General features: G+C 46.5%; 2 protein-coding genes across 2 annotated transcripts; one reads left to right on the top strand and one right to left on the bottom strand.

Annotated features, from left to right (window-relative positions):
* The first annotated feature begins 28,145 nt into the window (after positions 1-28,145).
* LOC119356213 (probable leucine-rich repeat receptor-like protein kinase At1g35710) lies at positions 28,146-33,444 on the top strand. The gene is made up of 3 exons (XM_037623141.1): positions 28,146-28,676; positions 29,321-29,799; positions 31,080-33,444. The coding sequence occupies exons 1-3, from the start codon at positions 28,333-28,335 to the stop codon at positions 33,257-33,259; spliced, it is 3,003 nt and encodes a 1,000-aa protein (XP_037479038.1). The 5' UTR covers positions 28,146-28,332; the 3' UTR covers positions 33,260-33,444.
* Positions 33,445-38,184: 4,740 nt separating this feature from the next.
* On the bottom strand, positions 38,185-41,200 carry LOC119356214 (polygalacturonase QRT3-like). Its single transcript, XM_037623142.1, has 3 exons — positions 40,687-41,200; positions 39,602-39,838; positions 38,185-39,502 (listed from the first exon to the last, which is right to left on the bottom strand). Exons 1-3 carry the CDS (start codon positions 40,903-40,905, stop codon positions 38,513-38,515), a joined length of 1,446 nt encoding a protein of 481 aa, XP_037479039.1. The 5' UTR covers positions 40,906-41,200; the 3' UTR covers positions 38,185-38,512.
* Between the last annotated feature and the right edge of the window lie 13,474 nt (positions 41,201-54,674).

Below are 54,674 nucleotides of genomic sequence, written 5' to 3' on the forward strand. Positions count from 1 at the left end.
AATTCTGTCGCACGTATCCGGCACAAAAACCTTGTTCGTCCCTCTCCCTTTCTCTCCATCTCTCTCTCTCTCTCTTTGTGTGTGTGTGGGTGATAACCCACAAGTATAGGGGATCACAACAGTTTTCGATAAGTAAGAGTGTCGAACCCAACGAGGAGCTAAAGGTAGAACACATATTCCCTAAAGTTCTATCGACCACTGATACAACTCTACGCACGCTTGACGTTCGCTTTACCTAGAACAAGTATGAAACTAGAAGTACTTTGTAGGTGTTTTTGGGTAAGCTTGCAAGTAAGTAAAGAGCACGAAAATAAAGACTAGGGGCTGTTAAAGTAAAGACACAACTAAAGTAAATATGGCGAGTGTGTAAAAGTGGTGGTAGGAGTTGCGAAATTGTCCCTAAGCAATTGACTACTTTACTAGACCGATAGCAAGTATTATGTGGGAGAGGCCACTGCTAGCATGTCATCCCTTACTTGGAATTCTATGCACTTATGATTGGAACTATTAGCAAGCATCCGCAACTACTAGCATTCATTAAGGTAAAACCCAACCATAGAATTAAGGTATATGGTCCCCCTTCAATCCCGTATGCATCAATTTCTATGCTAGGTTGAAGCTTCTATCACTCTTGCCCTCCAATACATAGTCCTATCAACAATCAACTAACCCTATGGTGTGATCCACGCGCGCGCTCATATGATGGGCACCAAAGGACAGCAACATAACCACAAGCAAATTAAATCAATCATAGCAATTCATCAACCACCGATAGGACAACGAAAATCTACTCAGACATCATAGGATGGCAACACATCATTGGATAATAATATGAAGCATAAAGCACCATGTTCAAGTAGAGGGTACAGCGGGTTGCGGGAGAGTGGATCACTGTAGATAGAGGGGGGAAGGTGATGGAGATGTTGGTGAAGATGGTGGACGTGTTGGTGAAGATCGCGGTGATGATGATGGCCCCCGGCGGCGTTCCGGCGCCACCGGAAGCGAGAGGGAGAGAGCCCCCCTCCTTCTTCTTCTTCCTTGACCTTCTCCCTAGATGGGAGAAGGGTTTCCCCTCTGGTCCATGGTCTCCATGGCGTGGGAGGGGCGAGAGCCCCTCCGAGATTGGATCTGTCTCTCTGTCTCTCTCTTTTTCTGTGTTCTCAGATTCTTCCCTTTCACCGTTTCTTATATTCCCGGAGATCCGTAACTCCGATTGAGCTGAAATTTTGACACGATCTCTATCCGTAAATTAGCTTTCTTGCGGCGAAAGAAGGGCATCAACCGCCTTACGGGGTGGCCATGAGGGTCAGGGGCACACCTGCCTCCCCAGGGCGCGCCCCCCTACCTCGTGGGCCCCTCGAGCATCGTCTCGTGTGGATTCTTCTTCCCCAAAATCATATATATTCCAAAAAAATCTCTGTCAGTTTTTATTCCGTTTGGACTCCGTTTGATATGGATATTCTGCGAAATAAAAAACATGCAACAAACAGGAACTGGCACTGGGCACTGGATCAATATGTTAGTCCCAAAAATAGTATAAAATGTTGCCAAAAGTATATGAAAGTTGTAGAATATTGGCATGGAGCGATAAAAAATTATAGATACGACGTAGACGTATCAGCATCCCCAAGCTTAATTCCTACTCGTTCTCAAGTAGGTAAATGATAAAAAAATGATGTGGAATGCTACCTAGCATAATCTTGATCATGTAATCTAATCATGGCATGAATATTAAGATACGAGAGCAATAGTCTATTATTTGACATAAAAACAATAATACTTCAAGCCTACTAATAAAGCAATCATGTCTTTTCAAAATAACATGGCCAAAGAAAGTTATCCCTACAAAATCAGATAGTCTGGCTATGCTCCATCTTCACCACACAAAATATTCACATCATGCACAACCCCGATGACAAGCCAAGCAATTGTTTCATACTTTTGACGTTCTCAAACCTTTTCAACTTTCACGCAATACATGAGCATGAGCCATGGACATAGCACTATAGGTGGAATAGAATTGTGGTTGTGGAGAAGACAAAAAGGAGAAGATAGTCTCACATCAACTAAGCGTATCAACGGGCTATGGAGATGCCCATCAATAGATATCAATGTGAGTGAGTAGGGATTGCCATGCAACGGATGCACTAGAGCTATAAGTATATGAAAGCTCAAACTGAAACTAAGTGGGTGTGCATCCAACTTGCTTGCTCATGAAGACCTAGGGCATTTGAGGAAGCCCATCGTTGGAATATACAAGCTAAGTTCTATAATGAAAATTTCCACTAGTATATGAAAGTGATAACTCAAGAGACTCTCTATATGAAGAACATGGTGCTACTTTGAAGCACAAGTGTGGTAAAAGTATAGTAACATTGCCCCTTCTCTCTTTTTCTCTCTCTTTTTTCTTTTTTTATTTTTTTTGTAGGCTTCTCTGGCCTCTCTTTTTTTATTTAGGCTTCTTTGGCCACTTTTATTTTGATAACCTCACATGGGACAATGTTCTAATAATGATGATCATCACACTTTTATTTACTTACAACTCAATATTACAACTCGATATCTAGAACAAAGATATGACTCTATATGAATGCCTCCGGTGGTGTACCGGGATGTGCAATGATCTAGCGTAGCAATGACATCAAAAAACGGACAAGCCATGAAAACATCATGCTAGCTATCTTACGATCATGCAAAGCAATATGACAATGAATGCTCAAGTCATGTATACGATGATGATGGAAGTTGCATGGCAATATATCTCGGAATGGCTATGGAAATGCCATAATAGGTAGGTATGGTGGCTGTTTTGAGGAAGGTATATGGTGGGCTTATGGTACCGGCAAAAGTTGCGCGGTACTAGAGAGGCTAGCAATGATGGAAGGGTGAGAGTGCGTATAATCCATGAACTCAACATTAGTCATAAAGAACTCACATACTTATTGCAAAAATCTATTAGTCATCGAAACAAAGTACTACGCGCATGCTCCTAGGGGGATAGATTGGTAGGAAAAGACCATCGCTCGTCCCCGACCGCCACTCATAAGGAAGACAATCAATAAATACCTCATGCTCCAACTTCGTTACATAACGGTTCACCATACGTGCATGCTACGGGAATCACAAACCTCAACACAAGTATTTCTACAATCCACAACTACCCACTAGCATGACTCTAATATCACCATCTTTATATCGCAAAACTATTGCAAGGAATCAAACACATCATATTCAGTGATCTACAAGTTTTATGTAAGATTTTATGACTTACCATGTGAATGACTAGTTCCTGTCATCTCTCTAAATAGATATAAGTAAAGCAAGAGAGTTTAATTCTTTCTACAAAAGATATGCCCACGCTCTAAAAAATATAAGTGAAGCAAAAGAGCATTCTACAAATGGCGGTTGTCTATGTAAAGAGAAACAGGCAATCCAAACTTCAAATGATATAAGTGAAGCACATGAAGCATTCTATAAAGCCATACTCAAAAGATATAAGTGAAGTGCATAGAGCATTCTATAAATGAACCAAGGACTATCTCATACCAGCATGGTGCATAAAAGAAAAATTAAAACTAAATGCAAAATACGCTCCAAGATTGCACATATCGCATGAACGAAACGAATCCGAAAACATACTGATACTTGTTGAAGAAAGAGGGGATGCCTTCCCAGCATCCCCAAGCTTAGATGCTTGAGTCTCCTTGAATATTTACTTGGGGTGCCTCGGGCATCCCCAAGCTTGAGCTCTAGCCTCTCTTCCTTCTTCTCACATTGAAACCTTCTCAATCATCGAACACTTCATCCACACAAAACTTCCACAGAAAACTCGGTAAGATCCGTTGGTATAATAAAGCAAATCACTACTCTAAGTACTGTTGCAAACCAATCCATATTTTGTTTTTTGCATTGTGTCTACTGTAATATAACTTTTTCGTGGCTTAATCCATTAATATAAATTGATAGTTTCATCAAAACAAGCAAACTATGCATCAAAAACAGAATCTGTCTAAAACAGAACAGTCTGTAATAATCTGAACATTCACAATACTTCTGATACTTGAAAAATTCTATCAAAATTAGTAAAAATAAACAATTTGTATAGGAAGACAGTGCAAAAAGAATCAGAACCATTTGATGTTCCAGCTAACAATGTAAAATAGCGCACTACAGACAAAGTTTCTGTCCTGCACCGTACAAACCATCAAGCAAATGTAAACATCCTAAAGGCAAACCTTGGCACATTATTTTTATTTCTAAACTTTATAAAAGCACACAACATAAATAAATGACTCTCTAAAACTTCTGGGTTGTCTCCCTGGCAGCGCTTTCTTTAAAGCCATTAAGCTAGGCATATAGTGCTCAAGTAATGGATCCACCTGGATCCCAAGGTATATCAAAGCCAATTTTAATTAACAATGATTTGTAATTTAGTGGTGAGCACAAGGTAACATATATCATATAACAACAAAGTCTAACTCTCTTCCTATGCATCGGCATGTCATAAAAGAACAATTCAGGCACACAAAGTAAAGGCCAATGCATAGTATAAACAGTTTCTTGCAATTTTATCGTATTGGAAACATAGAGAGGTGGAGATATAGTTCCTCTCTCATAATAATTGCAAGTATGAGCAGCAAGCACATGCATATTATATTCATCAAAATCATCATGTGCAACGGTAAAAAGCAACCCATCAATATAATCCTTAATAAAGGCAAACTTCTCCGATATAGTGTAGTCGGGAGAATTCAAAAAGATAATAGGACTATCATGTGTGGGTGCATAGAAACAATTTCATGTTTAACATAAGGAACTATAGCAAGTTCATCTCCATAAGCATAATTCATATTGGCATCTTGGCCACAAGCATAGCAAGCATCATCAAAAAGGGATATTTCAAGAGAATCAACGGGATCATAACAATCATCATAGCAATCATCCTTCGGTAAGCACGAAGGGGAATTAAACAATGTATGAGTTGAAGAGTTACTCTCATTAGAAGGTGGGCATGGGTAGCTAATCCGCTCTTCCTTCTTTTGTTCTTCACTCTCTTCCTCATCTTTTTCATCCAATGAGCGCACAGTTTCATCAATTTCTTCTTCCATAGACTCCTGCAAAATATTAGTCTCTTCTTGGACAGCGGAGTATTCCTCAATATATGGTTTAACATAAGCATTAGAAGCATAATTATCAACGCAATATTTAAGTATGGAAAAAATTTCAGATTGGTAAAGAGTAGCATCATACTTTTCAATCAAAGAAGCAATTTCATAAGCACCCTTAAAAGCAACAAATTCTTCAATTTGTTGAACATCATAGTAACTATAAACACCCTTAGCATACGAAGATACAATTCCATTATCAATAAACTCACATTGGTAGGGAAGGTGTTTCTTAGGGTTTTCAGAACAACATAAATTCCAAGCATAGCATTGCAAATGATAAATTTGATCCAGTAAAGTTTTCCCCTTTTCAGATATTCGGTGTCGCACATAACAAGCATGCTCATCTAAAGATTTGCCCTCAACTAAGCTAGTTGGGGTTTCAGCATGAGCACATAGGGATCGAAGATGATCCAAGCAATAAGCTTCAGCAGTGTGATAGATTTTGAGTGGTTCTTAAACCATTGGTTCAGTAGGTACAACTAATTTTTTTGGTATTTTGCATTTCCTACCCATAACTAAAGATAGAAAACAACTAAGAACAGTAAATAAAAATTACTTAGTGATAAAGCAAACAAGCACACACGAGAATATTCACCCCACGCTATTGCTCCCCGGCAACGGCGCCAGAAAAAGGTCTTGATAACCCACAAGTATAGGGGATCGCAACAGTTTTCGATAAGTAAGAGTGTCGAACCCAACGAGGAGCTAAAGGTAGAACAAATATTCCCTAAAGTTCTATCAACCACCGATACAACTCTACGCACGCTTGACGTTCGCTTTACCTAGAACAAGTATGAAACTAGAAGTACTTTGTAGGTGTTTTTGGGTAAGCTTGCAAGTAAGTAAAGAGCATGAAAATAAAGACTAGGGGCTGTTAAAGTAAAGACACAACTAAAGTAAATATGGCGAGTGTGGAAAAGTGGTGGTACAAGTTGCGAAATTGTCCCTAAGCAATTGACTACTTTACTAGACCGATAGCAAGTATTATGTGGGAGAGGCCACTGCTAGCATGTCATCCCTTACTTGGAATTCTATGCACTTATGATTGGAACTATTAGCAAGCATCCGCAACTACTAACGTTCATTAAGGTAAAACCCAACCATAGAATTAAGGTATATTGGTCCCCCTTCAATCCCGTATGCATCAATTTCTATGCTAGGTTGAAGCTTCTGTCACTCTTGCCCTCCAATACATAGTCCTATCAACATACAACTAACCCTATGGTGTGATCCATGCGCGCGCTCATATGATGGGCACCAAAGGACAGCAACATAACCACAAGCAAATTAAATCAATCATAGCAATTCATCAACCACCGATAGAACAACGAAAATCTACTCAGACATCATAGGATGGCAACACATAATTGGATAATAATATGAAGCATAAAGCACCATGTTCAAGTAGAGGGTACAGCGGGTTGCGGGAGAGTGGACCGCTGTAGATAGAGGGGGGAAGGTGATGGAGATGTTGGTGAAGATGGCGGAGGTGTTGGTGAAGATCGCGGTGATGATGATGGCCCCCGGCGGTGTTCCGGTGCCACCAGAAGCGAGGGGGAGAGAGCCCCCCTCCTTCTTCTTCTTCCTTGACCTTCTCCCTAGATGGGAGAAGGGTTTCCCCTCTGGTCCATGTGGCAGGGGCGAGAGCCCCTCCGATATTGGATCTGTCTCTCTGTCTCTCTCTTTTTCTGCGTTCTCAGATTCTTCCCTTTCTCCGTTTCTTATATTCCCGGAGATCCGTAACTCCGATTGGGCTGAAATTTTGACACGATCTCTATCCGGAAATTAGCTTTCTTGTCGCGAAAGAAGGGCATCAACCGCCTTACGGGGTGGCCACGAGGGTCAGGGGCGTGCCTGCCGCCCCAGGGCGCGCCCCCTACCTCGTGGGCCCCTCGAGCATCATCTCGCGTGGATTCTTCTTCCCAAAAATCATATATATTCCAAAAACAATCTCCGTCAGTTTTTATTCCATTTGGACTCCGTTTGATATGGATATTCTGCGAAACAAAAAACATGCAACAAACAGGAACGGGCACTGGGCACTGGATCAACATGTTAGTCCCAAAAATAGTATAAAATGTTGCCAAAAGTATATGAAAGTTGTAGAATATTGGCATGGAGCAATCAAAAATTATAGATACGACGGAGATGTATCAGTGGGGGGGTCTTTCTAGTTCGCATGCATATATACACCATCTATAGGTCTCTCTCGCACACTATGTATGATACTCTAGCTAGTCCAAGCTAGATATCTTGGGTGCACTCATCGTACGCACACAGATTCCTTGGCTCTTTGCCTGTAACTCTCTCACGCACCACTGTGTCGTCTCGGAGCTCTTCCCCCCCTCTCTCAAACTCTCCATCCACCTGGGTCACACATACACATGCATATCTCACTCGCACTCGATAGGCCCATCTAAAACTCTATCTCTCCCCCTCGTTCTCTCTCCATCTCACACGCGCACACACACAATCTCATGCCCAGCTAGCCAAGTATGATGGTCTCTCACTCAATTGTAGGCACACGCAGTCCCCCCTATATGTATATGACTTGCTAATCTTAGTCTCCATCACAAACATGTGCATGGTCTATCTCGATTTCTCTCGGGGCATCTTTCTATCGCGCACGCACTCCCTCGATCTCCCACCCATATAGTCCCCTCACGATCTCGACGGGATCTCTCTATCACAAACACACCCTCTCTCCCTCCTCATGCGTCCATGCCATCCATGTGTCCCTCTCGACCTTGGTTCCTTGTTGGCCACACCTCTATTGGACATGTGCTACAGGGGTGTCTCTCTCCGTTGCAAACAATCACACACTAGCTATCTTCGTGTATCTCCTTGCCTCGCTTTTCCATATCGGAGATGCATGCATGATATGTTCGCATAAGAAACGAAAAAACACACACTCTCTCTAATTTATCGTTTGTTGTCACTTTCTCTTTCACACACATACTCTTTTTGCACATTACTCATTCTCCTTCACACGCACTTGATCTGTCTCGACTGAGGCACTCTCCTCGGTCCATAGCATATAGATTTATTGAAAAGTCAAACATCACAAAGTTTGACCATGTACGTGGAGAAAAAGAATTACATCTAGTATGGCAAACATATGCCATTAGATTCACCATGAGATGTAGTTTTGTATGATGTATCTTTGGTATTGTAGATATAAATAACATTTGCGTAAACCTGATCAAAGTTTCCAAAGTTTGACTTCTAAAAAATTTACATGCACTGCATTATTGAGAGGATGGAATATCTCTTTCCCCCTCTCAGCTATCTGACGCACCACTTAGCCTTATCGGGGCTCCTCAATCCCTCTCAAACATTATTGGTAAGTTTGGTTCGTGACCTGACCCTCATGCCTTGATGGCCGGTACTGCCTGGTGTGGACATGAGATGTAAAATATTTCTGCCTGGCCAGGCTTGTGTGGTGCTAAAGCGTTTGGTTCATGCTTGGGCCAGGCAAAGCATCAACGTCCCATCAATCAATCCATGCATCAATTATTTAATGCTAATATCCATCCATGTTGCTGTTAGCCTCGTGGCCACACGACCAGGCACGACCAGGCGTTCGAAATCGGTCGCCTGGGCCAGGCTACTTGCAGTGTCTGGAGTTCAGCCAGGCTAATTAAAGTGCAAGGGAACCCAGGCCAGGCGGGCTTTCTTTTTCACAGGGTAGCAACCAAACAAGCATGCATGAAATCCAGCCACAACCCCAGGCCAGGCAAAAGATGCTCAGGACGCAAGCCAAACTGGCCTTATATCTCCCTGGTTCACACATACACATGTCTCGCTCGTGCTATACAGATAGACCCATCCAACACTCTCCTCCCTTGTTCTCTCTCCATGTGATAGGCACCCCCCTAAGTACCATAATCCCTCAATCCATCATAGGCGCAATCACTCCCCCCTCCTCCTAAGTATGATTATCTCTTACTAGCCAACAGGAACACACGTATTGTCTCCTTCCATCCATACGTCTATCTCGATATCTCTCGGGGCATCTTCTATCGCGCACACACCTCGTCACTCGATCTCCCACCCATGTAGTCCCATCACGATCTCTAGGGGATCTCTCTATGACAAACATACACTCTCTCCTCCCCATGTCTGCATTTTCTCCGTACGTCTCTCTCGACCTCTCTCCCTTGTTTGTCAGACCCCTCTTGGCCATGTGCTAGGGTCTTGCTTTCTCAGTTCCAAACAACCACACACTATCTCCTCACCTTGCCTCCGTTGTCGAAGATGCATGTGTGATATGTTTGCATAAGACACGCACGCTTTTTCTCTACTTTTATCGTGTGTTGTCCATGTCTCTTTCACACGCGCACACACACTTTTTTCACTCTCTCTCTCTCTCTCTCTCTCTCTCTCTCTCTCTCTCTCTCTCTTGTTAGGGACTCTGTCACGTCCATAAGCATATGGATGTTTTGAAAAGTCCAACCTCAGAAACGTTTGACCAGGTATATGTGGAGAAAAACATTTACATCTGGAACGATCATTAGATTCATCACAACATGTACTTACTTCATACTATCATTTATCTTTGGTATTGTAGATATAAGTAATTTCTTTATAAACTTGGTCAAAGTTTCAAAAGTTTGACTTAAAAAATGTTGGAACTACATTATCGAACGGAGGGAGTAGCTCTTTCTCTCTCTCTCTCTCTGCTATCTCTCACGGGCCTCCCCTCTCACTCGAACTCTCTATACCGATGGATTATACGCTCACTGTGTCAGCGTATAGCTCTGTATATTGTTTAGTTGACCGGTCAACCAATCCACATGCTGCCTTGTCAGCTCGTGTTCTGTATCTTCGTGTGCTGGCCCATGTGGTAGTGGGTGAAAATAAGTAAACTAGAGGCCCATCTGACACGCGGTGAAGTAAACAAAGTTGAAACCACTCGGGGTAGCACCCCGCACGCTAGTAAATTGAGGGCGCATTGAGGACAAACTTCTTGCGCGCGAAGGACGCACTCACGCACAATTCACCATTGTGCGTCGGCATGCACAGAAGGACGCACTCGCGCACACCCAACACACAACACACACTAGCACATGTGTACACATCTAGGAGTAGAAGGCCGTGGAAAAATCTGGTGCGATGGCCCCTGCCGGAGCCGTCCACCCCCAATCTTGGTGTTCCGTGCAATGCACGGGCATCTACGCACGGGAAATTATGTCAAACAGGGCTAGTTGTAAGCAGGCTAGCTCTACAGCCATGATGATAGTGACTGCAGACGGTGAGGCTGACTATGGTATGCCGAACATGGTGCCTATACTCAGGTGTCATCTCCGGCGCAGGGTCTTGTCACTTCACTGTGAGGAGAAGCACGTAATAATTTGACCAACGGATAGTATAGTGCTAGTACTCCTACTACTACTCCTACATTGGTAGTACTACTACTAGTACTAGTAGCACCACCGTCTGGATTTAGGAGTACTACCACGTCCATCTGGATTTTAGTATTTGACTAGCAATATCTAGTAATGCATATCACTAATCCGTATGTATCGTATGTATTTTTATCTTTCCGTCAAATCCATGTAGTAGTATATGATACTACAGTAATTATCTTACCTTTCGCATCAACTTCATAATTTTCGTAAGTACTCCATGCATGAACGGCGCCAGAACCAAACTTCTCATTACTCTAGGCAAAATCGTTATTTTCTATCTATCGGTCGCGCCACGGAGCAGAACCAAATTTTACAAGTTACGAGTTCAAAAGAAAAAGTCTGTCATGTTCACGTCGCACCCCCACACGGTTGGTCCGGCACGCTGCTCAAGCGGGAATGCGTGCGGTGTTGCAGTTTCACTTACAAGTGGGACCGCAGTTGAGCAAACCGACTATCGGCAAACCCCCACCCCGCCCACCGCGCGATGGCTAAGAAAACAGGACGGAGAAGAGATGGCTGTAGCATGGACTCCAAGAAAATTGGTGTCGGATGGGACTCGTGTGGGTGGCGTGTGTCGTACTGCTAGACGTGAATGCTACTAAGTTATGGCCCATGCCACCCCACTATATCGAGCCTATATCGAGGTACGTAGAACAAATTTCCTGTAGTCCGTGCTCAGCCCTCCTCTATCTCTCTTCTTAGCCAGCCAGCGGACGCGCGGAGCCCATCGTCTGTTTGCTCACATGCGGCCCCACATGTTAGTGAAAACGCAAGAGGACCCACTGAACCTGCACATCTTTCACCTCGACGTGCTAGTGATGAAAAACAAATCCAATAAAGATCTTCGGTGGCCGCTTTTGGAGTTACTCAAGAGTAGTAAGATTCTATTTACAGTTTAACCCAAGATGCACATCTCGTGGCTTCAACTACCACTCTATTTTCTTTCATGACACGACCTGGATGCTGGATGTCCCACGTGTCGGCAAAAGGAGGAAGAACCCGACCAAATCTTCGGTTCTGCTCTCGGATTAGACTAGTTGTGCTAACTTAAAAAATTTATTGTGTACTCCCTCCGTTCCAAAATACTTGACTTCCATTTGTCCAAAAATGGATGTACCTATATACTAAGACATGTCTAGATACATATATATTTTGACAAATAGAAGGCATGTATTGTGCAACGGAGGGAGTAGAATGGATGCAAGTTTTTGTATTGGGGAGAAGAGTACATCCATATATTGATAGAGCGCAATTTAGTAGATGTTCTATCACTTTTAGCTAGCACAGACGCACGATCAAGCCTTCGCAGATCAACAATGAATGCATCGAGAAGGCACTAATCCAACTTACAGGAGTAGTAAAATGTATTCTTGTGGTTCTTGTTTTCTTTGGTCTTGCTTTTCTAGTCAAAATTATCGTTGGAGTCCGTGCAAAACAGAGGTGCGTTTGGGGTCGTGCGTTGGAGTTAGCCTTACAAGTGGGATAGCAGTTAAGGAAACCAACTATCGGCAAACCCCCACCTCGCCCGCCGCGCGATGGCTGAAGTTAGAGAAACGACGAGGTTGAAGAGATTGCTCTAGCACGGACTCCAAGAAATAATATGGTGTCAGATGGATGTCGTGGTGGTGGCGTGTGTCGTACTCCTAGACGTGAATGCTTGTTCTGGCCCATGCCACCCTACTAGTCCTACTACTTACTCCTACAATATAGTACTAGTATCGAGGATTCGAGGTGCTAGTTACGTACAGCGAACACATTAACATATGGCTACAGTAAAAACACCCGCCCGACGCGCGAAGCATGTGAAGCTAGTACAAATAGTGTACTACTATTGTTGATTGGCCTCATCCGATAACCTGTTGCAATGCACGTACAATTATGTATTCGGAAAATATTTTTTTGCCTCGTCGCACCACTCACTCAGAGAAGCGACTCAAAAGTCATTCATAAATTTAGTAAGTTTATCACACGCATATCATTTATTACATACAACAGGTCATCAACCCACATCAGAACGAGGATACATTATAAATACTAAAGTTTTCACCACACAACAAATAACAAGCAATGAAATGAACTTCAACTCAACCATTCCTCGGCGTTGGAAACGCTTGCTTTGAACCACAAGTGATTCTCTGGGACGGGCCATCGATTGTCGTTCTGGAAACGATCATCCAGGCTGAAGCGGCCTACTATATCCCTACCAGGGTAGGGAACCACACAAATGTCCGAGGTATAGATACAGTTGCTTCTCATAAATGTGTCAACAGCAGTTGGATCGCCTTTCACCATCATCGGATAGTTTTTTCCAAGGAAGAGCGAGTTTTCTCCAAGACTATCAATTTTGTACCAGGGAGAAGGATTTGGCGCTAGCACACTAGTATCCATCCCGAATACCATGCAACAGGTGTTGGAATAGGTCCGGAGAGTGCGACCATGGGAGACACCTGCTTCCTTAGCAGTAACATCATCAGTGGGCTGTATACACACAAGAAGAGGTGATCCATCGGAATTAGTTGCCAGGCGCCACAGAGTATATGGGTGCTGCTTGTCCTCATGCTCGTGATCATCACCATCGTCATCTCCCCCTTGGTTATAAAATTTTTCAAGTATAGGTGGTGGGATGTTCACAGGACCTTGGAAACACAAGAAGAAGGTTAATTAGTAAAGGGAAACTTGCTAACCCGCATGCATGTGGATGAAACAATTATAGTTACGATGGAAGACAAATGTACCGAAACTATGAGGATGCCATGCAAAAACAGTGCCACGAGTGGTGGCAGCAAACACAAGGCGCTCGTATTGAATTGCATCACAGTACTCATCCGTGTACAGAAACTGATTTTTGAGCAATATCCATCGAGTGAAACCATCAAGGACGGCAACAAGCTTGTCGAAGATAGCAACAACATCGTAGTTGCTATAATTCCAAGAGCGGTTGGGAACTTGACAAATTGCTATCTTCCGTAGAATACAGTCACCATGATCGTATTTGAACGTGTGTACATTACCGGTGTGCTCAACCTCTGGGCAGTGTGCTGAGATTTTTGGAAGTGGAACCCGGTGACGAGTGTACACATTCACAAGTTCCCACTCGCAGTTGGACCCAATGTAAACAACCCAATCTCCATTTGCGCCTGCCCAAGCCGTTCCCTCAAGCAATGGCATCTTAACATCATACGTATCATTATCAAGCGGCATCAACTTGCACAGGGCGAGGCCTCCGTCGTGCCGGCGCCAGTCATCATCAGGGTCAAGGCGAAGAAGATAGGGGAGATCAAACCGCTCCTTGACTCTTGGGTTCTTTGTAATGATGTTATTAGTTGAGTCGAGAATGGGCTTGAACGAACCTGCCATGCTAGCTGAGGTGATGACGTCGCACCGATCAATGAGTTCCTCCACCACGTCATCTTTCAGATCGGGGCAAGAATAACGGGGTCGTTTCCGGCCTGTTCCCTCCATGGAGAAGACGATTGAACAATGGCAGAAGAAAGGGTGAAGGGCTGAAGGAAAATGGAGGAGGGAGAGGAAGAGCGTGCGACAGCAGTTCCAAATCGAGAGGGAAAGGCGAAGAGTCGGTGGACAGTTACGAGTTTGCCACGGTTCACGAAGAGGCGCCCCGGCATACACGTCCATTCGGAAATACTCCTACTACTCGTCGTCGTCTCACTGATATGTTGGAACGGGGCCACATGTCAACGAAACATGGTGTGTAATTTCTCGTGCAAAATGCGATCTGGCCGCGTTGGCCCGAGGTGCCGCATTAATTATCGACCTTTATTTTTTTAATGGCGTGCCGATCAATTTTGAAGCATGACTAACTGGTACTGTACGCAGAGAAAATATAAACTACTCTACCACTACTCCACCTCCAGTACTAGTAGTATAAAAAAGATATATAGGCTGGAGCTTGAGCGCTTTCTTGCTAAGGGCTGCCCACTTGCTTCTCACACTACCACCCTCTCTCCAGATCTAAAAAAGACGGCCCCTCTCTCCCTCCTCACCGGTGGTCACAGATCCACTGGGGAAGAAAAGGACGTGCAGCGTTGACGCACTCGTCGTCGGCGAGCGAGGTCACGCACTGACAACAAGGCCGTCCTCTCAGACCTAGCGCCCACGCGGGATGGCCTCCATCCCCAAGCTCGCTGCCGTAGTGTGTGCGGAGGACGACGACCACGAGCGAAGCCACTTCCCGCCGACCCTCAGGTATGCTACCTCTTTTCGAACCATAACCTTGTTCTATTGCCCCATCTGCCACGTCGTTGCATGTGGATCTTTTTCCACTCCACCATCTTCCCAATTTTCTATCCTCTGCTCTGCTGGCCACGCAGACGAAAACCATAATTTGCACTATTAAAGGAAACCCTACTTCATGCAGACTAATCCATGTCTGGGTTGAATAAGGAAAGGAAGGGAGACTGTACTGTCCAAGAGAGTAGGCATCGAACCCGCATCTAGGTTGAAAAGGGGAAAATCAGTAGCTAAGGAACGAGTCTCGTGTCTCTTGGTTGAAGAAGGGTAGAAAGGCATGACAATGCAATAGAGAATGACCAGGTCGATCAGTTTGTTGTCCTCGCATAGGAAAAAGGTGGCTAAAGAGAGCAAAAATGGGACGTAATCCACATATGCTGCTTGGATATTTGTTGCTCTGGGCAACCATACCTCCCTCACCACTCCGCGTCCGTGGAGGTACATCTACTGGTGCGCCCACTGTCCGAATGGGCCTCCCATGCTCTTATTGCCACTTTTTTGCTGTTAGTATAACACCAATAGTCAAGTTAAGCAATGCTACTGCTAAAGTGCAGCCACATTTAACTAATGCCGCTCTCAGTCTAATGCCACCGATAAATTTAAGCAATGCCATTTAATGTCACTGGATTATTTCAGGGTTAGCTGTTGATTGTGGATGTATTAAAGATTTTTCAGCTAAGGCATTCTAATGCTGTTGCATAGCCAGTATACCAACGGTGAAACTTGTTACTACCTTCAGATTTTTGCACTGTTAATGCTTATAGATTGCATACCTTACTTTCATGAGATAAGTTAATTTTTTTGTACAGTGTCACCAAAATGCCAAGGCACTGATGTCATTTTATTTTGGTTAAACTGCACAGACAATTATGAAGACAAGAGGAAAGGTCAAGAGTGGGCACCTCCTCCTCCGGCTGTTCTCTTGATTCGTTCGATCAATTTTTTATGTTTGATCGATTATCAAGATTGGGATAGCAATTTTTAAGGTCCCCCCGAGTTCGAAATGATATTGACCTTGGAGGTACATGGTTTGCAATTTTTTTATACTGTCATTAGTTAATAATGCTAGTTACCTTCAGACTTTTGTATTTGGTTTAATGCTCATGCAGAGCTAGTATACCAATGCTGAAACTTGTTACCTTTACATTTTGTATTGTTAATTCTTATAGAAACCTTCCAGTGCTAGAGTTTATTGAAATCTGTTCAGTAAAACCATTGTACTGTACCCTGTAATAAACTAACTACTCTACTATTGCACTAGCCACTGGATTAGTGTATATTTGTAGTATTTGAATGGTGTTGCATTAGCGTATGAACATAAATAAAGTGTCGCAAGCTTTCCCAGATATGTGCTCAAGAAAACTACTACCTGTTTTTCTAAATACTAGACGTTTGGGTACTTTAAATTGAACCGCAAAAACGTCTTATATTAAGGAACAAAGGGTGTAGAGTTCACTCAAATTATCCCGGTAAAGCTAGTCACACCTTTGTTAAAATTAATGTTCATTATGTTATCGGAGGAGGTCTGTATGTTTGTCTCTAATGCCTGTCGACTACATACCTGACATCATGATGTAATGTTAAGTCATTTCCTTTTGTACAGTGCCACTGAATTGTCAAGGCGGTGATGGCATTTTATTTTAGTAGAACTGCACAAAATTTGCTTAAAAGAAGAGGAAAGGTCAGGAATGGCTCAGTTTTTCAGAAAAAACTATGTATGCCTTCCTGACATTAGTCGTTGTTGCTTTATTTATTCCTTCAAACAGGTGGTTAGAAACAGTCTTGCTACCTTTTCCCATTATGAAATTGGAATGCTTATATTTGTGAGTCTATGCTTCAACTAGTGCCACTTTTAGAGTAATCACACTTTCAATATCTATGCAAACAGGGATGCTCGATTTTAGTGGAACTGCACAAAAAGTCCAACTGGTTCAACATTAGGAGCATGTTTTTTTTCAAACCTTTATATCCAATTGGTGGCACTATGAGCTGTTCATTACGAAGGTACATGGTTTGCTACTATCTTGCTACTCTTTTTGTACTATCATTAGATAGTAATACTAGTGGTTTGCATGTGAATTTATTGGCAGGGTGGACCTACATTGGAGGTGCAGGACAGGATTCAATGATTGGATGCTCAATTTTGGTTGTATTGATTTCACCTCTTCCATCACTGCGAACATGGATATCCTTGGTCTGATGAAGAATAGGTGCTATATTTCTGCTCTGAACCAGCAAATCAATTCAGTATGAAATTGTCCAGGGCAAAACATAACTGTATCAGATTGTCCAGTGCAGAACATGACAGATGCTAAGCGGAAGAGACATGTTTAAACCAAAAATACAAGGTGTGGTATATGTTTACTAGTTGCTTGATATTTGTGCAGACAGAGATGTCTGCCCGTTGCTATTTGGCAAACAAACAAAGTGTCCGCAATTTTGGTTGAACTGCACAAGAGAATAGTATAGTCACTGCATGCAGTGCCATTTTAAAATAGACACAGAAAGATTGGATAGTCACTTCATGGACTGCAGAAAAGTAGTATTGTACTATTTATTGGCCAACACTAGGTGCTTCATTTCTTTGTTCTGATTATACAATGGGCATCATTTTGCCTAAGTTAAAGTTTGTATTTCGAAAATAGTCTCGCGGTGTGATCGAGAGAATACCAAATCATATTGCAGTGGATGTTCCTCCATCATGTGTGGTTCATTCTCATGGTTCCAGCTGTTGGTAAACCACTTACGTTTGCAAGAGGAATTGTAGACTTCACAAACAAATTTGTCTTTCAGTCTGTACTGAATGTTGGCCAAGAGAAGCATCCATGTTAGTAGGAAGAACACATGTTTTTTCTAGATCTCTGCTTTTGGAGCTACATATTTGTATATGATCTGTGAATCATTGAGATGCATTAACATGTTGATCTTATGTATGGGAATCGTACTAGTTAGTTTTAGTTGCGACGCGAGATCTGAAGTGGCTGATCTTTGCTTTTGGAGCTACATATTTGTATATGATCTGTGAATCATTGAGATGCATAAACAGTTACTTATTTCTGTTCGCTCAGTGTTTACAAGTTACTGATCGATCACTAGCTAGCCTACAAATGCGCTCCTAGCAGTTTTATTTGCGATGCAAGATGCAAAGTGGCAGTTTTTTGAATAAAAATGCCTACCTCTGAAGAAACTGACAGGCTACACTATCGATCCTACACGGATAAAAATGCCTACCTCTGAAGAAACTGACAAGCTACACTATCGATCCTACACGGATAAATAGCGGATCACGCACGTACTACCTCCTTTCCGGTTTGCAGGGCTCAATTCAAGAAACGACATACTCGATCCTACACGAATAAATAGCGGATCACGCACGTACTAGTACTCCCTCCGTTTTTATTTACTCTGCATATTAGAGTTGACTGAAGTCAAACTTCGTAAAGTTTGACCAAGTTTATAGAAAACAATATAGACATTTATCATAATAAATCTATACGGTGTGAAAGTACATTTAATAATAAATCTAATGTTGTTGATTTGTTATTGTATATCTTAATATTTTTGTATATAAACTTGGTCAAAGTTTGTAAAACTTCACTTTGACCAAAGCTAATATGCGAACTAAATAAAAACGGAGGGAGTACCTCCTTTCCGGTTTGCAGGGCTTAATTCAAACCTCTCATCAACCAAGGTACTCCCTCCGTCCGGGATTTATTAGTCCCGTGAGCAAAGTAGCAAGACCAAGGCATGCCAATAATTAACGGCATGCAGAAGTTTAAGCCTAATTAATTCCAGCAATTTAAGTGGCTGCATGCGTGCCCTCGGCTGCGACTCGTTGCATGCTGCTTCGCGTACTGCCTGCGAGCGATTCTATGTGCCTGCATGCAGCCGGCCGTAATTAAGGCAGCTAACTAATGTGAAAAAAGATATGCTTTAAATCAGTGGAATCATTATTGACAAGGAGGGAGATGATTGGAGTGCACTCGTTTGACCGCCATGCCGGCGTGCGACCCAGACGGGACGGGACGGCACACTCATCATTTCAGTTTCTCTAGTTTTCCACGGCAAGCTGGCGCGCTAAGCCATTATGCATTGAATTCGGATGACCGTCGCGCTACCTTCCGCCTATAAGTACTGTTTCCCGGCCTTCTTAGGTGCCACTGTGACCCAACTCGCCATATCCTCATAAGCCCCCACCGGCCCGACGTCGCTCGCCACGTCCGCCATGCCCCCGCCCATCCGCGGTAGGCGACGCCGAAGGCGGTCACCGCCGGAACTAGTGTTCGGGTTTTCACCGGAAGGCAGATGGAGGGAGGAGGCATTCTATCTGTCTTTAGATGGCAATGCAGAGATCGAGGAGTTGTTGGAGCGCGACCGCATGGCGGAGGAGCAGGAGTTGTTGGAGCGCGACCGCCTGGTGGAGGAGCGGCGTATCGCCGATTTGCGCCGCCAGCGGGACATGGAGCAGCAACGCACCGACGCTCTGAGTCGCGAGCAGAGCGCCCGCAACTGGGCCGACTACGTGGAGGCCAGTGCCCAGAAAATAGCCCTGGAGGCTGTCGGGCACGCACGCATTCGCGACGCAGATTTTTACTACCAGCTCGTCAAGTGGGTTTCCCGCTTGGAAGCCGAAGCTTCGGTGGACCATGCCGGCATGGAAAGGGCCAACACGCGCGAGCAACGCGCCCTATCGCACCTCTGGCAAGTCCGAGGCGAGGTGGAGGATGCCGGTGTCGGCGTTTAGCATGGACAGCAGATGGCGGCCGGCATCGTCTAGTTAGCTAAGAGTAGGTTAGTACTTGTACGCTACTAGAGTGTTAGTGGGAGTAGATAGTTAACTTGGCTATGATGGTTGTCAACGTGGAAGTTCAGTACTCTATATGTGGATCAGACCTGTTACTTTGGTCTGAATGTTGAACTTTCCGTTTGAACGTATGGAATGGGCTGTTATTTTTTTAAATGGGTTGTATTTGTCCTCCACGGTTTAGAGGCTGACTTGTGGGCCTAGCAAGTTGACGCGTACACAATCAGGAGATGATTGTACGTGGAGAGGATGGCAGCAGGGACCCGCCAAGGTCATGCCAGTACGCAAGCAAGTGCATCCTTATTTCAAGCCAATAAAAATGGCTCCTCCTAGTGGATTTCTGACATCTGGGTCCCATGCCATTGTCAACGTAGTCAATAAACGAGAGAATTGCACAACGAGCGGCTGACACCAGGGACCCAGCAGCTCGCCCAGTTATTTTTGTTTTGGGTTAATTTGATAAATGCCACTCCAAATCTGGTGTATCCGAGAAATTCCACTGCAATTTCCAAACTTTGAAAAATGCCATTTCATGCCATTTCTAGTGGCATTTTTCGAAGTCTGGAGTGGCGTTTTTCAAAGTTTGCAAACTACAGTGGTGTTTTTCAAAGTTTGCAAAAATTGCAGTGGCATTTTTCAAAGTTTGGAAATTGCAGTGACATTTTTATGAATTTCCATAATTGGAGTGACATTTATCTAATATGTTTTTGAGACAGAAGCAGGGTGTCAACTGGGCTGTGCGGAACACTCTGGCCTGTCTAGACAGTCTTTTCTTTTATGTTTACCACATACCAGCCCAGTAGTTTTTTTCTTTCAGAAAATGGCTAGCCCAGTTCTTTTGTGATTTATCAAGTAAGTCGCTTTATCAGGCCTGTTGGGCTGCAAATCTTTCAAGACGAGGAGAGCTTCATTCGGCTGGCCGAGAAAATGGCCTATCAGTAATGAGAAATGGGTTGTACATTTTTAAAACACATCAAACCGGCAATTATTTTCAAATATCTTTTTTCATTTCGAGATTTTAAATTGCATTGATTTTTATGCGTGGACAATTTATTGGATTTTATATTGATATACATTTATTTTTAAAATCAGTCTGAATGTGACTCGAAATTTCAGGATTAAAAACAGTTCAGACCGCATCGACTTATGCAAAGTTTCATATAATTTTTTAACCGTGGCCACAATATGGGCTGTAATGCTAACATAAAGAATATGGGCTCCAAAAAACCCGTAAGAATTAGCAAATGGGCTGTGAATTATTTGAAATAATGGCAGATGGGCTGTATGCTGTTTTTCACAGATTTGAGGCTTTCCACAGATGGCCTGTATACTGTTGGATGTCCATCCAACGGCCGTCGTGCTTCTTCAATCTCTACTCTTCCTGTTCCAGCCACTCAAACAAGCGTCGGCGGGACTGCCTGCTCCCTCCTCCCTGCGGCCGGTTGTGTTGCCGCGTAGGCCTCACCGCCCCACCGTACTCCCATCGCTGGCCTAGCCATCCCTCTACTCACCCACACCTGTTGTTATTCTCCAGCGATGGCAGACGAACCAGTAAACCCTTGTACAGTCGTACTCTTCCTAGGCCTCACCGTCGTCCACCGCCCTAGTGCTCTCGGCGTGGTGCACGCAAGGAAATGCCTCCTTATTACGCTCAAAATAATGATTTCCTCCACCTGACATCTGGGACCCACCGAAACAGCCTCTGTATTTCGCGAAAAAAATGTTACCGCCGCTGACAGCTTGGACCCACCAGCTATATCTTTGCACGCAAGGAAGTGCCTCCTTATTACGCACAAAAAAATGAATACTCCCCCTGCTAGCTGGGACCCAGTATAGTGGGCCTACTAAGTTGACGGGGATGAAGGGCTTTGTCAACTTAGTCAATATACACGATTCTAGCTTGACTGACCGTACGATGTCCATCCAACGGCCGTAGTGCTTCTTCAACCTCTGGTCTTCTTGCTCCAGCCGCCCAAAGCAGCGTCGGTCGTGTCGCCTGCTCCTGCCTCCCATGGCCGGCTGTGCTGCCGCGGAGGCCTCACCGCCCCCATACTACTCCCACCGCTGGCCAGGCCATCCCTCCACTCCACTCACCCACACCCCCTGTTATTCTGCGGCGACGGCAGCGCAGCCGAACCAGTGAACCCTCGTACTCCTCTCCGCGTGGGCATCCACTGCCGCGTCTTCCCCGGCTCCGCGTCGTCCCCTTCCTAGGCCTCGCCATCGTCCATCGCCATGGTGCTGTCAGCGCGGCGTGGTCAATGTGGTCAACGACCGAATTCCATCGGAAGAATACTGTACGTGGAGAGGCTGACAGCTGGGTCCACGGCAGCCGCAAGGAAGTGCCTCCTTATTACACGGAAAATAATTATTCCTCCACCTGACAGCAGGGACCCACCGGACGCCCACCAGTATATCGCGAAAAAAATGTTTGCCCCTGACTGCTGGGACCCACCCGACGGGCCACCATATTTCGCGAACAAACGTTCCCCCTGCTGTCAGCTCGGACCCATCGGAAGTGCCTCCTTATTATGCACAAAAAAATGAATACCCCCCTGCTAGCTGTGACCCACCTTGGTGGGAGGCTGACTTGTGGGCCTACTAAGTTGACGGGGACGGAGGGCTTTGTCAACTTAGTCAATATGCACGATTCTAGCTCCAGTGACCGTATGATGTCCATCCAACGGCCGTAGTGCTTCTTCAACCTCTGGTCTTCTTGCTCTAGCCGCCCAAACCAGCGCCGGTCGTGCCTCGTGTTCCTGCCTCCCGTGGCCGGCTGCGATGCGGTGGAGGCCTCACCGCCCCCTACTACTCCCACCGCTGGCCAGGCCATCCCTCTACTCACCCACACCCCCTGTTATTATGCGACGACGGCAGCCTCACACCGCAGGGAACCAGTGAACCCTCGTACTCCTCTACGCGTGGGCATCCACTGACGCGTCTTCCCCGGCTCCGCGTCGTCCCCTTCCTAGGCCTCGCCGTTGTCCACCGCCCTGGTGCTCTCGGCGCGGCATGGTCAACGTGGTCAAGGAACGGCTTCCATCGGACGTGGACTGTACGTGGAGAGGCTGACAGCTAGGTCCACGGCCGCAGCAAGGAAGTGCCTCCTTATTACATGCAAAATAATTATTCCTCCACCTGATAGCGGGGACTCACCGGACGGGCCACTGTATTTCGCCCCCCTAACTGCTGGGACCCACCAGCTACATCTTCGCACGCAAGAAAGTGCCTGATAGTCGGGACCCACCTGGTCGAAGCGTACGTAGCGTTGTCATTCTGGTCGCGAGCGTGTACGTACATATATACCGGTGGATGTAGAGGCGCGCACCTGTCGTAGTAGAGGCGGCCAGGGTGCAAGAAAGAAAATACGGCCATGTATGTGTACATACGGGTGGGGTCTCGAACGCCTACTCGCGCATACGTACGGTGAGGGCTCGTTGACATGGCTGGGTTGGAACGGAGAAACAACGTCGTCGTCGTGTTCATGGGGAGGCAATGAAATGCGTCGTGTTCATGGGGAGGCAACGGAATGCGTCGTGTTCATGGGGAGGCAACGGAACGCGTGGGAGCCAACCGGCTGGGTCGGAACAAAATGCGTGGTCATGTTCATCGGGAGGGCTTGGACGGAATAGGCGATGGAAACAAGGCCTGGCGTACCGCACAACGGAGGAAACGGACCTCCTATGTTCGGAACGGGGTCCTGTTGATCGGGAGGGGTCTGGCGTACCGCAAAACGGAGGAAACGGACCTTCTACGGTCGAAACGGGGGTCCTGTTCATCGGGAGGGGTGTGGCGTACCGCAAAACGGACGAAACGGACTTGTGTTGGAGCGCTACGGTCGAAACGTGGGTCCTGTTCATCGGGAGGGGTGTGGCATACCGCAAAACGGGACTCCATGGGATACTGTTCATCTCCACCGTCGACCCCCTCCAGCCTCCACGAGCTACTGTTCATCCACCGTCGACCTCCTCCAGCCTCCACCTGTGACTATTCATCCACGGGCTCCTGTTCATCCAGCCTCCACCGCACGCTACTCCACCGGCTACTATTCAACCAGCCCTCTCCACGGGCTCCTGTTCAACCACCCCTCCACGGGCTACTATTCATCCTGCCCTCCACCGTCTACTGTTCATCCTGCCCTCCACGGGGTGGTCCTGTTCATCCAGCCCTCCACGGGGTCCTGTTCATCCAGCCCCAACCGGCTCAATCGATCGGGGTCCTGTTCATCCAGAGGCAACACCACGGGGTCCTGTTCATCCACACCCACCGGGAACTGTTCATCCAACCCCTCTCCCCCCCAGCAACGCTCACTGTTCATCCAGAGGGCAGCATCGATCGGCTTCAGTTAGCAGCAGTAGCGAAGGAATCGCTCGATCGGGTTCAGTTAACAACCATCGATCGATCGCTCGGGTTCAGTAATGCGTAGCCTGCAGTGCAATCGCTCGGGTTTAGTTAGAGCCCAATGCCTCGCTCGGGTTCAGTTAGAGCCAACGCCTCGCACACACGCGCGTACATGTATGAGAGAAACGCGCATCGCTCGGCCCCCGACCTCCCACCGTAACCGGGAACTCCACGAAATTTTCCTCGCCCTCGCTTCTACCACGGTTTTTTCCGTCATGGATGGCCCAAAGAATGTCATGCAGCTGCGTCTCCGGCCCGCCCAGGATGAAAAGCCCATTTTCTGTCATGATTTTTGTCATAAAAGTAGGAGCCCACCACATCTATGATGATACCGGGTTTTGTCACAATTATCGTCATAGAAGTGTCATATGTATGACATAAATTTTTTTCGTTCAGCCCAAAATGTCACAGATGTGTCTTTTTTTGTAGTGTTGGGTGTGTCCACCATGTATATATCATATGATGAGGTGGCTGTCCAGTGCCCTGTGGGCAGTGGTTCCTGTTCGTCTCCCGCATCGTCGTCCATACCGTCGATGTCTTCGGAGTCGAAGTCGAGCGTGTCGGTCAAATCGTCGACAGTGGCTACTAAGTGGGTGGTGGGTGGGCGGCGAATTTCTTCGTCATCCGCATCCCAATCCTGCCGGACATAGTTCGGCCAGGACTCTCCTGACAAGGAGAGAGACCTTAATGAGTTCAGTATGTCGCCGAAGGGCGAGTGCTGAAAGATATCCGCGGAGGTGAACTCCATGATTGGCGCCCAGTCGGATTCGATAGGCACGGGCGCATGCGGTTTGGAGTCCGTGGCCAGGGAAGAATCCGGCAGTTCGGCGTCACGGCTCCCGTGAAGGGTAAGGTCGATACTCGGCTCGATCACCGCTGAGGATACGGCCTCCATGGCGGGGTCTATCCACCCGTCCATGGGTGGCGCAATTGGCTCCGAATTAAGGGTCGGAGCAGTTGCCGGTGCGGTCTCCTGAACACTGTCCGATGGTAGAGCTAAATCATGCTCATCGTGACCGTGCGGCGCACTCGGCAGGGGCTCGAATCCGTCGAAGATCAAGTCTCCGTGGATGTCGGCCGTGTAGTTTAAGCTTCCAAACCTGACCTGGTGGCCAGGGGCGTAACTCTCGATCTGCTCCAGATGGCCAAGCGAGTTGGCCCGTAGTGCGAAGCCGCCGAATACAAAGATCTGTTTGGGGAGAAAAGTCTCACCCTGGACTGCATCGCTATTGATGATCGAAGGAGCCATCAAGCCTAACGATGACGACACAGAGGAACTCTCAATGAAAGCACCAATGTCGGTGTCAAAACCGGCGGATCTCGGGTAGGGGGTCCCGAACTGTGCGTCTAAGGCGGATGGTAACAGGAGACAAGGGACACGATGTTTACCCAAGTTCAGGCCCTCTTGATGGAGGTAAAACCCTACGTCCTGCTTGATTATTCTTGATGATATGAGTGTTACAAGAGTTGATCTACCATGAGATCTGAGAGGCTAAACCCTAGAAGCTAGCCTATGGTATGATTGTATGTTGTCCTACGGACTAAAACCCTCCGGTTTATATAGACACTGGAGGGGGCTAGGGTTACACGGAGTCGGTTACAAGGAAGGAGATCTACATATCCGTATTGCCAAGCTTGCCGTCCATGACAAGGAGAGTCCCATCAGGACACGAGACGAAGTCTTCAATCTTGTATCTTCATAGTCCAACAGTCCGGCCAAAGGATATAGTCCGGCTATCCAGATACCCCCTAATCCAGGACTCCCTCAGTGAGCCCCACAATTTTTCATGAAGACGAGTGTTTGCTAAGCCAAGGACCTACCATTTGCATTTTAGTATCCAAAATCACATTGAGTCCATATTCATGCCAATACTATCAAAAGGGGAATGAGGTTGCTAAGCTAAGTTTCTTTCTCTTTGTGCTTAAAGATCAAACTCCAATGCCATGCGACAGGCGTGGTGAGCAATCTTCATCATTCAAAAAAAAATCAAAGTCCAATGCCCTCAAAGTACTTTTATTTGTCCACTATATCTACCTACACTTTCATATTGTGGAGTTGTCCAACTCTTCTAGTTGGAACCGCCGAGTCATTCTCCCAGATAGCAGTTGCAAACCCTAATTGTTCGGAGCTACCAAGCATTCCACTCGGAATCTTCAAGCTATTTTAGAGTGTGGGTGATGGCGGTCGGTGCAGTAGTCCACTTGGAGCCTCCGAACGCTATCTGGTCGAACCATGCAAGCTGTTTGAAAGTTGCCACCTTTAGTATTGTTCGATGCTTCCAAGTTTATCATTCCAGAGCCTTCGAGCTATGTTAAAGTGTGTGTAACGGTCATATTTTTGTTTCATAAATACCCCCACCCATTCCATTAGTTCACTGAAAGCAAACTCCATTCATATCATTTTTTAGAGAGAACTCCACCTTTTTGTGCTGATTTCAAAGGTCTTTCACTAAAACCATCAAGCCAAGTCTTTGAGATCTCATCACCTCTTTGCTTTTCCCTCCCGCTTCTCCAATCAATAAGCTATATGAAAGGATCAAAGATGTAGATTAGAGGGGGGATGAATAGGATACTACAATTTTTTAAACTTATTTAACAAAGTTAGGGAATGTGCGGATAAAGTAAGTTCTCTAGATATGCAATCTACGGTAAGAACAACTTATATGGCAAACAAGATAGAACCAAGGTAAGCAAGATTAGCATGCTAACAAAGCTAGCGAGCAGAAAGTAAAGGTACGGTAAAGGATAAACCACACAAGTTGGGGATGTGGATGTATCCCAAACTTCACTCTTTGGGGAGTGATAATCTCCGCTGGATAGGTGCTGAAGCCAAAGCTATAGAATTTCACCAAGTGGATCACCTAGTACCCCTTTGAGTCACCCCCAATGGATGAGACTCATGCCATGCTACTTGTGAGCGGCGTTGAGATTTTCCTCGAAGAGGAAGGGTTAAGCAATATAGTAGGGGATAGTATTCCCCTAAGTGAGAACCAAAGTTATTATTGAACAAATAGGAGAACGACGCAAATGCCTAGTGAACAATACCTGCACATACAAGAGCAAATACTTGCACCCAACACGGGCAAGAGGGTTGTCAATCCCCTCAAACTCGCTACTTGCAAGGATTAAATCTGATAGTTGAAACAAAGGAAAAACTAGAAAATTTAAGCACTCATTGATTCACAAGATTCCAAAATACAGGAATGGAAAAAAATATAGTAATATGATAAGATTGCACGTGCAAAATGGAGGATATAAAAATATATGTACTTGGAGGGTGTTTGATTTAAAAGAATAGAGAAGTCACAAGAATCATAAGAACCATAGTAAGGTTAATGCAAAGTTAAGATTAAGTCAATATTGTGCTACTTTGTCTTGTTATTTGTGCATATGAATGTAAAAAGAAGGTTTGAATTGCTTTGTTTCTCTTTTGAAATTCAAACCAAAGAAAAAAAATCCATGTTTCTTTTGAATCAAAAAGATGAATAGTGTCCACATAGAAAAACAGTTCATATTCCAATGGTTTCTCCCTATTGTTAGGTTCTACCTAACATTCAAACAACCATTTTAGAGTTTTTACGTGGTTTTGACACCTTTTGTTGATATAAAAGGAGGTATACGACCTCTCTAACTATACGACATCAAAACTTCGAGCATGCACACAACCAAATTATTATTTAAAAACCGAAATGATCAACGACATACAACAATGACCTTTGGCTCCGGCCATCGCAATCGAAAGCAGCCGCATACCCTCATGAACCCTTCATCGTCTCATGGTCCAGACATGAGTAATGTCACGCGACTAATAACCATGACATTTCAATTTCATTTTTTGAGCACACACACACACACATTTCAGTTCAGTTCTAGCAGCGACAAGTTCTTTTTTAGCAAAAACAGCGACAAGTAATATGAATCGGATGACAATACTTTTTTGAGTCGTTTAGTTGCTATGCATGTCAAACTGGGCCTGAGCTACCAAACTTCGGGTCCAAGGCCACTTGTCTCGGAAGAAAAGCCAGATGCCGACTCAGGAAAAAAAAGATGCCGAGTCGGAGTTTTTAACCGCATTCAGTGTAACGTCTCCGGCCGTCTCTCTCCCATCCCACGCAGGCTCGCTGCAGCCTCTGCAGCCACTCAAAATCGCCCTGCTTTCTCGCACCCAATTTGAAGCTTCTACATGGAACACCTCAACCTAGGGCTCGCAGCAGCAGGAGAAGAAGACAAGCCGCGGTAGCCATCGAGATCAGCCGGGAGAGAAAAATCAAGGGGCTACGAACGAGAGCAGGAAGCCATGGCCTTCCTCCTCCCCAAGCTCACCACGCCGCCCTGCAGATCGCCGCCGCCCAAAATCGGCCTGCCGAGCCACGGCGCCGGCGGCAGGCTCCACTGCTCCGGCCCGGCGCAGGCCGCCGCGCCGGCCCACCTCAACCTCCCGCTCCTCCTCAGCGCCTCGCAGCAAGAGGCCCCCGCGGCCAAGTCCGCGGAGACCAGGAACCGGGCTGCGAGCGGCGGCGGCGGCGGCGGCGGGGACCCGCGAAGGTCGGATTTTTACCTCAACCTTGGGGCGGCGGTGCGCGCGCTGCGGGACGACCTGCCGGCCGTGTTTCTCCGGGAGCCCAACTACGACATCTACCGGTGAGCAGGCCTTCCCTATTCCCGCGTGACTATTTTTGTTCCTTTTTTTCTTTCAATAATATTAGTGGTGTGTTTTGTCTGATTAGTTATCTAAAAAGCTCGTTGGTAATTAGTCATGGAAACATCTTACATCCAAATCGTAGCTCGGCAGTTCCAGGAATCAAAGCAGAAACTTGAACTGAAATTGTGATGTGCAGCTAGTACCAATTTCAGTGCTCATAAAATGGCTATTCGCGCAATAATTAATAGAGCTTGCCACTCATACGAGTTATGATTCAGAATCCTGGATGTGATAGGCATTTGTTCTGTCATCCCACCATTAGCCCTTTATTAACTGCTAATATGTTGTATTCATGATTGGAATAGAATCAATTGATGAACTGGCTTAACAAATTTACAAGAGGTTAAGGCCACTAGAGGGCAGTGACACTGACAGTCCATCATCAGCAATTGCAACAGTATGTGTTGTCCTAGTATTAATACGAATAAGTAAATAACCGAGTATGATTCTGGTTATGCCTGACACTGACAGGAATGCTAACTGCATATATTTCATTTCTTGCAAACTTCTATTCGTTGTAGATGCACTGTAGGCACACTCTTATAAAATGGAGACTATAAACATTCTTTACGTCGCATTGCAGCGAAGACATCACATTTGTTGATCCGTTGAACACTTTCCATGGGATCGACAACTACAAAACAATCTTCTGGGCTCTCAGATTCCACGGTCGTCTACTATTCAGTGAAATTGGGCTTGATGTGTCACGCATTTGGCAACTAACAGAAACCTCGATAGTTGTCCGGTGGGAACTGTGGGGCACACCCCGTGTCCCGTGGGAATCATATGGCTGCTTCAGTGGCACATCCAGGTACAAAGTCGACAGGAACGGGAAAATTTACGAGCATAAAGTCGACAACTTGGCATTGGACTTCCCCCGGCCGGCTGTCAAAGTGGGCAGCATTACTAACTTAGTAGTTGCTGCATACCCACCGAGCCCCAATCCAACTTTCTGGGATGTGGTTGGCACGGGCGATGGATGCTCATGGACAAAGCTTTACCAAGCGGTGCTGGAGACAGTAGAGCGGGAAGGTGACATTCCCGCGGGCGTTTGCATGGAAGGTCTACTCACTTGTTCATAGATGGAATCAACTTCAGGACTAGCTGCTTCGGTAGTGAGTTTTGCTAGAAACAAATGTATAGAATGTGGGTACATATTAACCACATCACTGTCAGTTCTCTGTTTGTATAATGTAGCTCAGCACTAGAAAAACTTTAGATCAAATACATGGTAGATGACTATACCTCATCATCCTTGTTGTGTATTTTAGGATATTACTGCCACTTGCTTGCATCTTATGAGATATGAATACAAAAGTTGTAGATTTTCTCATGGGTTAGGAAAACTCTGCTCCCTAAATTATTTAAGAAAAATGGACGATCTCGAAGAACATTTGTGATGTAATATTCATTTTCCTTTGCAATTTTTTCTCTGCTTGCTTAGGGAGCTGGGCCATTTGAATTATGAAGTATTGTTAACACCCATGAACTGTAGATAGACCCTATGTGAGATGCCATTAACTGAGAGTTGTGTCAATCTTCTTTCTCAGAATTTATCTTGACCATGCGGAGTTCACATGGTCTGTCATAGGGCCTAGTTAAACATTCAAAACTTTGACTACCAGTATATATTTTCAAATATTCAGACTGGAAACTTGGAGAGTCATGTGTCAATTTTCTAGAAAAAGAAACTTGTGTTCAAAACAAATTGGGTTTGTAAATATTCCCTCCGTTCACAAATACAAGATGTTCTAACTTTTTTGTGAACCGGGTTTATATACACACGTTTTAGTGTGTTTGTTCACACATTTCAGTCCGTATGTAGTCCATATTGAAATATCCAAAACATCTTATATTTGTGAACGGAGGGAGTATACTGTAAGAATGGTTAGTGGTAAAATTAATGTTTTGCAAACTGTATTGATGTCCAAAACCAAAACTTTTCTAGTTGTAGGGGGCAGAAGATATGTGCGAGTTTATTGATGTTTTTCCCCCTTCGTTTGACCTTTTATCAGCACAGCCATTTCGCCTGTCCTTCACTGCTATAACCTTCTTATAATCCTTGTGCCATCTCGAATGTACATTTGTATGCTTGCAGGCCGCTCTTCATATAAACTAAGTATTCACCAAGAAAAGGACATATTACTTGGTTTGAAGTGATCAATAAAGAACCATCCTAATGGCCGGCCGGCTCGCCGACTACTTCCGTATAGGTTTTTATTCTGTGGTGCAGCAAAGCACTAGCCAGACCCAAGCCATCATGAAGCACCTCCTACTCTCTTGCACCTGTCTCCTACTCTGTGCTGTAGTCACACCGGTGACTGCCGACATTCTGCGTGAAGCTGAAGCTCTTCTGAGTTGGAAGGCTAGCTTGGACGGCGCCGACGAGTCCCTAAGCTCATGGTCATTGGCCAACTCCAGCGGCGTCTGCCACTGGATGCACATCAGTTGCAACTCTGCCAGGAGCACCATCGTCAACCTCAACATCAGCGGTGCGAGTCTGAATGGCACACTTGACAAGTTCGACTTCTCGGCTTTCCCCAACCTGAACAAGCTCATCCTATTTCAGAACGGTCTGCATGGCAACATTCCAGAAGGGATCGGCGACCTGACAAGCCTGGCGCGGTTGCGGATCAGCAGCAACTGGTATGTAACTGGTACAATTCCCCGTGGCATTGGCCGGCTGAAGCAGCTCACTGAACTGCAACTGGGAGGTTTGGGTCTTGATGGTGCGACGCTACCTGAAGAGATTGGTAACTTGACAAGCTTGACGAAGATTGCGCTCTACTCAATCAATTTGACTGGATCAATCCCGTTAACATTCGGGAGACTGAAGAAGCTCCGGTTGCTGAACCTGAGAAACAACAGTCTGACAGGGCGCATCCCGCTGGAGATTGGTAACATGACAGAATTACATCGCATGGACCTGACGCGGAACTATTTACATGGCCAGATACCAGGTACATTCTCTCGTTTGGTAAAGCTAAATGGCTTGTTGCTGTCAGAAAATCAGCTCGGAGGCGACGTCATCCTTGAGCTAGGGAATAGCAGCAGGCTGTCTTATATCAACATCGCAAAAAATAGCTTCTCTGGGGTCTTCCCGCCGTCCATTTGCGCGGGAGGGGCACTGGTTACGGTCCTTGCTGCATACAATGGATTTACAAGCCTTCGCAGCCTGACCTTTCAGAACTGCACGACCCTGGAGCACATTGACTTCACAGAAAACAAAATTGTTGCAGACCTAATGGCTTGTTTTGGCAAGCCTCCAGAACAACTTCGAGGGTTAACTGTCAGTAATAACCATCTGTATGGCACACTTCTGACAGATGATGGTGAGGTATTCCTCTGCAACTCTACTAGGTTATCACTTCTGGACCTATCAAATAATGCCTTAAATGGAGACCTCTCCAACTCCAAGTGTTTATGGAACATGCGGCATTTGGAATTCATGGATTTGTCCAGTAACTCGCTCAGTGGTGTAGTTCCGTTCTTGGCGACGCCTAACCGGAATCTTCAGTCTCTACACCTAGCGAATAACCATTTCAGTGGAGCCTTTCCTTTGGTTCTTAAGAAAAGCAAGAGACTTATCACTCTAGATCTGGGAGGCAATAATTTCTCAGGTGGAATACCTTCTTGGATAAGCAAGAGCTTGCCTGAACTAAGATTTCTTTTACTGTCATCAAACATGTTTGATGGCATCATACCATCACAGATATTACAATTTCGTCAACTCCAGATATTGGACCTGTCAAAAAACAAGTTCACTGGACGGATTCCATCCAATTTTGGTAACTTTACTGGCATGATCCAAGAACAGAAAAATGGGAACGGCACATACTGCTACCTGCCAGCAGAGCAGCTTCGTATAGTCCTGAAGAATGAGGGTTATCTTTACAACTTCACGATATCGTTCATAGTGGGTATGGACTTATCTAGCAACTTCCTTTCACAAGAGATCCCAAAAGGGCTCACATCACTTGTTGGACTCAGGTACCTAAACTTGTCAAGAAACCATCTCTCAGGTGGTATTCCTGGAGACGTTGGCAATCTGGCATTGCTAGAATCCTTGGACCTTTCAGAAAACCAACTCTCAGGGGAAATTCCTCCAAGCCTTGCAGATTTGAAGGCCCTCGGCACTCTGAACCTCTCGACCAACGGTTTATCGGGGAGGATACCTACAGGCAGCCAGCTGCAGACATTCCCAGATCCTTCAATATACAGCAATAATCCAGGGCTGTGCGGTTTCCCGCTGCAGGACTGTGTAAACCCATCTGCATCAAACCAAAATCAAATGAGCCAGGACGAAGATATGGAGACACTCTGGTTGTACTGCTTTGTGGTAGCAGGAGTCATCTTTGGGTTTTGGCTATACTGGGGCGTGCTCTTTTGCAACACGACATGGAGATGTGCATTCTATCAATATGTCGACAACATGCAAGACAAGGTAATTGCCAAGAAAATAGCTGCATATCGCACCTCCAAGCTAAGGCATGAACGAGGACGTGCATCACAAATTTCTTAAGTCGGTCATTGCCTGTTATATTTTCCCTTAATGATCTACATTTCTTAGGTTGTAATTTCTTACATGACCGAGTGGCACATCTCAAGTTGAAAGTTGTGCAAAAAAATTGTATGTAACTTTAGGCTTCAGAATGTGGGCAGTTGCACATTTCTTAACCTAAAGCTGTGCACAGTTTCTAAAATGTGCAACTACCTGTTACCATTGGGTCAAGATTGTAACCGTCCACTTGGATTTACAAATTGTTGCAGAAATTTGCAAATTGTCTGTAATATTTGCCCCTTACTCTCTGAAGAAAACTTATTAAACTACAGTCGAACTGTTAGGACTTATAAGCTTCAGTAGGAATGTTAGTGTAGTTTAATAAGCTATTCCAAATGTCAGCATCACAAAAATTGCAAACACAAAAGCTTGTTTGCGGCAGTGAAGAAATTTGTTTAGAGATTTTGAATGCTTGCACCTGAATCCATTGAATTTGCCTCTGAAAAGTGATTTTTGTTTTCACTTTCACCAAAAAAAAAGAACAAGCAGAGCATTCATGAACCCTGGTCCCATCATGGTTGGTTGAACCTACGTCTCATTTGAAGGATAGCATTATTGTATTGTCGATAAATATGTCTGGTTTTCGCAGCAGATTTTTTTCTTGAACTTTATTCAATCATGCATTGTAGTACAATGGATTGCTACCCTTAAGAAAAGGAGGTAGGTTCCCATTATTCCTAAACTATGGCCTAAGTTTCATATTTGTCCATGGATTCCAAAACTAACTAGAAGGACACCCTCAACTTCCAAAATCGGTCTGTTTTATCCCCCTCTACCCCTAGCTGGAAATGGGGTGGTTTTGGTTGGTGTGGCACCTAACTGTCATTTTTTGTGTGCTAGTATCATGTCCAAGTGGACAAAAGTCATTGAGTCAGAATTTCAGAAATCATACAACAAGATCATATAAAATATGAGAAATCAAAGAGAACTTCTAAAATAAGATAATCATGTTAATGTAAAAAAGGGTTGAGGGTTTGAAAGATCAGGAAAACAAGAAATCATTACATAATAATAAAAATAATGAAAACAAAATGTTAAAATTGAAGGAATACAGTGGCACAATTGAGATAGCTCATATTTTTTAATATTCCCTCTTTGACTAGAAAATTTTAGAGAAGTGTAAATGCTGTCAAATTTAGAAGGTCAATTTCAGATCTGTCTCGATATTTCATAAATATTTTACAGGATTTATTTATTCATTTGTACCTTGTCGTTTCCCCACATTTGTGAAGATTACTAAGTTTCTCGGTAATTTAATTTTCTTGCCACAATTTTCAGGTTATGCCCCATTTTCTCTTAAGGTTTTCTTCTTGTATTTAAATATCTCGGATTTCCTTTATGTAATAAGATCAAGTAGAATATCCTGATTTATTTTCAAACAATTTTTTTTACGATGCTAACTCCATGCGTGACCGCAAAAAATCGTCCGTTTTTTGTGGAGGGGGGAGGATAAAGTTAACAGTTCTGATACTTCATGGTGACTTTTTAACTCGTTCTGAAGTTTAGGGTGTAGCATGCACTTATCTCCTAACAAATCCATGATGATTTGTTGGTTCTTTTAGTATCAATTTTTGACCTAATATCCAATCACCAGTAGGAACCATGCACAATTTCTAGGTCGACTGGGAAAAAATTCTAGTGGCTGGACTTGTGAATTGCATGTTATATAAGCTGCAACTGAATTATGTAGACTTCAGACTTCAGACTTCAAACAATTACGTAGATGTAGCATCGCTGCCCTCCACACGCGCGCGCGTGCGCACACACACACAAAATGCAGTGAAACTTAACAGCCAAAGCATCCTTACAGATGAAGCTATTGGCAAAGACTTGCAAAGTTCATCTTTACAGCGGAATCGTTTTTAAAGAGGAATCCTTCAATCATTAAACTGAATATTTGTACAGTAGTAATAGTACGATTGTACTAGTGGACTCTTGAGAAGAACAATGGTGGATCAGCGAGCCATCCAGCTAAAGAGATGCCATAATTCACATGGCCAGGGACCAATCGACGTCCTTCCCACTGCTCCACGCTGTAGTGCACCGAAAGAACAAAACTGGCACATGCATTTGTTTAGCCTTTTGGGGAGGCTGGAAAATATAAATTGTACAGAGATTTTCCTTTAGCAATAAACAACTCAGTAGGAACCGGCGAAATCCTCTAGACAGAAGTGAGACCTTATGTTTCAGTTCCAAACTTTGAATAGCGACGCGTATTTGGCGATCTATAGGACAGAAGTTGGTGGTGATGTGTAAACACAAAAGATTTAACAAGAGGAACTGGTGAGCTACTTCTGTGTTAAGATACCAACACAAGTAGTGGCCGATTTCCTTTATTTGACGATGGCAAGAAGATCAAGAAAGATAATCTGGCAACCAGCCCACATACATCACCATGTCCAAACATGCATCAAGAGAGGCTCAAGAGGTAATATTCCCCTGACTGTTTTATACAATAGTTGTTTCCTTAACATTTCAGAACAACTAGAAGCTAAAGTAAAAGCGCAATTTGCCATGCTAAAAATGGTGGGAATTGAGCATAAAACGATCTTGTTTCCTTTGGTTGTTCAGACAATGAGTTGAGTGAAGTTGAAGCATGCACCAACCATTTCGAGATGACAGATCGTTGACGAATGACAACGAACAAGAAAAATACAGAACTGGTAAACTGGCTATGTCTTGTCTGTTATGCTTGTTGACATTTTGATCGAGGACAAAATGAATGCTAACACAAAATCCGCAAACAATGATAATCAAGAAGGTGATAACCTACCTACATCTGCATGCACGCGTAGTTGGATCACGCATGAAGAAGACAGGAGATGGCCGGTGCCGACAGACTGAAAATTAGCCAGGAAACTTCTATTTCAAAGAATGAACCAGAAAAGCTGGTGAGCTACCTGCATCGCTTTAGAAACACTTGCCGACAACTGAATACAATGGTGCATTTGACATTGTTCAAATTTTCTAATAATCCCTCTTTGGAGTAGAATATTTTAGTAAAATCTAAATGCCGTCAACTTTAAAACATCAATTTCAAATGCGTCTATTTCATAAATATTTGACTGATTATTTTATTCTTTTGTACCTATTTTATCATTCTCGCAATTATTTTTTAAGATTGCGAAATTTATCGATTTTGTTTCTTCCACAATTTTTACATTATGTCCCATTTTATCTATATATATTTTGTACTTTTGCTAAAGATTTCAGATTTCCTTAATTTAGTAAGATTTAATATATTTTCATGATTTATTTTCAAACAAACTTTTCTACGATGCTAACTCAACGTTGTGTATCCATGTGGACAATAATAACCCATAAAAAAAGTTGGACACGTGCCCCGTTAGTCAAAGCCACCCCTTTTTGGGTAGTGGGGGAGAGGATAAAATTAACCGTTATAATAGTTCATGGGTGACTTTTAACTCTGATGTTTAGGTATATCATGCACTTATCCCTGACAGAGAAGCACCACATCCATTGGTTTGTTGGTTCTTTTAGTATCAATTGTTGACTTGATACCCATTCATCAGGTGCTTGGCTTTGCAGGGTTAGCTCACCAATAGCAAAACCAATGCGCAGTTTCTAGGTGTATTGGGAAGGAAATCTAGTGGTTGGGATTTGGTGAATTGCCTGTCATGTAAACTGAAACTGAATTCTGCAGTTCAGACTTCAAACCTTTCTTTTCTTTTCTTTTTTTGCGGGGGCCTTCAAACCTTGACTTCAGGCGATTTGGTTGTTCTTGACCTACTTTGTAAAACAACGTATGTTCTTCTTACTTGATAGTTTCACATGTTCGATATGAACAGCAAATATTGGCTTTGCTTTATTACAATTTAATTGAAGAGGCAAAGCATCCTAACAGATTACTGCACTGCTAGTGGATACCTGAGAAGAACGATCATGGATTAGTGACCCGTCTAGATAAAGAGAGTCCATAATACACATGGTCTGGGACCAATGGTCCTCCTCCTACCTGCTCCACAGTATGCAGTACATATCAAGAAAGAGCACAAAACAACAGAAAGTAGCACATACATTTGTTTAGCCTTTTGGGAAAGCTGCAAAATACAAATTGTATACAGCACAAAAGCAGCAGAAGATTCCTCACAAAACAAATGCAGCAGAGAAACAACTCAACAAGAACTGGAAAATGCGTTCAGATAGTAGAAGTGAGACCATGTTTTTCAGATCCAATGGCAACATGCATTTTTTTTTTCTTTTCTTTCGAGATGAATAGCAACATCTATTTGGTGGTGATGTGTAAACTTTGAACACACAAGATTTAACAAGAGGAACTGGTGGGCAACTTGAGTGTTAAGATATCGACGTAAGTAGTAGTCCGTTTCCATGGCTTAGCGATGACAAGAAGATCAAGAAAGAGATAATCTTGCAACCAACCACACACAACAGTACATGAAGACAACTACGTACCCAGAAAATATAGGACTGGTAGAACTGGCTATGTCTTGTCTGTCATGCTTACTGACAGTTTTGGCAACACAATCCACAAAGAGTTGAGACTGAACCGCCCGGGAAACCCAACCTTTTGGCCTTCTTCCTGAATCAGAAAACGGGAATGATTAAGACAAGCTCGATCGGTGCGTGCATGTACGGATGGCTATTTGAATGAAAGTTGGTGCACTCGAGACTGACAGGTTACCAGCAGCACAAAGCGGTACGTAGGTCCAAAGGCTCCATTGTTTTCTTTATTATTATATGGGTCTGTCTAAGACACATCTAAATGTGACATAACTATGTCACATCTAAGCTGATGTTCATTCTGTTTGTGGTCTATTTTTTTATCCTAGTTTTTTTTATTTCTTATTGCTACATTATATACTTGTAGGAGCTTAGATGTGACATCCTTAAAAAACATCTAGATGTGAATTAGACAAACTGTATTATTATTATCGGCACAGCTAATCAAGTGTTGCAATTGCATGATGATCTTGAAACATTTTGGACGAGCAAGCTGAACTCCAAATGATCCATTCTGAATCATTTTCTCGAACAATCGCTATAACTATATGGTGGTAGCAGTCTCTCTGCCAAGATTTGACGCGATAAATCGCCACCTAGGTTCAAATCCTCTCAGGCCAGATCCGGGTGTCCAACCCATAAATCTCATTTCAGTAAGAACAAACGAACGAATGACGCCATGAGCGCGAGCAGGCAGCGGCGGCGGCGGCGAACGCGCCGCCATTTTCCAGCTCAGTTGCTGTTCTGGTCGACGAGCACGTGCACGGTGGCGGACACGGCCTTGTCGGTGGCCACGACGACCTGGTTGCCGGAGATGTTCCTGAGCGTGTGCCCGGGGAACGCGTCGCCGGCGACGAGCGAGTACTGCACGTGCCCGATCCGGTTCGGGAACAGCAGCACCGGCGCGAAGTCCACCGTCCAGGAGCTGCCGTTGCCCTCGGCGGAGCCGCGCGCCGTGGTCGCCTTGACGTTCATCCCCATGGCGGAGTTCTGCTGCACGTACACCTGCTCCACCGTCCCGAACTCCCCGTCCAGCTGCACGATGTCCACGCCCTTGCCCCGCCCGTTGAACATGTTGCCGGTGATCTGCACGCCGCGGGCGACGCCGTTGACCGCCTTGAGCACGACGTTGGCGTCGCCGAGGAAGAAGGAGCTCGACACGTGCAGCAGCACGGGGTCCTCGGCCACGATGCTGGTGTAGTCCATGTAGCAGTTGGTGAGCCACGTCTGCGTGAGCCCCGGCACCCTGAGGTGGATGCCGGTGCCGCCGAACCCGGTGGCCTTGTTGTAGCAGTGCACGCCGGAGATGGTGTTGGCGCCGCCGGTGACCATGATCCCGGTGGCGGCCGAGAAGACGACCACGTCGGAGACGGAGTTGTCGTTGCCGTCGAGCCGGATGGCCGTGCCGCCGAAGGCGCGCTCCCCCGGGTCGGTGCCGGCGGTCATGTGCTGCCCCAGGAAGGTGTTGCGGATGTAGGTCTCGTGGCCCCCGCGCACCGCGATGCCCTCCGTCTCGAAGCCGGTGATGTAGCAGTTGTCGACGGCGACGCGCAGCGAGTCCACCACCGCCACGCCGCCGCCCCGGTAGCCGCAGTCCAGCATCAGGTCCCGCAGCGTCGCGTACTCGTAGTGGTAGCCCGAGGAGGAGGAGCCCGCCGAGAGCTCGATCAGGTACCGGTCCGCCGGGAACTCCGCCGACGCCCGCAGCGAGCCGCTGTGGATCTGCCACGTGGACGCACGCCGGTGATCGTCAGACAATGTAACACACGTTGGCACATTGTGCGGTTCATTTGCCCAACGGTCTTGTTATTTACTACGTACCTTGAAGTTGCCGCCGCCGGAGGCCGGCAGGGTGAGCGGGCCGTTGACGAGGTAGGTGCCGCCGTCGAGGTGGATCTCGGCGCCGCCGAGGTCGGGGATGCCGGCGGTCATGGTGGCGTTGGAGGGGGGGCTGAAGGCGTCGGCGATGGCCTTCTTGATGGCCGCCGTGGCGTCCGCCGCGCCGGTGGGGTCGGCGCCGTAGTCCGTCACGTGGTACACCCGCGAGCCCGCCGAGGACTGCAACGAAAATCCACCACGTCAGACGTGACACCAATAGCAGTAGGATGGTCAGTGCGATGCGCCACACCAAGCGGCCAATGACGGGAGCGCGAGTCCGTACGTAGCTGCACCCGAGCGTTTGACATTTGTCGGGTGGGTGGTTGGGAGGTGGGGCAGTTAATGCTACTTTCTACTCTCTTTTTTTTTGCGGGGTAATGCTACTTTCTACTACTGTACTCGCATTACCAAACACGGGAAGAGAAGGGAGAATCATTTGCCGAGGGACGAAAAGTTTCTTTGCTGATGCCTAACATTCTTGACGGAACTCCCGCAAAAAAAAAAAAACATTCTTGACGGAACTGCATTTGTAAGCTGACGGATGAAGACGAGATCAACACGGAGAGACCCTGATTTCCAGTCAGCACTCGAGACCCGACGCGAATGCAGACATGGAAGATGATCTACCACTACCGTTTTAATTTCCTTTTGAATTTTTTTTATAAATAAAAAGGTACCTTTTGCGGTGAAAGGAAGGGCTCATTTTCCTTGTGCAAAAGCGAACGAATGAAAAATCTCCCAGAAAGCAAAGCGACCCGACACTTCCTCTGTTCCTCTGCGCTTCTACTGTAGTATTTTGTAATTAAACTGCCATACGGATGTTGTAATTCAGCCATAAAGGAACCGAACGTTAGCAACTGCTGCTCCCACGAAAAGATGTTCCAACGGAACCACGGAAGGGCGATGAATGTGACCACGTGACTCCGAGAACCGCTTTCGTTTTAACTCGAAAAACAAAGTGATTAGAAGCAGAGAGTTCGAATGGAAGAAGCAGCAGGCATGGCGAGGGATTAATACTGCCTACTGACCGTTGCGAGCCCCCGCCTGGCCTTGCCGAAGGAGGATCTGACGCTCTCCATCCTGCCCGCCGCGAGATCCCGGTACCGCCGCTCGGCGCCGGCCCTGGCGCCGGCGGCGCCGTGGTGCGCCCACGCCTCCGCGCCGCCCGCCGATGCAACAAGAAGAAGGGCGGCCCCGACAAGAAGAAGAACCGCATGCAGGCGGCCTCCTCCGGCGAGCACCTCCATGCTTCTTGCTTGGGCCCGGCCTTGTGCTGCTACAGCATCAACGGCCGGCGTCTCGAACCCCTCCCTCTCTGCTTCTTCTGTATCTATAGGAAAGTGACGAGCCAAACGCCTCCTCTGTCGGTGTCCGCGTGGCACCGGCGCCGTGGGTTTGCCTGCTTGCTCGCTAGCGACGAGACGGATGCACGCATATATAGGTGAGGTGTGGTGCCACTGCCAGCAGAGGAGCCTGGTCAAGTAACTCAAGGAGGGGGAGAGGAGAGGAGCCTGGAGGAAGAAACGCAAGGGAATGGCGTGTGGTTAATGGGAATTGGCATAAAGTGCAGCGCAAGGGTCCGTCCGTCCGATCATTCAATGCAACAACAGCAATGGGGCCATCGTCGTGGCAGCAGTAGGCCTGTGGGTCTGGCAACAGACATAAAATCTTCTGCGCTCTTTCCTGAGACTGTCACGGTGCACCTCGTTTGTTCTCAGGACTGATCACGAAAATGATACTACTACGTGCAAATTTTGCAATGCCAACAGACAGACAGGGGCAATCTAGCACAGATCCGTGCGGCAGCGACCAGTTTATCACCGCGTGCATCGATCGAGGTACCGACCGGACCTTACAAACGGTAACTCTTTTTTTTTTTGAGGATTACAAACGGTAACTCTTGGCATGATACGATGGTGGTGAATAAAGTAGTCCGTGCGTGTGTGACTGCGAATGAATCTAGAAGCACAAGAAGAAGGTGGTGTGTGTGCGCGCGTGCGCCCCTGTTTAATCGGGCGGGTCCAAGGGGAGCCGATGAAAAGCCCGTTTGGTGTGCTCTCATTATTCTTTCCTCCTCTTCCTCTTCCTCATCATGTCCCTTCTCCTTTGCTTGGATCCCCAAGCTTTCTCTTCCTTGCTTTCCTCGGGTGCTCTCCCTTTTCCCTTTGTTCCCTCCCTCCTGGGCCATGCATGCGTGAGAAGCTGAGATGCTGTAATAGTAATCCCTAGTGCCCGTTTATGCACTAGTAGTGTACTGGCCCTACAACTCGCTTCGTGTGACTTGTTGAGCACAATAAGAACGCTTTTACTATTGTATAATGCGTACATATCGGCCGGTGGCAAAATTTCCTTTTCTTAAACCTATTCGATATCTGACCCTAGGTTAAAAAAAATTCGAGATCTGACCCTTTTGCTACCGCCAGAGTCCATGACGATAAGGGCTAACAGCCTACCGCCAGGGACTTTGGCGGTACGAAACATTGCTACTGTCAAACGGGCTGGCGGTAGCCTGCACAACCCTACCGTCAAGTTGCTTGCCGGTAGGCACGAGCACACACTGTGTTTAATACTTAAAAGATTTTTGGCGGTAGGGCATGCAACCCTAGCGTCAGGGTCCTTGGCGGTAGGCTGTTATACCCTACCGTCATGATATTTGGCGGTAGCAAAAAGATCAGATCTCGAAAAAATTTAAACTAGGATCAAATCTCGAATAGGTTTTAAAAAAGGATCAAAATACGGAATTTAGCCTCGGCCGGTGCAACTGCTGCGTATACCTACAAGATGAGACTCGGAGACCAGGTGCCACGTACTACGTCTCGTGGAACTACTCTAGCGGCAGCAAGACGCTAGAATTCAAAGCTCCTTGGTCTGGTTTGTTGGGGTGTTTCTGCCAACTTTCCGCACAAGAGTTTAAAAAGCCTCCCCTTTTCCTCCTGTGTCCAGCCAGAGTTACTTGGAGTTGGAGGAGGGCCGTTCGTTGAGTGGCATGCATATTGTCGGAGAAACCAAAGTGGACCGAGGAAAAGAGACTAGAGGCTCGCTTGGTCGTCAGTCACGTTGCCGCACGCGCGCGCACGATCAAGCGCCCTGGAAATTCCGATTCGTGGATTATGTTGCAGCGAGGCGGGAATAAGAGGATGGGCATCTGCAAGCTGCACGCAACAAAGAACAGTTCTGTTTTGTCAGCCAAAGAAGAAAGAACAGTTATATTTTACTCCCTCCGTAAACTAATATAAAAGTGTTTAGATCACTACAGAGAGAGTATCATTTTTTAGAAGAAACAGTTATATTTTATCAGGCCGTGCATCATCGTCTACGAAGGCTGTTAGACGATCCGCGGCCATTTGGACGATACGTGTTGAGGAGACAACGCACGGAGATGCATCCCAGGCGCGGGAGATGGGATGGCGCGCGTACGTGTTCACGAGACAAAAGCGTGCGGGGCTGTATCCAAGCGATCGATGGAGAGCGACCGAGTGGCGCCGTCCACGCGCGCGACGTGTTCTTGCAACGTCCAGCGATGCCGACGCGCTCGCGGGCATCACCGTACGGCTGGCTGCGGCCGCCGGCCTCGGGCGGAAAGCGAGACCGCTGGTACACGTGCGCGTTCCTGCCATGGAAGCTCCACTACTCTCCTTGGTTTTGATGACTGATCGGACACCCTAAATAATGTAATCCACGATTCGGACACCTTAGTTATCATATATCAAAGGGATAAGTATATTTTTCATCCTTAAACTCTTTCGAGAGTTTAGAAATCATCCCTCAACTCAAAACCGAATAGTTTTCATCCCTCAACTCAAAACCGGATAGTTTTCATCCCTCAACTATTAAAACCGGATAGTTTTCGTCCTCACGCCGCTTCGGGCGGTTTTCGTCTGTCATGAATAGTAAACCGACAAACAGTAAATTCGAAAAAATAGCAAAAAAATCTGAAAATTTGTGGGATCAAATTTCCTCAGGTTCACAAGGTGCGTACAAATTTCAAGGAAAAAATTGTAAATATGTACGTCGGTGAACAATAAATTAAAAAAATAGCAAAAAAATTGTGAAATTTTTTGGCATCAATGATACTAGGGTGTGCAAGGTGCGTGCATATTTTCGTGCTCAAATGACATAGAAGGAGCTCTAGCAAAAAAAAAATAGTGCACTTTTTCAAAGTTTCTTTCCCATCCAATTTTTGTTTTTTTTTCTGCCACGAGCTCCCACAATGTCCAAACACCATGAAATTTCGCAGGCACATTGAGCACTCGAGCATTTTGTATGTCAACATTTTTCATATTTGTTTGATTTTTTTTCGAATTTATTGTTCACCGACATACATATTTATGGTTTTTCCTTTGTCACGAGCTCCTGGAATGTCTAAATAGCACAAAAATTTCCACGCACCTTGCGCACCCGAGGAACTTTGATCCCACAAATTTTCAGAATTTTTTGAATTTTTAGCTACTTTTTGAATTTGTTGTTCATTGGTTTACTGCTCATACGGACGAAAACCGCCCAAAGCGGTGTGAGGGACTAAAACTATCCGGTTTTGATAGTTGAGGAATGAAAACTCTTCGATTTTGAGTTGAGGGACAATTTCTAAACTCTCGGAAGAGTTCGAGGACGAAAAATATACTTATCCCTATATCAAATTCATACAAACTCTTGCAACTACGTCGACGCACACGCATCGTCCGGCTACTCCATCACACTACACTAAACATGTCATAGGACTATCAAAATTTGACATGTTTGGCTATGGTGGAGTTCACTCGCGTCTCCGCGGAAGTACCGGTCAAAGACGCGGTACGGATCTGCTCGTCGTCGGAGCTGTCCTTGTCGTTGTTGTCCTCCTTCTCCTCCTTTGTGGCAGTCCGGCCATGGCACGAACTGCCCAATTATGCTCTCGGTCTAGTCCAGCCCATTTGAGGTGTTCGTCTGAATCGAAAAAACGTGATCAGACAATGATCAAGCGGCCCGCTCGGGCATATAAGGAGGTTTGAGAGGTCCGGCTGTAGATACTCTAATCAGGTAGGTGCTTAGTACGTACGTACGCAGAGGGAATTGAAGGCAATCCTTCTTCACTTAATTAACTATTACTGTTGATCTGGTGCCAAGCTAACTGCTCTGCTCTGCACCTACACCTGTCGAAAGCTACGTAGCTCACAGTAGTCAACAAGGCATGTGGCACGCTCCATCATGACAATTATCGACCGATCACACGTTACAAGTGTCAAAAATATTTTTATATTATGAGACGGAGGAAGTACCGTCTATTTCTATCGTCACTGACTGATCGAGGCTGGCTGGCGGCTATGTGCGTGCGCTGGATGAGGATGCCTTTCTTTTCTTGTCGGGACTTTGGCAAGACTATAGTGAAAGTATGTAAAACGTATGTAAGGGCTAATTGGTTTGAATAACAGGCTTAATTTTGTTCACGCAAGTTTGGGTGGTGGATGGAGGTGTGCGCAAGTCATGAAATGAAACCTCGCCTGTTTGGTTTGTGTAGCCTAGAACTACAAGTCATGCATTCTGGTGTAAGACTCTGAGAGGGAGCCTTCCGAGTGTAAAGGAGATGCGTACAACTGGATACTTTCTCGCCTAACGACATGTACAACAAACTGCGTTTTTATATATATACTCCCTATGTTCACTTTTATTTCACGTTTTAGACAGTTAAGATAGTGCCCAAAACAGTTCAAACCTAGTTGTCTAAAACGTTTTATAAAAACAAACGGAGGGAGTAGCAAAGATGCTTAATTGGACACCTCTGCTATATAGAAAATGAAAGCTAGTGTTTAAATAAAAATCGGTTTAAGTTTACAAGCATCGTTTGAAATTTGTTGCATTATACATGGTCTAAGGGTATGTACAAGACCACCAAGGCCAAATGCAAGGTTAATTGGGACACCGTTTGCCGCCCAATCATCAATGAGGGTCTTGGAGTGCTAAACACGGAGAAAATTTGCTAGGGCGCTTAAACTTTGTTAGATTTGGTTTGAGCAATAGAAGATGTGGGTTGGTATGGGCAACTCATGCGATGACGCACACTACCACTTCTTTTATGTCTCCTCAACTATTATTGTGGGAAATGGCGCGTGCACCCCCTTTTGAGACTCTCCGTGGGTGCACAACCGCAAACCCATGGACATGGTCCCTCTCATCTACGCGGCGTCAACGAGGAAGAATTGGAAGGTGCGAGAAGCACTAAAGGATGGTGCTTGGGTTAAAAACATCAAGATGACGTCCAGTTTCTCTATAGAGCATTTCAGGCAATTTCTCGAGCTTTGGGCCATCATCCGGGATTTTTCACCTGCAAGAGGACATTGACGACGACATTGTTTGGAAGCATTCTACTAGTGGCCTCTACACGGCAGAGTCCGCCTACAAAGCGCAATTTCTTGGCCTCATTCGCTCTCCCTTGAACCACGCAACATGGAAAATCTAGGCTCCACCCAAGGTCAAGTTCTTTGCTTGGTTGGCCATCCAATATAGAGTCTGGACCGCGGATAGATTGGCCAAGCACGGTTGGCCTAACTGTGGCTCGTGCCCCTTATGCATGCGTGAGAATGAATCGGTTGACCATCTCTCCTTCAAATGCCGGTTCACCATTCGCCTATGGGGCTTGGTCAAGGCGTGGCTGCAACTCTTTCACGTTGACACCTCCACTTGGCCCCTGAGGCATTCCACCTTAGATTGGTGGCTTGGGTTGACCAATGCTTTCGTCCCCAACCGGAAGGCCATGGCCTCGCTCACCATGCTCACTACGTGGACGATCTGGAACGAGCGAAACGCCCGCGTATTCCGTAACATGGCCGCTCTGCCTATGGTTCTTCTCAGCAACATCAAAAGGGAGGCATCGTCTTGGGTCGCCGCCGGAGCCAAGAAACTAGGGTCCATCATGTCGGGAGAGTGATTCTTCCTTGTCTTGTTAAGGGGTGTTTGTAACGCAAACTCCATTCTCTCTTAATTAATATACTTGGCAAATCTTTTGCTTGTTTTCAAAAGAAAAATAGGCCACGGCTTTAAAGGTTACATACATTTTGTCCTCGTTCCTGTCGCGACCGAGGTGAACAGGGTAGCGACCTATCTACCCTTCCCCCATCTCCACATGGGCATCCATGCACTGACCACGGGACCCCTCCCTCTCCGTTTGTTGCTCCACAAAGGGCGTGGGTAGAGACACCAGGGCTTCGGTAATGGTAGGGATAGAAATAGTTTAGGATTTGTCTTTGATCGATGGGGGGAAGACAATTGTGGCGCTGCCAGCAAGGAATAAAGTCTTCATGCCTAGATTGAGGATGATGTGATCCTGGTAGAGGCAGCGCTCGATGGATTGTCGTCGAGATGAAAGTCCTGCATAGATTCCTGCTGACTCTTTGGAGCGATGAGGTCAAGATTTTTCACCGTGCGTGCGCGTTGGCAGGTTTTAGTGTCAGGTGCTTCAGACCGATTCAGGAGTTCCGGCTTTGAGGATTCCCCCCCTGTCGCTGACAGGGCCAGGTGGTGCGTGTGGCCTTGCTTACTTGGACCCTTATGCAAGAAGATGAAACTTGCTTGGAAGAGAGCCGATGGAAAGTTGCTTTGGTGTGTGTGGGTCTCATATCCTTTTCTCCTACTTCCTTTGTCCTTTATTCTTTCCGTTCCTTGTGTGCTCTCCCTTTTCCTTTGTTCCCTCCAACGATGCATGCTTGAGAAGTTGAGATGCTCCTCCAGTTTGTGCTCTACTTGGACAGTGTGACTTGCCAAGTACAATATATATTACTAAAGTTACGTCAATTAATTTGGATTGGAGGAAGTACTAGCAGCGTCCCGCTACGCATGCACATATGAGTTGTTGCGACTGCTGCATATATGTATGTATGTACGCGGCGCTCGAAAGAGAGCTCTTGGATTTGTTGGGGTTCCTGCCAACTTTTGTCACCGAACGAACCCGAATACGTACATTGGCCTGGAGGGTGAATGGAATGGCCCAACGATAAACACGAGAAATCGCAGTGGTTGTTCATGGACGGACACGAGGCCGAAGCTCGCTCGCCTGGCCACGCACGCGACACCAAGCAGGCAGGTCGCGTCCCGTGCACTGCATATATGCAGTCAGAACGTTTCAGTTTCAGAAGAACAGTTATGGGGAGCAGAGCAGGTCGTGCGCGAGCGTTCTTCACGGAGGTTTTACTGCTCCATGGACGGAACGGAAGATGCAACGGAGCGCGAGCGGGTAGGAGTTGATCGGAGGTGTATCGCAAGCGTCCGCCAAAAGCGGCCGAGTGGCCGTCTCTGTCGTGTTTGTTCGCGCCGACGCGCTCGGGCACGGCCGCGGACGAGAGAGAAACCGCAGCGCGTTTCCGGCACTCCGATCGGCACCGACAGGGATGGCGGATGCTTCTTCATGCTCCCAGGTGAGCGTGCGCCGCGCATCCCCGGCTCGCGCCGATCTGATAGTCTGGAGGACCACACAGCTAACTCGGTTTTTACAGGGTGACAAACGCGCACTCGCTAGCGAAGTGCAAAAATAGACGCTGAAGCAGTCTTCAGTTCTCTCAGCCTGCTTGCGGTGCCATCCCTTAGCACCAACACAAGTGTTGGGCTTGCTTGTGGTGCGAAGCTTCTTGCTGCTAATTAGCATCTAAACTCACCTCTATTAGCATCGGTGATGGTCAATTATATTTCTCTTGCCTCTTTGATTTGTAGAGGGTTCTGCCACTGCCAACATTTTGCGGAGGAATTGAAAACCTTTCCTTTCCTGTCATCTTTTCTCCGTGCACCAACCTGAGTTACTTGACCTTTGCACCGGTGGTAGTCTCGTGGTCACGCACACTACACGAGAACATCAAGCTCTTTGTCGTGGTTCCTGCCACCTTTCCACACAAGAATTTAATTATCATTTCATGTGATCTTTTCCCCCACCCAACCTGAATTACTTGACCTTTATTACACTCCGGAGTGGTTCGTTCAATGGCATATATATTGGAAAAACCAAAGTAGATCATGGAAAGGAGACTAAAAGCTCGCTTGGTCCTTCACGTTGCCCCGCACGTTCAAGCATCCTCGAATTTCCGATTCCTGGAACTACAGCGATGAGAGCTAGCATTTCTATTTTCCGACACAGAGAACGAGAGTTTCTGCAAGTCCATCCATGCATTCGTTCCGGTCCATCACCATTCAACAGACAGACCACATGGAAACCTTTACAGGAAGGCCTCATCCAAGAACAGTTCGATTCTAAGATTTCTTTTTGCGCAAATATGCAAAAGCTCTGCGTATCTTGTCATTGATAGAAAAGTATAAAATACATGATAGAGGATACCGAAGCAGCTCGCAAGCATGTACACTACGTCCCGGGGAGAAGGACTGCTAAACCTTTGGCACCGGCGCATGCCCATAAGCGAGCTTCGTCTTGGATGAAGACATGAAGTGCACCGTGCGTGCGACAGAGGGGAGATGGCAGAGGTGAGCCATGCCATGAAGTCATCGTTGTGCCTCTATGATCTTTACACATGTTAATTTACTACATTCACTTGGATGATGCATGGAGCTCATTCAACCCGCATGTGTTCAGAGGACAAAGATACAGTTATGCATCCAAATTGCGGAAGATGCACGGAGCGGGTGAAAGGATCGATATGGTTGACTAGAGGGGGGGTGGGGTGAATAGGCAATTAACAATTTTTAGCTTTTCTTTATTAAATTAAACTTTGCATCAAGGTAGGTTGTCTAGATGTGCAACTAGGTGAGCAACCTATATGATGCAACAACAACGAGCAGACAAGCAAGCAAGAGAAGTAACACTAATAAGCTTGCACAAGTAAAGGTAAGAGATAACCAAGAGTGAACCCGGTGAAGACGAGGATGTGTTACCGAAGTTCCTTCCTTTTGAGGGGAAGTACGTCTCCGTTGGAGCGGTGTGGAGGCACAATACTCCCCAAGAAGCCACTAGGGCCACCGTATTCTCCTCACGCCCTCACACAATGCGAGATGCCGTGATTCCACTATTAGTGCCCTTGGAGGCGGCGACCGGACCTTTACAAACAAGGTTGGGGCTATCTCCACAACTTAATCGAAGGCTCCCAACAACACCACGAAGTTTCACCACAATGGACTATGGCTCTGTGGTGACCTCAACCGTCTAGGGTGCTCAAACACCCAAGAGTGACAAGATACACTAGGGATTGGTGGGGGAATCAAATTTCTCTTGGTGGAAGTGTAGATCGGGGCCTTCTCAACCAATCCCGAGCAAATCAACAAGTTTGATTGGCTAGGAAGAGAGATCGGGCGAAAATGAAGCTTAGAGCATTAATGGAGCTTTTGGGGGAAGAGGTAAATCAATGAAGAAGAAGAGGACCCCCTTTTATAGAAGGGGATCCCATCCAACCGTTATCCTCCAAAACAGCCCCACACAGGGCGGTACTACCGCCCAGCCTGGGAGGGCTTGAAGAGAGAGCAGAAAATGAGCCCAGCTCGGTACTACCGCGGTGGTAGGGCGGTACTACCGCCCACTAGCGGTACTGCCGCAACTACAACCGCTGCACAGTGTCGCTCAACCCGACACGAGAGGTGACCCCCTCGAGTCGACGTGGTAGTAGCCCGGTACCGCAGCGGTACTGCGGCTGAGAACCACAAGCGGTACTACCGCTGGGTACCGCGGTAATACCGCTCGGACACAAATCAGCACACCTGCAAAGGGAACGAGCTCTCTAGACGAAGCGGAAAAGCTCAGAGGATGAGGAAAGGATGTGTACGTGTTGATTCCACCCAAGCCTTATCAAAGCGGACCCCCTCTTGATAGTACGGTGACTCCTACGAAACTAGTCCACCAAACAAGAAACGAAAGAGCTACACCGTCTTGAATAACACTCCGAGGGGAAAGAAATCATCTCGTGCCAAAGGATGAATCTCTGAAAAGCTCCAAGCACATGATTAGTCCGCAAACATATTGTCATCAATCACCAAAACTACATCGAGAGAGATATGCCTTAACAATCTCCCCCTTTTTGGTGGGTTGATGACAACCAGGGATTTGTACAGGGATAAGACATGAAAGTAAAGATACTTAGAACTACAAAATATAGACGGGCTCCCCCTAAATATGTGCACCTAGTTAGTTGTGCCTTTGGAATGCAAGACACACACATTAGGATCAACACTCCCCCTATATTTTATAGTCCAACAAACTAAGCAAAGAATACATGAGAGCAGGGTATATACCAGGATAAGCATGCAACTCATAAGATACCAAAGTACTAGATAGACATAGATAATGATAAGATAAAGATAAGGTAGCATATGTCTCACACCATATGTCTGGAACTTAGGTCTCACAGGCACAAAACCAAACAAGCAAATGGCGAGAAAACACAACGACACCACAAACCACAAAGACACACTCGCAACAGCAACAACACAAATCCCTAAACTCTCTCCTCCTTTGACATCGAGACACCAAAAAGGGCAAAGAGCGTTGCTATGGCTCCAGGTGATAGCAAGCTGAGGATTTCGAACATCACATCCCAGCTCATAGGTTACCTTCTTTGTCTTGGGGTTAACCTTCTTAGAACAGTAGGGCCAGAGGGCTTGCTTGTGAGTGGAGGTGACATTGCGGTGAGGACGAAAGCCGACTGGATTCTCAAGCCCGTGATCTTCCACCCCAAGTAACTCCATGAAGGCCTTCCAAGTGACAGTGATCAACTTGCCATTTGTCATCCAAGTCAGAGTCCTTTCTGCATCAGTTCCAAGATGGACAGTGGCGTAGAATTGACATATGATATCGGCATCAAAGTCCTTGTTGAACTGCATGATTCTGAGAATGTTCAACTGAGTGCACATCTGAAGGGCTTCGCCAAAGTACTCAGGGTCCTTTTCCATAGGATCAGTGTCGATGGAACGAACATCAACAAAGTGATTCTTCTTAGCCTTGATCACATCAAATAAGATGGCGAACTGAAAGCGATTCCAGAATGGGCGGTTGACCAAAGTGGGATCTTGGTCTTCCTCATAGGGGTTGCGGCGACGCTTTGCCCAAAATTCCTTGGCAGCCATCTCAGACACTTTCTTTCTCTTTGGCTTGCTTGCCGATCTCTTCGTGAGCTGAGGGGCGGTGGAGCACTTGAGGTAGCACCCGCTGGTGGCGGTGGAGCACTAGTGGAACCACCTGCTGACTCAGATGTGCGGTAGCGCTTTGACGTTGCACGATCGGGGTTGACACGGCGGGCCTGCTACTCAGGATGATCATCACCCGGAACCAAACAAACGAGCAGAAGAAACAACACAAAAGAAAGAGCATAAGCCACCAAACAAAACAACAAGGATCAAAACGTGGTAGGAAATGATGGAACTGGGCATGTAGCGGTAGTACCGCGACCCAACCACGGTAGTACCGCTCGAGGCGAGGAACGGTGGTTCCCTTACTGCCGTGGACAGATCCGGCACTACCGGAGATGCCAAATTCGAAAATAAGCCTACCAAACTTCAATCCAAAGGGCCTAGAAGCCATCTCCATCCTACTCAAGCCTCGACTTAGCCAAAAGACGAGTAAAACAATGCCTATTGCCCCTAAAAACTAGATGCAAGATCTAGGCAAAGAGAGAAAGGGATTGGGGGCAATACCGACATCCATGGCTAGAGGACGTGGTGGGGATCGACTCCACCGGAGGAAATGGAGAGGGATGGCACAAAACAGCGGCCGGCCGAGGCCTTCCTGCGGCGAGGCGTCGCTGGAGTGACGAAGAAGACGAGCGAGTGGGGGCGAATGAGTATGGGGGAGAAAATAACTCCCCCTGCCCCGACATAACCCCCACTGACGAGGACATGTATTGGGGGTAGGTTAACAGGCCTGACCTAAAGACCCTACCCATGGGCACCATACACTTTGTATTGGGCCCCTGGGTCAGATTGCCGTCCAGATGTACCGCAACTTGAAAGTCACTCGGACGGCATCAACCACACGGAGCACGTCACTCCACTCGACGAACTCATTCCACTCGGCCGTGTAACTCACTCGGATATGCGCAGACCAGCAGTCGACAAGGCACGCGAAGCATCATCTTAGTAGTAGGCTGAGTTATGGCATTAACGCCCCCACTTTGTAACATAGGAGGTGAGAGGGTGGCGCACTCTATATAAGCCACCCCCACCACTAGACTAAGGGTCCTTCTTCTTCCATCTCTCTCTCTCTTTCACCATTAGTCTCAGGACTACGGGGATCTGTTCCCCTCTCATTGTAATCTTCGGATACATTCTAAGATAAAACAAAGCCTCTCCGGAGCACGAGACGTAGGGTTGTTATCTCCACCGTGAGAGGCCCGAACTCGCTAAAACCACCGTGTCACCCATATGCATCTTGATAGATCATGCTCCTTTATCCTACCCCTCTTTTATTGTCGGAATCGTTACCACGACAGTTGGCGCCCACCGTGGGGCATGGCATCTGTCGAGCCATGATGCAGATGGTTTTATTCTTCAATCGCCGGCAACAGACTAATTTCTGCGGGCGACCCAAGCTTTCTTGGGATGATCTCCCGAGATCAAACAATCACCGCTACCAATTTTGACTATTGGAGTCCCGGCCATCACACGAAATACTCCTCATCATACAAAAGGATCAGGGAGTTGCTCATATCAACTTGTTCTCTTTACAATCAAACATTACAATGATCTAACTATGGTTTGTTCTTTTTCTGTATGCACACGAGCTCATACAAAAGGATACCTCCCTTTGTACCGATTGGTGGCTCGGCTCCCGGACGATGAAGCGCTGCTGTCCGCCGTCATCCCTGGCCCCATCTGCGAACGTCGTCGTCGAGCGCCCATACACGCACAGCCGCTAACGCTTGGCCTGGCTCCTCGGCTGGCGGAGGACGACGATCGGCGGTCGACCCAGCTATCGGGCGACGAGGCCCGGCTGCCGGCACTCGGCTCAGCTCCGCGGGCGTTGAAGTGCGACTCCAACCGCCGCACGGCTCCGGTCCCTCGAGTAGTGAAACGCGACCACAGCGCTCGCACCGGCCTCGCCCTTGGCTGTGCTGGCCTGCGACTCCCGCGCCTGGATTGTAGCCAGCTGCTTATCCTCCTCATCGCCATCTCTCGACTGCCGTCAGTTCCGACCTGACCGGCAGTTTTCACCGCAGCGGAGCTCTCCGGACTCCGGGCTGCCTTCACAACTCTCCTAATTTCAACCCGCATCACATGCAGAAACTTCCATGTTTTAGTTCCGGCTTAATTAGCGCTAATTAATGCTTCTTACATGCAGATTCTACGTGCTCCTACATGGTCAGGACGTGAGCTGTTTCTTCCATCAATTAACGGCATGCGGGAATATTTGGAAACGGAAGGAATCTTCAACGCCAGATTAATTGGCTGCCTCATTAATCAGCCATTCAAATAAGGTGCGTTGATTTTTTTTTTCCCGCAGCCACCTGCACCAGCCTCCAGCGCACACGCAGCTTGCGTTGACTTCAAGCTGGCCCACCCGGTCCGCTACTCCGAGTGGGTACTCTGGTACGCTCGGACAAGTGCAAGTCTACACTCGACATATGCTATACTCGAGCATGCATCATTTTCTTCGACACGTTCAAGCGACTAATGTGCAGGCACTTGATCATTCGTGTGTTCCCACTCGGTCGGATGCCTCCTCGACGACATGCTCAACTCGACCGTCACATAAGGTGCCACTCAATTGGACACGTCCTCGACACTCAGGTCACCCATGCGTCGTCACTCCGCGGGGACACGCGTCTATTTCACTCGTATGCCCCGCGCATCGTCACTTCGCGGGACTCGTCTATTTCAGTCGGACGCCCCGTCCATCGTCACTCCGACAAACGCCTCATCACCACTCGGCCGCCCCGCGCGTCGCCACTCGGTTGGTCACCTCATAACCATTCGGCCGCCCCGCGCGTCGCCATCGGTTGGTCACCTCATAACCACTCGGCCGCCCCGCGCGTCGCCATCGGTTGGTCACCTCATAACCACTCGGCCGTCCCGCGCGTCGCCATCGGTTGGTCACCTCATAACCACTCGGCCGCCCCGCGCGTCG

Source organism: Triticum dicoccoides, chromosome 2A (assembly GCF_002162155.2).
Source record: "Triticum dicoccoides isolate Atlit2015 ecotype Zavitan chromosome 2A, WEW_v2.0, whole genome shotgun sequence".
Lineage (NCBI taxonomy): Eukaryota > Viridiplantae > Streptophyta > Magnoliopsida > Poales > Poaceae > Triticum > Triticum dicoccoides.

Coding starts and splice junctions, on each gene's coding strand:
- LOC119356214 (XM_037623142.1), bottom strand. CDS start 40,905: ATGGAGGTGCTCGCCGGAGGAGGCCGCCTGCATGCGGTTCTTCTTCTT. Junction 39,839..40,686: donor CCAGGCGGGGGCTCGCAACG/GTCAGTAGGCAG, acceptor TTTTCGTTGCAG/TCCTCGGCGGGCTCGCGGGT. Junction 39,503..39,601: donor CCGGCGGCGGCAACTTCAAG/GTACGTAGTAAA, acceptor TCCACGTGGCAG/ATCCACAGCGGCTCGCTGCG.
- LOC119356213 (XM_037623141.1), top strand. CDS start 28,333: ATGGCCTTCCTCCTCCCCAAGCTCACCACGCCGCCCTGCAGATCGCCG. Junction 28,677..29,320: donor CCCAACTACGACATCTACCG/GTGAGCAGGCCT, acceptor GTCGCATTGCAG/CGAAGACATCACATTTGTTG. Junction 29,800..31,079: donor CGCGGGCGTTTGCATGGAAG/GTCTACTCACTT, acceptor TTCTGCGTGAAG/CTGAAGCTCTTCTGAGTTGG.